We start from the raw sequence: 72,089 nt of genomic DNA, 5'->3' as shown, positions 1-72,089 counted from the left end.
AGCTATACTACAAAGCTGTAATCATTAAGACAGTATGGTACTGGCACAAGAACAAAAACTCAGATTAATGAAACAGAATAGAGAACCCAGAATGGACCCACAAATGTATGTCCAACTAATCTTTGACAAAACAGGAAAGAATACCCAATGTAATAAAGACAGTCTCTTCAGCAAGTGGTGCTGGGAAAACTGGACAGCGAAATGCAGAAGAATGAACTTGGACCACTTTCTTATACCATACACAAAAGTAAACTCAAAATGGAGGAAAGACCTCAATGTAAGACAAGAAGCCACCAAAATCTTTGACGAGAAAGCAGGCAAAAACCTCTTTGACCTTGGCTGCAGCAACTTCTTACTCAACATGTCTCTGGAGGCAAGGGAAACAAAAGCAAAAATGAACTACTGGGACCTCATCAAAATAAAAAGCTTCTGCACAGCGAAGGAAACAATCAGCAAAACTAAAAGGCAACTGACAGAATGGGAGAATATATTTGCAAATGACATATCAGATGAAGGGTTAGTATCCAAAATCTATAAAGAACTTATCAAACTCAACACCCAAAAAGACAAATAATCCAGTGAAGAAATGGGTAAAAGACATGAATAGACAATTCTCTAAGGAAGACATCCAGATGGCCAACCGACACATGAAAAAATGCTCAACTTCACTCATCATCAGGGAAATACAAGTCAAAACCACAATGAGATACCACCTTACACCTGTCAGAGTGGCTAACATTAACAACTCAGGCAACAGCAGATGTTGGTGAGGATGCGGAGAAAGAGGATCTCTTTTGCATTGTTGGTGGCAATGCAAGCTGGTGCAGCCACTCTGGAAAACAGTATGGAGGTTCCTCAAAAAACTAAAAATAGAACTACCCTATGACCCAGTAATTGCATTACTAGGCATTTATCCAAGGGATACAGGTGTGTTGTTTTGAAGGGACACATACATCCCCATGTTTATAGCAGCACTATCAACAATAGCCAAAGTATGGAAAGAGCCCTAATGTCCATCGATGGATGAATGGATAAAGAAGATGTGGTATGTGTGTATATATATATATACACACATACACAATGGAGTATTACTCAGCAATCAAAAATAATGAAATCTTGCCATTTGCAACTATATGGATGGAACTGAAGGATATTATGCTAAGTGAAATTAGTCAGTCAGAGAAAGACAAATATCATATGACTTCACTCATATGAGGACTTTAAGAGACAAAACAGATGAACATAAGGGAAGGGAAACAAAAATAATATAAAAACAGGGATGTGGACAAAACAGAAGAGACTCATAAATATGGAGAACAAACTGAGGGTTACTGGAGGGGTTGTGGGTGGGGGGATGGGCTAAATGGGTAAGGGGCATTAAGGAATCTACTCCTGAAATCATTGTTTCACTATATGCTAAGTTGGAGGTAAATTAAAAATAATAATAATAATAATAATAATAATAATAAAGATTTATTTCCTAAGTTCTGAGTTCAGTAACCAGCTCGTCATGTATTATCCCACATATGGGGCTTTTAGCAGGTAGTTTTACTTCTCTTATAGTAACTCCTTTATGGTGTGGTTGTGGAGGAATAAAAGAATTAGTACATTTAAAGAGTCTTTGCAGTGCACATAGTTAAATACTCTTGTTAAATTTGATTCTGTTTATGATTTAAAAAAAATGCGGTGCCTGGGTGACTCAGTCAGTTAAGTGTCTGACTTTGGCTTGGGTTTGAGTCCTGCATCAGGTTCTGTGCTGACAGTTCAGAGCCTGGAGCCTGCTTCAGATTCTGTGTCTCCCGCTTTCTCTGTTCCTATCCCAATCCTATCCCAATCTTTCTCTAAAGAAAGAAAGAAACAAACAAACAACATTAAAACATTTTTTTTAATTTTAAACATTGAACATTGAAAAATTAAAAAAATTAAACATTAAATATTAAACATTAAAAAAACATTAAATTTTTTTTAAAAACACTAATCTTTATTGAGTTCTTACTATAGTGTAGTTAGTGGCTAAGTTGTTTATATTAGTCATCTCATTTTATCCTCACAATATACTGTTCCTCTTTCCTCTTATCAGATACTTTACTGAAGGGTATAGATGTTTAGTGACTTGCTCAAGTCCCTGAGCTAGGGAATGACTGATAATCTACTTTGGACATGAACTGTCTCCAAAACCCAGGTCCTTAAAAACTATAGTGTAAGTATATGATTGAACATTATACTTCTTTAATTCCTCCTCCTTACTTTGATGGCTAGGAAACTTACAAGCAGATTTTCTTTTATCTATTAATAGCTCATAAATTAGTTTTCTCTTCCTGTCATCTAATGTTATTGTCTGTGTTTCTTTAAGCCACCTCAAATTATTTATGAAAGAAGAAATAATAAAAATAAGAATTGTAAATAGTCAACCCATCAATATTTACTAATAGAATTGTCAGGTGAACTGAGAAAAATCCCATAAAATATTGACAACAGTTTATTTGGTTGATATTTCTAGAATAGAGTTTAAAGATATGTATATATCAATACAAATATTCAGAGAACTGTAAGAAATAGATGGAGTGATCTTAATGGAGAAACTCCCCCCCAAAGAGGCGATGATTTCTAATACAAACAGCCCTGGTGTTGGACTCAGGGACCTGGATCTAATTCCTCTTAACATGACCTTGGACATGACAGGTAGTGCCGCTGAATGGAGTGCCTGTTTTCTCACCTGTTAAAGGTGTAAAATTTCCTCATCTGATAATGGTGCCCTATTGATATTGCAAATTAAACGTTAAAAATAGTATATGAACTGTAATGAATCTCTGCCCTTTTTTCTTGTTATTTTGCTGCTGTTGATGGTGTTGTATTTAAAGAGAGAAAAGATAAGAAACCTTTTAGATTCAAAGGGAACCTATTCACAAATTAGAATGGTTGGTTCTAACCTGAATTTTCAATTTAGTCACACTTTATTTCGATCTTTGTATTACACAATAATTTAAATGAGGCTACATGAAGATCTTGCCAAATATCAAGGTCTAGCCAACTTGCTAATTCCTAGAATGCTTAAAATGTAACAAAGTTGGAGAGCAAATGAAGCGTATGATGAAATACTTGCACTGGCCCTATTACAAATGGACAAGAAAGAATTGTTTAACCAGATTATATCAGTGTGTGTGTGAGTGTTTGTGTGTGTAGCAGAACTTGAGTTGCAGAATAATACATATTTAATAATTTTGATGTCCTATCAAAAATAAGGTATCATTAAGTATAAGCACAAAACAATAAAACACAAGCAGCAAAACAATAAATCACAAGCAGTGAAACAATAAAAATGGTAATTTGTTTCAAAACTGCATTAAAAAATCATAAAATACATTTTAAATTGCTTTAGTTCATATAGATGGTGGATGACATTGTGGTTCATATTATATCTTATTTCCAAGAAGGTCATTGGCCAGCAGCATTTTCTATTGTATGCTAAATGTGATGTGCAAGAAAATTGGGAAGAGATATCCCACAGTGAATAAAGTGTCTTGACTTTAGGCTTCATTCCCACTTAGGCAAATATGTGAGAAATAATTATACTGCCCACAACTGTCTGCATTGTCTGGCATTCCTTAGAATGATTTCAAATATCACATCTATCAATAGCTGGTAATTCCATGGTTGTAGGTAAGAGGATGTTGGTGTTAGGGAAAGGAGTGTGTGTGTGTGTGTGTGTGTGTGTGTGTGTCTTTAAGTATGTAATACTAATATAGAGAAATTTAAGCAAAGCTGTGCTTCTTCTTTAAAGGAGTCATTTGTGTGTTTATTCAATGTCTGTCTGCAACACCATGAAAGCAGAAAATATATCTGTCTTTTCATTTGTGTATCTCCAATGTCTAATGGTGTTTATGGCCCAATAATATTACTTAACAAATGGATTTTCATTAGGAGAATAGTTGAGTATATAATTGAGCTAATGAAGGTAGTTTGGGAAAACCAAGGTTACTCACAGGAAAGAGTCATAATTGGAAAATAGTTTTTAAAAGACAGGTTGGGTAATGGAAAACTGGATTTTTTGTGATATTGAGAGCCAGGTAAAGGAATTTCAATTTGGTTTGGTGGAAATAGAGAGCCAGTCGAGAGAATGGCAAAGATAAATGGAGAGACAAAAAGTGGGCATTATTAACAATGACAAATTAGGGGTATTCCATTGAATGCAGTCTTTTTCTTCTTGAAATTCTTTTTGTAGTCTTAATTGATTTCTCTCCCTCTCTCTCTCTAGAGCACAGTAGACTAATGGAAACATAAGGAGCTGAGAAAGGCTTACTTGATACAAGAGAAGAGGAAAAGGAGAATAGGTGGCATAAAAGAAGGCTAGAAGTCAGAAACAGTCTCTGAGGCCCATATTGTATTCATACTGCCACAGTTTAAACTGGGGAACAGCCCACTGTATCAAGGGTCCCTAAGACCACCCTCAGGTTAGATGATTTCCTAGGACTCTGAAGTTGTTATATTTATGTTGCTCCTCATTACAGCAAAATAATACAAATTAAGGTCAGCCAAGGGAAACGGTGCATGGGGCAAAGTCTGGGGAAAACCAAATGCAAGCTTTCAAGGGTCGGCTTCCACTGGAGTTTCATGGAATGCATTTAATTCCCCCAGCAATGATAGGTGACAACACACACAAAATATTGCCAACCAGGAAACCTGCTGCTAGTCTGGGTGCCCAGAGTTTTTACTGGGGGTCAGTTATATGGGCATTCAGCACTTGTGTGACTGACCTCAGTTACAGAAGCTCCAGACCCTAAGAGAAAGTAAGTGTTCACCGTAAATCACATTGTTAGTGTAAACTGTCTTGAAAACTAGTGCAGTGTGGCCTCAGGCTAAAGTCATGCAGCAGCACTCTCATCCAATGGGAAATTCCAGGAGCTCTCAGTCCCAGGAGCTAGCCAAGGGCCAGCCCTGAAACCAGGCCTTTCTTGGGAATACTAAGCAACTCAGGCCTGCAGAGTTAACCCTTTCCTGTGCACTCACATTTTAAAAACTGCCAAAGTGTTTATTGTACATCATTTTCTGTGCAAAAAGTAGAAGAAAGGGGAAAGAGAAGACAGAAAGCTCAGTCTACCCCTGAGTTCTATTTGAGAGGCCAAGGGAGTAATAGGGAATAAAAACTTAATACCAAAAAACAAATTGCAAATAATTCCAAGGAACTGACTCTGTTGTACAAATTAAAGGGGATGATTTAGTAAAATTCAGTTTATATTATTAAAATGATAGTGGAAGACACTGAGGAATACCTGGTATGACCTATCTTTTATGTGTCCATCCTTGAATGGTGAGAAAGTGTTAAGAGTTTTAAGGCATTATTTCAGCTTCTATGGATGGAATATGGATCCATATTCTATGGATATTTATGACATCCTGGGCCAATGGCAGAAGATGCGTTGAGAGAAGCTGGCAAATAAACCGTTATTTTTAAACATTTTCTTGTCAATTGAATCCAGTAATGCCTTCATCCATCTTAATGCCAGCTCAAGATTTTCTTCTGCTAGTTCAGCAAATACAAAATACCATAGTCCAGTAGAAAACACCCAACTTCATTTCACAAAATCTGTGATTATGGAAATACACATGCATATAAAGTTATGCTTAGTGATTATCTGAAGGGGACCCTTACATTATGAAGTTTGGGGCAAACTGGAATGACTTTTCCTTAAGAAGTCTGAAGAATGTTGAAATTAAAAACATCTTGGCTAATGAAATACAAATGTGACTCTCACATGGTCATCTACTATCAAGGGATACAAATAATATTTTACCACCTACAAAATTCAGTGTTTATCCCCACAATCAATACTCTTACTGTCCCTCTTCTCTTTTGCAGATGGATGTTCCTTAAATGTGTCTGCAGGCTTAGCTAGAAACTAGTGATGCCACACATGGACCAGACTGTATTTATCCTCAACTCACATCCATTTATATTAAGATTATTCAGACTAGAAAAAAGAGGGTGTGTTTGTCACATTCTTGCTCATAACATTTTATGAAGAAATGCTAACTGCTTGCATAGCATCTAGTTAAAGATTTTGAAAAACAAATTTTGTCCCGAATTGTCTCCTCCACTGGGTTGGTACCATGAATCCTCTGGCCTTGCCAGCTTTTACTTTCACTTTTTATATTATTTTATAATCTGATTGTGAATCCATAAGTAGATGTTCCTTAATGTGTGAGACACAGCGACTTTATTTTCAATTTTACCTCTCTGTCTGGTTGTGAACGTTGGTAGCAAGTCATGAAATTCTGTGGGTATCAACATCTGTTCCTGGTTCATCTCATTAAGTAAAACATTAAGTTAAGGGTAAGGTTTTTATAGATACATGGCTAGAATTTGTAAAGTGACCTCCTTCCTACTGCTTTCAGCATCCTGATATTTCCCCCAAACATAATATTTTTTTTATTGGGCAAAGAAAAGAGCAGGGTTTATAATGCTGGTGCAGAAGCAAATTAAAAAATAGTACACCCCATTCGGTTTTTGATGTTAGAGAAAAATACAAAACAATTAAGAGCAACTAACAGGTGGGTCCATAAAATAGTGTAGTTTTATCTCAGTCTCCTATTTCCCTGCTTTGAGATCAATCTCTGATAATGGAGAGGCCCCATTTGTGAAGAACACTTCAGAAATGAAACCTCAGGGTGTTTATATGAATTGAAATAATGAGTGAAAAGAGCCAGTGGTTTCACTCTTTGAATCAAAACAGGCCATTTCAGAGAGTTTGAGGTTTCAAGATTTGTGAAAACAGACCAATTATTATTCTAAAGTTTGTTTTTAAAACATGCTTTCTGAAGATTATGTTAGCATACATGCACTGATTTAATAAAATAAAATTCTATTTTTTAATTAAAAACAAAGGAAAAAGGAGGTTAATATAAATATGGAGGTTTATATAAATATGACTATAACAGAGATGTGGGGACTTTATACATGATACTATAGAAACAGGGTGCTGCTGTCACTTGTGGTGTCCCTGTATTATCTGCTTGAATCCAAATATCATCTGAAATAACTGCCCCCTTAGTACCACCTGCTGCCACCACCACCATCATTTATTGATCAGTTGCTATATGGTAGCACTTCCAGAAGTGTTTTGCATTCATTGTCTCATTTGCTTCTTAGAACAGTCTATGGAGGGTGTATTATGTTTAAGGAAACTAGAAGACAGCAAAGTTAGTAACTAAGTACCCAAGGTCTTTGCCCAGCGTAAGTGACATTCTCATGCATACAAACTCAGGTTATGTCTCTGAAGCCTGTGCTCTGAGCCACAGCACTGTTTCTTCTCATTCCCTTTACCAGTGGCTACAATTTTATGATTACTACTTCTGAGTTGTAAATCAAGCAGGAAGTCATAAGGGAACAGGAAGAAGAGAAGGAGATTGCTATTTCCACTGAGCAGTGAAGAAAATGAGGCACAGAGGACTAAAGAAGCAAATGCAGCATTAAGCAATGCAGGGGTAGTAGAAAAACCTCCATAACTGACTTGTACTGATCCCAGATCCAAGCTTTTCCCATTCACCCCACCAGTCTCTTCTTGTACAGTATACATCTCTCAAAATACAAGCATCATTTCCATGGGTTTCCCATTTCCCATCACCTTTTGTCCCTAACTTAAAGCCCTAACTCCATCTGTCAATAATTTCCACAAAATATTATGACAAATGTGATGAAAGGACACATGTCTTGTGCTAAAATTAGACACATAAAAGAACAAATGTAATAGAGACAAAAATGAACTGTTATATTGGGGGAAACACAAAAACATTGTTGTAAACATGCAAGGAAAGGAGTGATTGCTTTCCAGCTTGCAAGAGGTGACACCTGAGATTATTCTCATAGACAAAGTAAAATTTTTTAGGAAGAAGGGAGGAAGCAAGAAGTTTGAGTAAAGACAGAATGACTAAGGTATGAAACTCCAATGGGCATGGTGTATGGATAAAACACCAATTGGAATGGGGCGCCTCTGTGATTCAGTCGGTTAAGTGTCTGACTTTTGATTTTGTCTCAGGTCATGACCTCGCAGTTTGTGAGATTGAGCCCTGTATTGGGCTCCACACTGACAGCATTGAGCCTGCTTGGGATTCTCTCTCCCTTTCTCTCTGCCTATCTCTGTCTCTCTGCTTCTCTCTCTCTCTCTCTCTCTCTCTCTCTCTCTCTCTCTCTCTCTCCCTCTCTCTCTCTCTCCCTCCCTCTCTCAAATAAATAAAACATTAAAAAAACAATAATTGGAACAATTTCCTAAGAAAACATAGGAATTTGGGGTATCAAGTGAAAAATATGAAACTGTTACCACTGTATGACCATAGCAATTTATCAGACAACCTGAATGATCTGTTTCTTCTTGTTGACTCAGTAGATGGAAGCTATAGAATATATAAGCATCTCTTAGGTGAGAAAATATTTCATAATTATAGTACAACAAATTCTCATCTAAACTCAGAAATTTTGTAGAAGAGTGAAAAATAAAAAGGCAACTATTGCATATTGAGTTCACTTTTTATAATTTCTTAGAATTTGTGCACAGTATATGCTTTGTGAGCATAACCCTAGAAATAGATAAAATTGTGTGTATTGCTAAGAATATCTTATACATAATAAGTGATTTCACTGCAGTGATACAAAAGTGTTACATACTTTCTCCTGTTATTCCGTCATTAAGGCAAATGGACAAAAGGAGGAACACTGAAAAGAGGCATGAGTGAGAGAAAAATGTGGGTTTAATGGAAGAGAAGGAATGAAATTAGAAACAACAACAAAATCAGTAATTAGTCGTGACCTGGCCCACTAGAGCAGAACTAATATAAAATATTGGCATGTAACATAATGTGTGTTTTCCAGGTCTGATTTAAATTATTAGTGCCTAAAAGAAAATGAAAATGAACATTAATCTGCTTTGCACAGAAAAGAAGCGTCAATAAATTTACAAATGGTAGCATGTGACATTTATTTTTTTAATATATGAAATTTATTGTCAAATTGGTTTCCATACAACACCCGGTGCTCATCCCAAAAGATGCCCTCTTCAATGCCCATCACCTACCCTCCCTTCCCCCCCACCCCCCCCTCCCATCAACCCTCAGTTTGTTCTCAGTTTTTAAGAGTCTCTTATGCTTTGGCTCTCTCCCACTCTAACCTCTTTTTTTTTCCTTCCTCTCCCCCCATGGGTTTCTGTTAAGTTTCTCAGGATCCACATAAGAGTGAAAACATATGGTATCTGTCTTTCTCTGTATGGCTTATTTCACTTAGTATCACACTCTCCAGTTCCATCCACGTTGCTACAAAGGGCCATATTTCATTGTTTCCCATTGCCATGTAGTACTCCATTGTGTATATAAACCAGCATGTGACATGTAAATGAATGTTTGCTTAAAAAGTGTTTCTCAAAAAATTTTTAAAAGCCTTTCTTATGACATATGGTTAAACAGAATGCTTTTAAAATCTAAATCCAGGGGACCTGGCTGACTCAGTCGGTTGAGCGTCCGACTTCGGCTCAGGTCATGATCTGGCAGTTTGTGAGTTTGAGCCCTGCGTCAGGCTCTGTGCTGACAGCTCAGAGCCTGGAGCCTGCTTTGGATTTTGTGTCTCCCTCTCTCTTTGCCCCCTCCCACTCATGATCTGTCTCTGTCTCTCAAAAATAAGTAAATGTTAATTTTTTTAAATCTAAATCCCTCTACCACTACTGCATTGTTTTCTAGTGCAGAAATGACCTGTTATCAGGGAAGTGTGTGTGTGTGCATGTGTGTGTGCATGCACACACACAGATGGGGTGCATAGCACCTGGGGTGCACAGTTTATTGTGGCTAGTTAGTACTATTTAAATTCAGAAGTATCACACACCACTTAATAATTTACAGTCAGTGTGGAAGACAAGCATGTATTATTTATGATAGCAAATGCTCAGGGGTATAACAATACATAATATATTTCTCAAGCTCCCATCATTGCCTTTCAGGTCACTTTAGAGTGAAAAGTTCTTGAGCTATCACTTAGGGAAGTCATGGTTCACACCAGCCACTGAAAGAAACATCACTGATTGATTGCAATCTCTAAAATGGGGTAAGGAACAAAAGTACTGGACTTGTGGTGGGGAGAGCCAATCATCTCACTAGCACTACTCTTGAGTTAGTTGTTCACTTCTGAAAAATTATCTTCAAGCAGGGCTGAGCATAAGCCATCAAGGAAAAAAGGTATATGCCTAGAGGCCAAGAAACCACCCTTCCCCTGCCAAAATATTTCCTCCATCTAGTTCACTGAAAATGCAAGGAAAGATCTACAATCGCATCTTCATTCCTTGGTTTAAGCAGTATAATGGATGCTGTGGGGTACCATAGAGATGCCACTTCCCTCTTTAGGACTGAGACACTCATTCCCTCAGTTTCTGGAAATGTTGGCATCATAAAGTTTCAAAAGATACCCTCTCTGGAAATTGTACTCTTTAGAAGATTCTGACTTGCCCAAAGTTAGGCCCTCTTGTTCAGGAGCAGCCTGTATCCAATGACAGGTCATTTGAGGGAATTAAGGGCTTGGCCTCTTTGTTTTAAGTAACAACTCTGTAAGATTCTTCCAATAGGAGAATTCCCCATGGGACCAGCTGTAGGCTTTGTGGTATCCACGTAACAGTTCAGTGATTCCCTTGCCTTGTCCTGTCTCCTTCACTCTCTTACTTTTTTTGATCCCAGAGGCACTCCTCAGTTAACCTTTTTCTCACAAATCTCAGCTTCAGAATCTTTCCTGGGGAACCTGACCTAAGATAGTTGGTGCCAAGAATGCCTGAGGAAGAGGACTTTGGATCAATTAGCCACCATTCAGCTGGCAAAGAGAACTGACTGGTAGCATGTGGAACATTGTTAGTGCCTTGCATTTTGTTAGCAGTGCAATTGTTGAGACTTTCACTCTGTAAGTACTGAAGGACCATAAGCACTAGTGGGTGGCATATCTCAAGTATTCACGAAATTCTGTGTAACTAATAATCATCACGAGATTAGAATAGAATGGTTCTCACTGATGCAGGCAGGTTGGGTTCGAGGATCCAGAGGAGGTCCCACAGAACCAGCCAAGAGGGCCCTTGCTTTTACACATGATAGAAATCAAACCCAAGTCAGCAGGAAGTGAGAGCAGAGTTTATTGAATATATACAGACAGTGCAGGTACACACAAAAGTGTCTGGGAGACTTGGAAAGGAATAGGAGAATGAATCTCATCTTTGCTTGGAGTCTGGAGTTTTTATTGAGGATGTTGGTCTGGTTTACATGTTCTCTCAGGCATCCAGGAACTGGTTGAATAAGGACAAGTACTCAGATGTCCTCCATATGTCACTTATGCACCAGAGCCAAGGGTCTTGGCATCAACGTGTCTGGAGTCAGTGGTCTCGGAAAACATACATGACAACCTTACCTGGTCACTCCTTAGATGTTATCTATTGTACTGGAATACTCCAGAGATATCATTAACCCCTTGACCTCTGTAAGGAGGACATACATTAAGGTGTATGTAATGAAGGGGTCCAGGTCCTAGCAGGTACAGAAGCAAGAAAAGGAGCAAAGAAAATAAAAACTTTTTTTCATGGAGTCTCTAATTTCCTTGTCTCATTACTAGGAGCTATTGACACATTGGATAAAAATTAAAAGGTATAGAAAGAGTAATCACCAACTAAAAGCTAAGAGTAAAAGCTAGAGAGCCTCCTTAGTAGCATATACTAAGATTCTCTTTTTCTACAACTAGAGGACAGAAAAAAGCTTATGATAAAGCCCAAGACTTGAGTATAATAATAGCAAAGCTATAGAGGAGTTTAAATTCTCAAATGTGGAATATCTACTTTGCTAAGATCAGGATCCTAATTAAGAAGGAGTGGGATTTAGAAGTATAGAGTTATCTGGATAAATGCAGTCTAAAATATGAATTACTGAAACACTTCTGAAGTCTCAGAGTCCATTTAAGAGACCTACAAGTCCCTGTTAAATGCCAGAGTTCCTCCCTTGCTTGAAATCAATGTAGGTATCACTACCTTGCAAGAAAGCATGCAACCCAGTATAGGATCTACCCACCTCTGCAGTTCACAAGATCAAAAATTAGGATTAAGTTACAACATAACGAAGCTAGGGAAGTCAAGACTACATCCTGAGGCGAATACATCCTGAACTGCCTGCTGGGCTCAGCCAATGTTCAGTTAGGGGTCAGGGGAGTCTTCATAGGATTTGCTTTGGAGGGTGCTGGACTAAGGAAAGAACATAAAGTTGAAAGAAGAAAAGTTTATGGATATGGGAGCACCCTCCCATAATAAAGGATTAGACATTCTGGCAAAATACTTGGAAATAGTGCTGACATGCTAAGATTGTTTTTAGAAGCTTGGAGAAGGTGATGGTCCATGCTAAGTGATGTAGAAATACAAACAACGTAAGACTGGAAGACTCAACCAGTGGAGGAACTAGAGGATGCTTGGTTTATACAAATGATGAGGTGAACTGGTGATAAGAGCACAAGCATTATTGAGCACCTCAGTGGTTATCTTCTGCGAACCAGTACTAGCAGTAAGAGATGCTCATACATCATGTGCTTGTAAGTGGCAATACAGATAATTAAGATTGTGAAAAAATAGGAAACAGGTAGTGGACAGGAGATGCAGTCATCATCACGGTAAGTAAGGTTATTCTGGCAGGTAGCTGGAGAATATATGATACAATCTAAGGAAGATCAGACAAACCTATCAAGACTTTTAAAAATACTTGGAGGTTATGGGGAAGTGGTTTTCAACCAGGAGTAATTTTGGCTCTCAGGGAACATTTGGCAATGTCCAGGGATATTTTTGGTTGTCGCAAATGGAAGAGCGATGGTACTGGCACCAAGGTTGTAGAGGCCAGACATGCTGCCAAACATTCTACAATGAACAGGACAGTACCCCACAAGAAATAATTACCCAAACCACAAGCAATGTCCATATTTCTGAGATTGAGAAACTCTGCTATAGGAATAAGGCAGATAGAAACAGAATAAACCAAGCATGGATCAAGAGGTCCATGAAGGCAGCCATTTGCAAACAAGTCATAATTCCTGGAGTAGTATACAGACTGAGACCAGTTTTCCAGATCCAGAACCCAGTGACTGAGGGAACATTGCATATCCTAGGGGAAAGATATCACAATGCCACAGGCAATGTATAATGTAATGATTCCCATAGTTCTTCCCCATATAGACCTATACCCATTTACTCAGGTAACTATGTACTGGGAAAGGGAACACACAAACATTTTGAAGATTGCTAGGCCCAAAAATCAAGATGATATTACTATCTATGGATCAAAAGTCATTAGGTCCCCTGGTAGAAGCATATGGTGGGCAAGATAACGCATGAATTGTTGGCACCTATTGGGGTCTCCGTGTTTCTACTGTCTCCACAGGCCCAACCAGTAATTATCTTCCATGTGCCCAAAGGTACATTTGAAATGATCATATGTAAGAGTTGGTAGAACTCAAAAAATGATTACTTAGCCTACGTAAGAGCTATTATAAAAGTGAAAGTCTCATAACTACCTACCTCCATTGCCAGTCAAATAGTAAATCAGAAACAATATCCTGTTGCAGAGACAATGGTAGAAATTATTTTCACCTTTAAACGATAAGGGAGGCTTCTGGCCAAGATGGTGTACCAGCGACTGCTGTATGAAACAAAGAAAAAAATGAGAATATTTATATGAAACAACAGTCTTCAAAGAAAATATACTCGAAAGAAAGGTCAGTGTTCTCTGAGACATAAGAAGCAAACAAGGAGAGCCCTAGAATTCTCCAAGCCCACTGTCTTGAGAGACTTTGAGGTATAGCACAAGAAAATAGAACTTAAGAAGAGTCTGGCAAGATCCACAGAATTGAGGGTATAGAATTCAGAATCCAGGGAGACTAAGGAAGATGGATTTTGAAGGACAATGCAAGAGAAAATAAAGAGTACTGTAGAGAGATAATTCTGGAAATCTGAGAGAGAAGTCCAGAGATGTGCAGAGGGTTCTATTTGAGAATTCAGGGAAGTTATCACCACATGCATATTAGAAAACTACCTGAGACCAAGAAAAGAGACTTTTGAAAGGATAGAGGAAACAGTATATAATACTCAGAGTAGAAAATATTGCTTATTCCTGCCAGTCAGAATGACAAACCTCATAATCCATGCGGCACAGAGTAGACTAATCAGAAGACTTTGCCTCAGTAATGACCCAGCTCTGGCTCCACCTAACAGATCTTAGGAGCTAGACCCAAAAAGATTAACCATTTTCCAAATAACACCATCCTAAAACAGACCCCAAGAATATTTTTAGGAGCATAAAAATATCCAGCACCCAAAAAAGGTAAACTTTACATCAAGTCAAACATTACTGAAAGTAATGGAAGTCAAAGAAGCAGGGAAATATGATACCCATAAACAGTAGAAAACCCATCAATTGACATTGATTTAAAACAGATACACAGGACCTAGAATTAGTGGACACCTAGAGGAAGACCTTGTGAACTTTGTTCTTCTTTGCCCTAAGGTGAAAGAAAGAATGAAAGAGAGAAAGAAGGAGAAAGAAAAAGAATGAAAAAAGAGAAAAAAAACAAAGAAGAAAGAAAGAAAGAAAGAGAAAGAGAGAGAGAGAAAGAAAGAAAGAAAGAAAGAAAGAGAAAGAAAAAGAAAGAAAGAAAGAAAGAAAGAAAGAAAGAAAGAAAGAAAGAAAGAAAGAAAGAAAGAAAGAAAGAAAAAGGTCTGAGGAAGTCTAAATAGGACTGTTCCATCTCATCATCAAGGCAGGTATTAGATTGTCCCATTAGGTCTTTTCATTGGCTCACATATCTGTCCTCATAAAAAGAAGCAAGATCCAGGATTTCAGTTTAGGATTAACCCAGAAGCAAGCAGATCAGGCTTTTTGATCTGCTTTCGTTGTGGTCTACTTCGGAATAACTAGTCCAGGAAAAAAGTAATACTGTATAATTTTTCCTAAGTTATCTGTCACTGCTGTCTGTATATTAGCCTTGGATATCTCATAGAGAAGAATTCTTTATTTGTAAAAGTCTTCTAGATTTTTTTAGAATCTTATGAAAATACATATTTATTTTATTTTTTTTAATTTTTCTAGAAAAATTAATTTATTTATTTTAATATGAAATTTATTGTCAAATTGGTTTCCATACAATACCCAGTGTTCATCCCAACAGGTGCCACCTCAATGCCCATCACCCACTTTCCCCTCCCTCCCACCCCCCATCAACCCTCAGTTTATTCTCAGTTTTTAAGTGTCTCTTATGATTTGGCTCCCTCCCTCTCTATTTTTTTTCCTTCCCCTCCCCCATGGTCTTCTCTTAAGTTTCTCAGGATCCACATAAGAGTGAAAACATGTAGTATCTGTCTTTCTCTGTATGACTTATTTCACTTAGCATAACACTCTCCAGTTCCATCCACGTTGCTACAAAAGGCCATATTTCATTCCTTGTCATTGCCAAATAGTATTCCATTGTGTATATAAACCACAATTTCTTTATCCATTCATCTGTTGATGGACATTTAGGCTCTCAGAGTGGCTAAAATGAACAAATCAGGAGACTATAATGCTGGAGAGGATGTGGAGAAACAGGAACCTTCTTGTACTGTTGGTGGGAATGCAAACTGGGCAGCCACTCTGGAAAAGTGTGGAGGTTCCGCAAAAAATTAAAAATAGATCTACCCTATGACCCAGCAATAGCACTGTTAGGAGTTTACCCAAGGAATACAGGAGTGCTGATGCATAGGGGCACCTGTACCCCAATGTTCATAGCAGCACTTTCAACCGTAGCCAAACTATGGAAAGAGCCTAAATATCCATCAATATGTATTTATTTTAACACGACTGGTAGTCTAATAATATTACTACCTTAAAGTTAGAGTCTGCTTACTAGAAGCTTCTGTTCTATCTTGAACTAGACTGAAATTTGTCTCTTTGTCTATTCTAGAGCTATGAGTGGTAACCAGAATAAGACTTGGAGTTGATTCTAATTACAGAGCCTGAAATTCTGCCTAAAAGTACCTGTATTTGTTGTCTTCTCTAGGTTGGGACAGATATCTAAATAAGGACACAGTTCTTAACAAAAGGAAAATAAACGTAGAAAAATATTGTCAAATAATTTTCTGTGTTTGGAATCAGCTAAATGACCAACATGGCATCTGTACATTTGTACTTTTTTGGATACCATCAGACTATGACATTCTAGATATGACAAGCAACTTTCTAAGAAGAAATGTGAGGTTCTCTAGACGTAAAATACAAAAAAAAATGGGGAGTAAAAAAGAGTAAGAGTTTAACACTTTGACTTTCAGAGAAACGAAATAACATGACTAAGTTAAAATGTACTCCTAGATAGCAAAGGCTGGACATAAGCACCATTTGCTTGATCTAGTTTACTTTCATCCTTACCTGTCTGACCTTACCTGTCGCTTATTCCATCATGGTTCCCAGCTTTCGTTCGTGCTATGCAACCTACCTGTAGTACCTTTTCTTTTTTCAGTTAACTATTTGAAGATATTTTAAATATGTAGATACGATATTTTAAATGTTTGTTTATTGATGCAGTATAATGTGGAAATTAAGATTTGGGGCTCTGAGATCAGACACACTAGGTTTGAATGTCTGTTCTACTAATTCTGCGTAGCTTAGAGCAAATAACTTGTAAATTACCTTATTTAAATTTCCCTTGAATGTTTCCCTCTTCTGGGAAAGTCATTCATCATCATTCCAGGCCAGTCCCATAATTGTTCTCTAATTGTGACATCTAGCTCCATCTATTTCCATATCTGAAGGAGAGTTCTTTGAAGTCAGGCCCAGTGTGTTGTGTTACTGTTACCTCTTTAGCCTTTACCATTTTCAGTTTCTATCTTTATACTGACTCAGTCCCCTGGATTCCTGAGTATATGACATTTTTCCATCTATTGAACCAATGATATTTTTTTTCTGGGTCTCTTTTTCATTTCTGCCTGTTTTGTTTATTTTACTGCTTTCTTTCATCCACCTTAACTATTTAAGATTCTTCTTCCTCCTGTTCTGCCTAAAATGAATGCATTCCTGAATATAAATAATACACAACAATTTGGAATGCTATGTTACTGCATCATAACCCAGCTTTCCAGATAAATGCGAAAGTTATGAACATTTCATTCAGTAATAAGACTGTAGGAGTTGATGTGTATTATAGAGAGCACAGAAGGGTATCTCTAATAACTGTTATTGGAATAAAAAGAATAAGTCAACAGAATTTAACAGACTGTTTTGTTAAAAAAAAAGTCGCTGGCATGTAGATGGGGTAGGATTGGTTAAAGCAGGTCTTTCTCAGTTATTGGAAAAACAGTTCCTGTCCAATTATCTGCTGTGGTGACAGCTTAATATCAAGGAGCTGATGCAAATTTGTAACCCACAAATGATAATATGATAATACCTTTCATCTGCTATTTGATGATTGAGAAATCTTAAGCGTCAATAGTCAAGTGTATCTTTACAGTTTACTGACCATTGTTGGCATAGTGAAATGTGGATGAAAATGCTTCCATACTTTTTGGGGCAAATGTATGGACAACTTTACCATGAGGGTAGAAATATTAGAGAAACTAAAGAAGAAGTTATTATACTTTGAAATCTTCAAAGCACAGAACAAACCTATTTTTACTCCACTTTCATCTCTAGGACTTCACATACTCTAAGGGAATCTTCAAAGTGATGGTATGGTTTACGCAGTGGATTTATTGTGACCATCTCAGAGGAAGTTACAAATCGTATGTGTAAAACCTAGGTAAGGTATTCTAAATTTTTAATTATTTATTGATGCATTGTAATGTGGAAGTTAAGATTTGGGGCTCTGAGATCAGACATCCTAGGTTTGAATGTCTGTTCTACTATTTCCGTGTAGCTTAGAGCAAGTAACTTGCCCCAAACTCAATTTTCTCAGTTGCAAAATTAGAATTTTAAATGGACCTGGGCCACAGGGCTGTGGTGAACTTTGGATGAGCATGAGAAATCTATGGCATTCAAGAAGTGTGCAATAATTGTTTCTCATTATCTATAATTAGATAACTTACTGCCCACTCCCTTGGCTTTCCCTAAGGGGCTTAGATTTAAAGCCTTCAAAATAGAAAATGTCTATGTATTGTCCTTGGGGATTAAGAAAAGTGATAACTAAGAATACTTTTAACTCTGCCACTAGACGTTTTTTTTTGTTTTTTGTTTTTTGTTTTTTTTTTCAGAAGCAGAAAGAGGGCTGAAGATGTGATGGTGTATAAGAAAATAAGGGAAGCAAACGTTCACTGAGATGAAACAGAACAAGATATTAGGAGCTATGTAAAACTGAGAGAGAGACTTGTGGCATCGTAAGAAGGTCCAGGCGGTAACTGTTAGTAGTCCTAGAGATGCAGTACCATGAGGAATGCGTAAACACTTAAAAAATAGTAAAACTGATGCATGCAGTGAAAACTGAAGCTAAGTCGCCAAGCTGTAGCTTTATTTTTATGCCAAATTAATCTAAATCTTAGGTTTCCTTATTTTAATTAGCACATATTTTAAACTATAGCTGGATAGCCAGGATTAAAACTGCGTCTTCATACTTAAAAAAAATGCAAATAACTATCAAATCACACAAAACATACCTAGTTCTAAAGCATTTTTGTCATTTTTCCCCATTATCAAGCCAAATTTTCAGCCCTAGCATGCAATATTTGCGAAAATAGTGCTTGCATTTTATGTTAATATACAGCTGGAAGAGAGTACATAGCAATTATGTGATGACTAAAAGGCTCAAAAGCAAACTAGCGATGTTTTGGAAAATTTAATCCATTAAAAGCTCAGTTAAGCGAATAAAGAAAATACTTTTCACATATGGTTGTAGTAAAGGAAGGACTGGTAAACATTTTAGTATAATGTGATATTTTTGAATAATTTTACCTCTTAAACCAATATTTTCAGAAAATGGAATAAAAGACTTTTTAATCATCAGAACTCTATTTTTTCCAGAACTCTAATTTTTAACATCATTTCATCTCATCTCCTTCATATAATTTCTAAAGTTTTCTGTAGTCTTGCTTCCCCTGACAAGGAGATAGTTATTGTCTCTTGCTCTCTGAAAGCAGTAAAGCAGACTTTCACTGTCTTCCAAATCGAACCGTCTCATCTCTACTTCCCCATCTTTGTCTCAGAATTGCCCTCTGGATGTGTCTTCCAGACTCAAGTTCAGCTTACTCCTGCTGTCCAATACCACAGTCACCCTATCTTGCTGCCAGTGCACATTTATTAATTAGTCTGTTGCACATGCCACCTTATCTATGCCTAGCTTTGGACTCATCTCCTTTATCATGACTCATTATGATTTTGTCACGCAATCTCAAAATAATAGCACATTTTACTCTTCCTTTTCTCTTCAACCTGATTCTCTCTCACTCTTCTAAATAGACTGCTTATACTAGCTGTGCCTTTACCTTTCACATTGCCAATCTTTTGTGCATCTTCAACACACATTTCTGATAATCACCACCTTTGACATTTCTTATTCCCTCCACTTTTATGGTTTGCTCTCTGTTAGTCCTCCTATCTTTCTAACCATTCCTACCTTTCTTGCTGACTGTTCTTTGTGGGTTTTCTTTTTAAACTTGATCCCCCACCTGTGCACACAATTTTTTTTTTCAGTTTATTTGTTTATTTATTTTGAGAGAGCATGTGTGCACAGGGAAGAGGAGCAGAGAGGGAGAGAGAGAATCCCAAGCACACTCTGCACTGTCAGTGCAGAGCCCAACGCAGCACTCGATTGCACGAACCGCGAGACCATGCCCTAAGCCAAAATCAAGAGTTAGACACTCCACCTGCTGAGCCACACTGGTGCCCCCTTGTGTGCACAATTGTTGTGTGTCCTCATATATAGCACCATTTTGATGAAACACGAATACGAATTATTTCTAAACTTATAAATAATTACAGAATTCTCTCTCTTAATATTTTGCTGCATTTTAGATATCCTCAACTGAATCACTTGCAAGTACCTTCAACACAATGTATTCAACTCATTGTCTTGACCCCAAACATACCTCTCTTTTCTATTCCCTTGATACAGTGAAAGACACCAATACCTGCTGGGTTACGGAGCCAATTTAGGACAGCTAAGGTGGGTCCTCGATTGTTCACTGTTACTTATCTGATATCTTTAGTCATTTACTAAGTTCAGTAAGTTCTACTTCCTTGCTATTTCCCAAAACATTGCATCTTTACCCTTCCCACTGTCACAGCTTAGTTGAGAGTTACTACTTTTCAGTCAAATCACTATCTTCTAATTGTTCTTTTCTGTCTTTCGTTTGGATGATTCCTTTATCATAGCTCCCAGTAATCTTTCTAAAATATGCATCTGCTGTTTTCCTCCACACACCTGCATTAACCACACACCCCCTCCCGCCAGCACTCTTCAGTCCTTTTGCCCCAACACCTGAGTGCAAAGTTGAACAAATGCAATTGACATTTGAGTAAGAACCAGGTGTTTTTTTCACTCCTGCCAATTCCCCTCTTTCAATGGCTTAATAAAACTTTTTATACATCTTATGTGTGGTCATCCAAAACCAATTTAGTTATCAGTACTCTGTGGGAGGAATATTATGTTTTTGTTTGTTTTAGGTAAGTGAATGTGCAGAAGAAAAGAGTGACCATTTTGACTTTGGACCTTGAGATATAACCAAATGACTTTGAATGCATGTTGCTGAATTAGTTGCTAGCTTCTATCTGGGAAGAAAGTTTTCAGTGTTTTGGGTTTTTCTTTTTCTTTGTTTTTATAATTCTCATGGTACCAGTGGTAGGTAGGACTACTCCTGATATTTACACACGAACAAGTGCATGTTTAGCTGTAAATCATATCCAAGTGTTTGATGGCTGAAAGAGTTTTGGAGTAAGCAGTGGGAGTTGTACCTGAAAAAAAAATATTCTGTAGATGATAAAAATGAAGTTTGTAGCTGCAGGATGGGAGAGTAAAAAAGAACAAGTCAAAATGGGATCCGAATGCCAAGGTGATGAAAAAAAATATAGTGGCCAATGTGAATTACTTGACATTCTTTTGTTAAGCTCTGAAGCTAATGAGAGAAATTAACAATCAAGCTAGTATTTTCTTTTTACTTGATATAAATTCCTACAAACCCAAATAAAATTGCAGATCTAGGCGTTTTAGAAGCTCATTATTTTGGGGGAACTTTAAATAGCTTGTCAAAATAAATGGGAGCACTGAAACAAAATCAGAAAAGCAAAGCTTTTAAAGCAGACTACTGAAGACTTTCCAAAAATGAATTAAAACTGTAGGCGAGTTTCATATTTCTTCCTTTCTTTATAGAGCATCTTTCCACAGGCATCTTTGTGGGGCAACCCAGTTGGGTGGATGCCCAAGAGAGAACAAAAGAGGTAAAAGTTTACTGAATACAATGCAAGGGAGCAGTGGGTAGAACAGCAAAGGAAAGCCTGTCTGGATGAGGTGGTGGTGAGGAGCCAGGAGCCATGTTATAGGGCAGAGTGATGGAGTATGGGGCATATGGAGTTTTCCCTTTTTTGGTCATCTCAGGAACTATGCCTAGATTGTAACTGGTCAGTTAGGGCCTATGGCTATTTCAAGGTGGGTTGCTTAATGGGCCTGTTTTCTTGCCCTCAGTGGTCAAAGTGGGCCCTTTGCCTGTCACACGTTTCCATTGCTTCGGCCTGTTGCCTGAAAGTAGCATCTACCGTCTTCACCAGCTAAAGTTTCCCATTTTCCAGTGAATCCTACATATATTTCCCAGACTGATTTTCCTTCAGTACATAGCTAATTATTCCTAAAAGGAAAAATAAAGTTCCACTCTGCAACTTGTCCGGTTTTACCTTTCTATAGACGTTAAAGTTCTATATCTATCTATTGATTCTTTTTTCTAGGTTTTCTCCATGCATCAGTAAACATATTATGTGCATACTATTTAAACCACATACTAGTTCCCAGTCAACTTTTATTGATTAAAAGGGATGAAATACTGGGGCACCTGGGTGGCTCAGTTGGCTTAGTGTCCAGCTTCAGCTCAGGTCATGATCTGACAGTTTCTGGGTTCGAGCTCCGCGTCGGGCTCTGTCCTGACAGCTTGGAGCCTGGAGCCTGCTTCCGATTCTGTGTCTCCCTCTCTATCTGCCCCTCTCCTACTCATCTCCATCTCTCCCTCTCTCAAACATAAATAAACATTAAAAAAAAATTTTTAACAAAAAAAGGACTAAATACAAAAGGAATCATTAATTATAATATATTTTCAAAATAAATAATGCTTTGAAATTTATTATGAAGATGCATCATATTTAAATAGTCATTTTCTGATTGTACTTTTCAGTTGTTTCTAACTAATTCTATTTATTTATTTATTTATTTATTTATTTATTTATTTATTTATTTTTATGAAAGTTATTGACAAATTGGTTTCCATACAACACCCAGTGCTCATCCCAAAAGGTGCCCTCCTCAATACCCATCACCCACCCTCTCCTCCCTCCCACCCCCCATCAACCCTCAGTTTGTTCTCAGTTTTTAACAGTCTCTTATGCTTTGGCTCTCTCCCACTCTAACCTCTTTTTTTTTTTTTTCCTTCCCCTCCCCCATGGGTTCCTGTTAAGTTTCTCAGGCTCCACATAAGAGTGAAACCATATGGTATCTGTCTTTCTCTGTATGGCTTATTTCACTTAGCATTACACTCTCCAGTTCCATCCACGTTGCTACAAAAGGCCATATTTCATTTTTTCTCATTGCCACGTAGTATTCCATTGTGTATATAAACCACAATTTCTTTATCCATTCATCAGTTGATGGACATTTAGGCTCTTTCCATAATTTGGCTATTGTTGAGAGTGCTGCTATGAACATTGGGGTACAAGTGGCCCTATGCATCCGTACTCCTGTATCCCTTGGATAAATTCCTAGCAGTGCTATTGCTGGGTCATAGGGTAGGTCTATTTTTAATTTTCTGAGGAACCTCCACACTGCTTTCCAGAGCGGCTGCACCAATTTGCATTCCCACCAACAGTGCAAGAGGGTTCCCGTTTCTCCACATCCTCTCCAGCATCTATAGTCTCCTGATTTGTTCCTTTTGGCCACTCTGACTGGCGTGAGGTGATACCTGAGTGTGGTTTTGATTTGTATTTCCCTGATAAGGAGCGACGCTGAACATCTTTTCATGTGCCTGTTGGCCATCCGGATGTCTTCTTGAGAGAAGTGTCTATTCATGTTTTCTGCCCATATCTTCACTGGGTTATTTGTTTTTCGGGTGTGGAGTTTGGTGAGCTCTTTATAGAGATTTGCCAAATACAGATTTTGGATACTAGCCCTTTGTCCGATATGTCATTTGCGAATATCTTTTCCCATTCCGTTGGTTGCCTTTTAGTTTTGTTGGTTGTTTCCTTTGCTGTGCAGAAGCTTTTTATCTTCATAAGGTCCCAGGAATTCACTTTTGCTTTTAATTCCCTTGCCTTTGGGGATGTGTCGAGTAAGAGATTGCTACGGCTGAGGTCAGAGAGGTCTTTTCCTGCTTTCTCCTCTAAGGTTTTGATGGTTTCCTGTCTCACATTTAGGTCCTTTATCCATTTTGAGTTCATTTTTGTGAATGGTGTGAGAAAGTGGTCTAGTTTCAACCTTCTGCATGTTGCTGTCCAGTTCTCCCAGCACCATTTGTTAAAGAGGCTGTCTTTTTTCCATTGGATGTTCTTTCCTGCTTTGTCAAAGATGAGTTGGCCATACGTTTGTGGGTCTAGTTCTGGGGTTTCTATTCTATTCCATTGGTCTATGTGTCTGTTTTGGTGCCAATACCATGCTGTCTTGATGATGACAGCTTTGTAGTAGAGGCTAAAGTCTGGGATTGTGATGCCTCCTGCTTTGGTCTTCTTCTTCAAAATTCCTTTGGCTCTTCGGGGCCTTTTGTGGTTCCATATGAATTTTAGGATTGCTTGTTCTAGTTTCGAGAAGAATGCTGGTGCAATTTTGATTGGGATTGCATTGAATGTGTAGATAGCTTTGGGTAGTATTGACATTTTGACAATATTTATTTTTCCAATCCATGAGCAGGGAATGTCTTTCCATTTCTGTATATCTTCTTCAATTTCCTTCATAAGCTTTCTATAGTTTTCAGCATACAGATCCTTTACATCTTTGGTTAGATTTATTCCTAGGTATTTTATGCTTCTTGGTGCAATTGTGAATGGGATCAGTTTCTTTATTTGTCTTTCTGTTGCTTCATTGTTAGTGTATAAGCATGCAACTGATTTCTGTACATTGATTTTGTATCCTGCAACTTTGCTGAATTCATGTATCAGTTCTAGCAGACTTTGGTGGAGTCTATCGGATTTTCCATGTATAATATCATGTCATCTGCAAAAAGCGAAAGCTTGACTTCATCTTTGCCAATTTTGATGCCTTTGATTTCCTTTTGTTGTCTGATTGCTGATGCTAGAACTTCCAGCACTATGTTAAACAACAGCGGTGAGAGTGGGCATACTTGTCCTGTTCCTGATCTCAGGGAAAAAGCTCTCAGTTTTTCCCCGTTGAGGATGATGTTAGCTGTGGGCTTTTCATAAATGGCTTTTATGAAAGCCATTTTTTTTAAGTATGTTCCTTCCATCCCGACTTTCTCAAGGGTTTTTATTAAGAAAGGGTGCTGGATTTTGTCAAAGGCCTTTTCTGCATCGATTGACAGGATCATGTGGTTCTTCTCCTTTTTTTTGTTAATGTGATGTATCACGTTGATTGATTTGCGAATGTTGAACCAGCTCTGCATCCCAGGAATGAATCCCACTTGATCATGGTGAATAATTCTTTTTATATGCCGTTGAATTCGATTTGCTAGTATCTTATTGAGAATTTTTGCATCCATATTCATCAGGGATATTGGCCTGTAGTTCTCTTTTTTTACTGGGTCTCTGTCTGGTTTAGGAATCAAAGTAATACTGGCTTCATAGAATGAGTCTGGAAGTTTTCCTTCCCTTTCTATTTCTTGGAATAGCTTGAGAAGGATAGGTATTATCTCTGCTTTAAACGTCTGGTAGAATTCCCCTGGGAAGCCATCTGGTCCTGGACTCTTATTTGTTGGGAGATTTTTGATAACCGATTCAATTTCTTCGCTGGTTATGGGTCTGTTCAAGCTTTCTATTTCCTCCTGATTGACTTTTGGAAGCGTGTGGGTGTTCAGGAATTTGTCCATTTCTTCCAGGTTGTCCAATTTGTTGGCATATAATTTTTCATAGTATTCCCTGATAATTGTTTGTATCTCTGAGGGATTGGTTGTAATAATTCCATTTTCATTCATGATTTTATGTATTTGGGTCATCTCCCTTTTCTTTTTGAGAAGCCTGGCTAGAGGTTTGTCAATTTTGTTTATTTTTTCAAAAAACCAACGCTTGGTTTTGTTGATCTGCTCTACAGTTTTTTTAGATTCTATATTGTTTATTTCTGCTCTGATCTTTATTATTTCTCTTCTTCTGCTGGGTTTAGGCTGCCTTTGCTGTTCTGCTTCTAGTTCCTTTAGGTGTGCTGTTAGATTTTGTATTTGGGATTTTTCTTGTTTCTTGGGATAGGCCTGGATTGCAATGTATTTTCCTCTCAGGACTGCCTTTGCTGCGTCCCAAAGCATTTGGATTGTTGTATTTTCATTTTCGTTTGTTTCCATATATTTTTTAATTTCTTCTCTAATTGCCTGGTTGACCCACTCATTCGTTAGTAGGGTGTTCTTTAACCTCCATGCTTTTGGAGGTTTTCCAGACTTTTTTCTGTGGTTGATTTCAAGCTTCATAGCATTGTGGTCTCAAAGTATGCATGGTATAATTTCAATTCTTGTAAACTTATGAAGGGCTGTTTTGTGACCCAGTATATGATCTATCTTGGAGAATGTTCCATGTGCACTCGAGAAGAAAGTATATTCTGTTGCTTTGGGATGCAGAGTTCTAAATAGATCTGTCAAGTCCATCTGATCCAATGTCTCATTCAGGGCCCTTGTTTCTTTATTGACCGTGTGTCTAGATGATCTATCCATTTCTATAAGTGGGGTGTTAAAGTCCCCTGCAATTACCACATTCTTCTCAATAAGATTGCTTATGTTTATGAGTAATTATTTTATATATTTGGGGGCTCCGGTATTCGGTGCATAGACATTTATAATTGTTAGCTCTTCCTGATGGATAGACCCTGTAACTATTATATAATGTCCTTCTTCATCTCTTGTGACAGCCTTTAATTTAAAGTCTAGTTTGTCTGATATAAGTATGGCTACTCCAGTTTTCTTTTGGCTTCCAGTCGCATGATAAATAGTTTTCCATCCCCTCACTCTCAATCTAAAGGTGTCCTCCGGTCTAAAATGAGTCTCTTGTAGACAGCAAATAGATGGGTCTTGTTTTTTTATCCATTCTGATACCCTATATCTTTTGGTTGGCGCATTGAATCCATTTACATTCAGTGTTATTATAGAAAGATACGGGTTTAGAGTCATTGTGATGTCTGTATGTTTTATGCTTGTAGTGATGTCTCTGGGACTTTGTCTCACAGGGTCCCCCTTAGGATCTCTTGTAGGGCTGGTTTAGTGGTGACAAATTCCTTCAGTTTTTGTTTGTTTGGGAAGACCTTTATCTCTCCTTCTATTCTAAATGACAGACTTGCTGGATAAAGGATTCTTGGCTGCATATTTTTTCTGTCTAGCACACTGAAAATCTCGTGCCAATTCTTTCTGGCCTGCCAAGTTTCAAAAGAGAGATCAGTCACGAGTCTTATAGGTCTCCCTTTATATGTGAGGGCACGTTTACCCCTTGCTGCTTTCAGAATTTTCTCTTTATCCTTGTATTTTGCCAGTTTCACTATGATATGTCTTGCAGAAGATCGATTCAAGTTACGTCTGAAGGGAGTTCTCTGTGCCTCTTGGATTTCAATGCCTTTTTCCTTCCCCAGTTCAGGGAAGTTCTCAGCTATTATTTCTTCAAGTACCCCTTCAGCACCTTTCCCTCTCTCTTCCTCCTCTGGGATACCAATTATGCGTATATTATTTCTTTTTAGTGTATCACTTAGTTCTCTAATTTTCCCCTCATACTCCTGGATTTTTTTATCTCTCTTTTTCTCAGCTTCCTCTTTTTCCATAACTTTATCTTCTAGTTCACCTATTCTCTCCTCTGCCTCTTCAAGCCGAGCTGTGGTGGTTTCCATTTTGTTATGCATTTCGTTTAAAGTGTTTTTCAGCTCCTCGTGACTGTTCCTTAGTCCCTTGATCTCTGTAGCAAGAGATTCTCTGCTGTCCTGTATACTGTTTTCAAGCCCAGCGATTAATTTTATGACTATTATTCTAAATTCACTTTCTGTTATATTATTTAAATCCTTTTTGATCAGCTCATTAGCTGTTGTTATTTCCTGGAGATTCTTCTGAGGGGAATTCTTCCGCTTGGTCATTTTGGATAGTGCCTGGTGTGGTGAGGACCTGCAGGGCACTTCCCCTGTGCTGTGGTGTATAACTGGAGTTGGTGGGTGGAGCCACAGTCAGCCCTGATGTCTGCCCCCAGCCCACTGCTGGGGCCACAGTCAGACTGGTGTGTGCCTTCTCTTCCCATCTCCTAGGGGCGGGATTCACTGTGGAGTGGTGTGGCTCGTCTGGGCTACTTGCACCCTGCCAGGCTTGTGATGCTGGGGATCTGGCGTTTTAGCTGGGGTGCGTAGGCAAGGTGCTCGGGGGCAGGAGGGGCAGGCTTAGATCGCTTCTCCTTAGGTGATCCACTTCAGGAGGGGCCCTGTGTCAGCGGGAGGGAGTCAGATCCGCTGCAGGAGGTTTGGCTCCGCAGAAGCGCAGAGTTGGGTGTTTGCGCAGAGCGAGCAAGTTCCCTGGCAGGAACCGGTTCCCTTTGGGATTTCGGCTGGGGGATGGGCGGGGGAGATGGCGCTGGCGAGTGCCTTTGTTCCCCACCAAACTGAGCTCTGTTGTCAGGGGGCTCAGCAGCTCTCCCTCCCTTTGTCCTCCAGCCTTCCCACTTTCCGAGCAGAGCTGTTAACTTATGACCTCCCAGACGCTAAGTCGCGCTTGTTGTGGGAACACAGTCAGTCAGGCCCCTCCGCTTTTGCAAGCCAGACTCGGGGGCTCTGCTTGGCCGGCGAGCCGCCCCTCCGCCCCGGCTCCCTCCCGCCAGTCCGTGGAGCGCGCACCGCCTCGCCGCCCTTCCTACCCTCTTCCGTGGGCCTCTCGTCTGCGTATGGCTCCGGCGACTCCGTTCTGCTAATCCTCTGGCGGTTTTCTGGGTTATTTAGGCAGGTGTAGATGGAATCTAAGTGATCACCAGGACGTGCGATGAGCCCAGAGTCCTCCTAAACCGCCATCTTGCAAAACCTCTCCTCTAATTCTTAATTTAAATACTATATCTTTTCCCTTACACATAAATATGTATATGCATATAAAATATTGATAAACATCGGGGCACCTGGGTGGCTCAGTTGGTTAAGCGTCTGACTTAGACTCAGGTCATGATTTCACAGTGGGTGAGTTGGAGCCCTGTTTAGGGCTCTGTTCTGACAGCTGGAGCCTGGATCCCACTTGCAGTTCTGTGTGTCTCTCTCCCTTCCCTTCCTCTACGCTCTCTCTCTCAAAAATAAATAAACAGTAAAAAAATTAAATATTGATAAGCATTAACAAATTGCATCAAAAATATTAAGCCAGTTTATCTTCTTATCACCACTGTATGGGAGTGCCTGTTTCTCCCCACCATTTTCTAAAAGATAATATTCTGTAATTTTGACTTACGTTTTCTTATTTATTAAAAAACTTTGACATATTTTCTTCTGCTAATTTGTAATTCATAGTCATTTATTGTAACGTTTCATTTTCTACTAGGCAAATATTTTCTTGTAGCATTTTTTGTAAAAATTCTATACATTAAATAACTTAACCCTCTGTTTTATTTGCACTGCATTTTATATTTTTTAAAAATCTCTGGGGTTTTATTTTTCTAATTAATTTTTTGTTGTAATTAATATTGTTATTTTCAGGGAAGAAATATATGTAATTAATCAGTCTTTTGTGGATTTTTTGCCATCATTTCTCAATTTAAAAAAATCTTTTACACTCTGAAAACTCACACATATTTCTTTTCTTATGTGCAAATTGATTCTTTTTATATTACAGTTATTTTTTTCATATAGAATTCATTTTGGATATGGAATGATCAGAAACTGGGTTTACCATCTCTGAATGGATGGACAGGTGGTTTTAAAAAACATTAATGAGGGGCGCCTGGGTGGCGCAGTCGGTTAAGCATCAGACTTCACCCAGGTCACAATCTCGCGGTCCGTGAGTTCGAGCCCCGCATCAGGCTCTGGGCTGATGGCTCAGAGCCTGGAGCCTGTTTCCGATTCTGTGTCTCCCTCTCTCTCTCTGACCCTCCCCTGTTCATGCTCTGTCTCTCTCTGTCCCAAAAATAAATAAATAAACGTTGAAAAAAAAAAACATTTTAAAAACATTAATGGAGGGGCTCCTGGGTGGCTCAGTCGGCTAAGCGTCCGACTTCAGCTCAGGTCACGATCTCACAGTTCCTGGGTTCAAGCCTCGCGTCGGGCTCTGTGCTGACAGCTCAGAGCCTGGAGCCTGCTTCCGATTCTGTGTCTCCCTCTCTTTCTGACCCTCCCCCGTTCATGCTTTATCTCTCTCTGTCTCAAAAATAAACAAACGTTAAAAAAATTAAAAAAAAACATTAATGGAGTAATTCATTTATTTATTTATTCATATTTATTGAGCACTCGTGTCAGTTGCTGACAGAAGATGGTTAAATAGATATATTGAAGGCAGGAAAGTTTTATCTTTCTGATATTGATGGGAATGCTTTGCATGTTCACAACTAAGTCCGAATTTGATATTACTTTATGATTATTTTGCAGGAAATATATGTGTATCCTGACATAAACTACTATTTTTAAAAATCAGGAATAGGTCTTATATATTCAAACTTTAGTGTATGTTAAGGCAACTGTTTTCAGGTTTGAATTATATTAATAGACTTCATCAGGTTCTATACTTGTTTTGGCAAAATAGACAACACAGTAGGTTGTTCTTCTAATGTGTGTTTTCTATCAGATTTTATGTTAATATTCAGTAAATGATAGGTTAAACTTTCCTTTTTGCAGTTACTGTCTTTTTTTTTTTTTAAATACGGCATGCTGGTTTAAAAAGGAGAAAACGTAACTCTTTTTAAGCATGAATGGAATTGAAATTATTAGTTTCTTAATAGCAGACAGTAATTCACCTGTGAATCAGTATGGGCCTGGTGCATATGGAGAATTCTTATGTTTAGAAAATTGCCTCAAGGATATTTAGTAGATTTGGGTTTTCTGCCTCTTTTTTTTTAATTTGTTTTTTAAGTTTTTTTACATTTATTTATTTTTGAGAGGCAGAGTGAGACAGAGCATAAGTGGGGTGTGGAGGCAGAGAGAGAGAAAGAGACACAGAATCTGAAGCAGGCTCCAGGCTCTGAGCATGCATTCAGCACAGAGCTTGATGTGGGGCTCGAACCCACAAACTGTGAGATCATGATCTGAGCTGAAGTTGGTCACTTAACCGAGCCACCCAGGCACCCAGAGGGAAAGAGAATCCTAAGCAGGCTTGCACCACCAGTGCAGAGCCCATTGTGGAGCTGAGTTCGCCAACCCTGAGATCATGACCTGAGCCGAAACCAAGAGTCAGACGCTCAACCGACTGAGCCACGCAGACACCCTGGGTTTTCTACCTCTTAATGATGCATAATTAATGACTTAATGACAAAGGGAAATTATTTGTATGTCCTTTGAATCTTCAGATGATTTAATCTTAGGAATCTGGTATTTTTCCTTTTCATGATTTCTTAGGCTACTTAGTGGTTGGTTAATTTGTGCATTTTCAAATACCAGCTATTGCATTAGATTGCCGATTTATCACATTCTTTTTAAAAAAAAAAAACTAACGTTTAGTTATTATTTTGAGAGAGAGAGAGAGCATGAGCAGGGGAGGAGCAGAGAGACAGGGAGACACAGAATCTGAAGCAGGCTCCAGGCTCTGAGCAATCATTCAGCACAGAGCTTGATGCGGGGCTTGAACCCACAAACCATGAGATCATGACCTGAGCCGAAGTCAGACGTTTAAGCAACTGAGTCACCCAGACACCTCAATTTATCACATTCTTTTCCTGCATTCTTGATATCTCTTGGGAACTTCATTCTTTTGCTTGTCTTCATATTCATTTTATTTTCATTGTCTTTGTTTCTTGAATACAAATGTGGTAAACAAAAATTGTCTCCAAGAGGATTAAGGCAAAGAGTAAAAAAAAAAAAAAAAGAAGGAAAACAAGGTAAAAATTTGAAGGCATTTTAAAGTTACTTTAAAAGAAGTAAAGGATGTGAAGACTTATGCAGATGATTCTCCAATGGAAGAAACCACATAGCACAAACCTAGGCAGAGATAAAGGTCCCTATGAACCTAAAGTCCATTGCAGAGACACGTGAGAGCTGGCACTGCCAGCAGCTGGGAGAATTATACCCAATGCCAGCCTTTCTGACATTTGCTCAAAACTCTTTTCTTTTTCTTTCCTCAATTAAGTCCCCTCCCAATACAATCACCCTAGAGGCTATGACTATTTGGTTCTGAGCTCATTAGGAAAACCTAACTTTGTGAAGAATTCCCAAAATGTATTTCAAAACTAGATGAATCAAAAAGCAATATTCCCAGGGCACCCTGGTGGCTCAGTCGGTTAAGTGTCCATCTCTTGTTTTCGGCTCAGTTCTTGGTCTCATGAATCAAGATCTCACAGCTCGTGAGTTCAAGCCCTGTGTTGGACTCTGCACTGACAGTGTGGCGCCTCCTTGGGATTGTCCCTCTCCCTCTTTGCCTCTTCCACACGCTCGCTCTCTCTCTCTCTCGCTCGCTCAAAAATAAATAAATAAATAAAATAAACTTAAAAAAAAAAGCAGTATTCCCTGTATAGGATTGTCCAGCAGGCTCAAGTTGGTTGGTTTGTATTCTGTGGTTAATTTCCTTAACTATGATTCATTTCAACTGGCATATAAACTGACTAGGTCTGCATATTTCAGGCAAAATGACAGAATCTAGTGTTAATTACTATGACTATAGCAAGTAATTGAACAATTTGTTGTGGAATATGGGATATATAAATTCAAAACCCATTCAACAACCCATTTGCTGGTAAGAAGTAACCATGAATAATTTCACTTCCATTGGTCAGTATGATTTTTCTTCAGTATATTTAATCGTATTTGTTCATTTTAAGCACCATCATGACCTAATGGTTCCCTATAAACTTCACTGATTCTAATATATGAAAATATTTTTAAATTTAATGTGTAAATCTTTACTGTTTGGTCTTTCAGGGTAACCTCCTAATAAATATGTGTAGATATATACATACATACATATATTTTAATGCTATCCCAGATGTTTTAAAGTATCTTTTCTGTATTAAAAAAAAGCATCTCAGGCTCATTTGGAGATTTTTCTGAGTAAATATTGGAATTCATGGACAAAACACATTTTGTTGAGTGGAAGAAGCCAAACTCAAAAGACCACACATTATATAATTTCAGTCATCTAACATTCTAAAGAGACAAAACTGAGCAATGGAAAACAGAGGAATGTTTTCCAGTTGTGGAGGGAAGGATGGACCACTATGAAACGATGCATAGAATAAGTTTTAAGGTAATGGAACTGTTCTTTTTGGTACTTCAGTAGTAGATACATGGCTTTATGTATTTATCAAAACCCATACAGCTGTAAATAAAAAAGGGTAAGCTTCAATGTATGCAAACTAAAAAAATTATATCAGGTGCCTAGGATCCCAGAATGTAATATAAACTGTGACAAAATGAATATAACTGTACGAAAAATTTTTGACACAACCTTACTACAGGGAGTGGAGATAAAAAGTTGATCTAAGTAATACCAACAAATGGCATTTAGACTGAACAGTGTAGAGCTGAAGGACATGAAGGTATAGCATGGTGTAACTGTTCTGAATCTGCATTATATGTCTGTTCAGGTTAAACAAGTCAGTGGATGGTGAGTTATTTGGTCAAGTTTGTCACTATTGGGCAGGAAAAATATAGAAAAGCAAGAGAGAATAAATAACCAGCACTTGTTTGGAGTATGAGACATCAGTATGAATTTAACATTTAGTTTAATATAGGTAAATATGGATAGATACAGAAATAATGATAGGTATGTGTATATACATATGTTCGTTGTATACGTGCATGTATGCCCTAGATAATTTGCTAAGAAGCAATAACAATTTGTAGAAGCAATAACAATCCAATAGCTAAGAGCACACCCAGCACCTAGTTTTTGGTTTCTAAATGCCATTATTCAATGAAAAGGAAAAGGGCTTGTAGAAATGGCTGTGCTAGGGCTGAGTTAGGTAAGGTGCCTAATGAACCCAGAGCACCTTTTAGTATCAGAAAGCAAATAAGTACTCAAAAAGCTAAGGAGGGGTATGTCAAAAGAAATAAAAGCCAAAGTGGAAGAGCTACTAAGAGTCAAACAAAGCTGGAATAATGTTAACAATAAAATACATGGTGTGGTATTGAGTTAAAAAAAACAATGTATAAAACAAATATACATGATTCCATACTTATATAAATAAATGATTGAACAAATAAATAAATGGGGAGAAAGGACACATCCTCCTAAGAGAAGAATTATAAATAATATAAGTAAATACTGCCCCCTCCAGGAGATGGGACTGAATTCCATACTTATTGATGTTAAAATTCTTTGAAAACTAGATTAAAAGAAAACCTCCTTAATCTGACTAAGAGTATATCCATCAATCTACAAAGATCATATTTAGTGGTTAATATTAAAATATTTCTACTTGTGAGTAGGAATGAGACACATAGAAATTCTAACCAGTGCGATAAGTTTCCAGCAAGAGAAAAAAAAAATGTATACACAATGGAAAATAGAGAAAAACATGACTTTTTAAACAGATGACGTGATTGTATACATGGAAACTTCAAAATAATCGAATGAATATTATTATAATTTGGTATTTCAAGGTTTCTGGATTTAAGACCTATATATAAAAACCACTATATTTCTACACATTAGTGACAAAAATAGAATGTGAAACTTACAATGATATAATTTATAACAGTGTTAAAGCATATCCAATGCAGAGAAATAAGTTTTATAAAAGATGTACAACCTTTTTACACAGAGCATTAGTTGGCACTAGAGAAATTAAAGAAAATCTAAATAACTAAAAGGTTCTGTCATTACTGATAATGAAAGAGTCAAAGTTATAAAGATGTAATTCTTAAAACAATAAATTCAATGCAATAACAATAAAAACCACTCAGGATCTTGAAAGGTTTGTTGTGGAGTGTGAATTGGTAACTTTATTTGAAAATTTGTATGGGGGTGCCAGGGTGGCTCAGTCAGTTAAACGTCTGACTTTGGCTCAGGTCATGATCTCACAGTTTGTGAGTTCAAGCCCCACATCAGGCTCCGTGCTGACAGCTTGGAGTATGGAGCCTGCTTCGGATTCTGTGTCTCCCTCTCTCTCTGCCCCTTCCCCACTCATGTTCTCTCTCTCTCTCTCTCAAAAATGAAAAGTAAAAACAAACAAAAAGACAAAAGGAAAAACATTAAACAATTATAAAAAAAATAAGAAAAAAAATGAAAATTTGTATGGAAGCATATGGAAAAATAGCCAAGACAAACATTGACGGACAATAAAGGTGGAGGCATCTACTGAATACCAGGAGTTATTTTTTTTTACTTTTTAAAAAATTTTTTTAACATTTATTTTATTTTTGAGACAGAGAGAGACACAGCATGAACGGAGGAGGGGCAGAGAGAGAGAGGGAGACACAGAATCGGAAGCAAGCTCCAGGCTCTGAGTCATCAGCCCAGAGCCCGACGCCAGGCTCGCACTCGCGGACCAGGAGATCGTGACCTGAGCTGAAGTCGGACGCTTAACCGACTGAGCCACCCAGGCGCCCTACCAGGAGTTATTTTTAAACTTCAAGACAATATACAGTATGTTGGTGCAAGGATATACAAATAGAGCAATGGAGCAGGATAGAGGCTCCAGAACCAAACACAAACATAGTCATTTGGTCAAGGATGATGGTGTCTTTGTAGTGCCGTAGAGAAAAGATGATTGTCAGTAAACTGTTTATCTCTTCCTCTACCCTCTTACCAATAAGCCTTTTATGTTTCACTTAAGTAATTTCACTTATCCATGTTTTTGTATAATACAGTTAATTCAGGGTTTCTGATTTCTAAAAAAAAACAGGAGATACTTGACTTCCACTGCTTCACAAAGAACTTTTTATTCTTCTCCTTCCCTAGTGTGCAACTCTTCAGGACACTCTGGCTTTGTGCTTGCCTGCTCATCAGGTCCTGTTAACTGGTGCAAACAAAGATGAGTACAATTTCCTGAGAGTTGATTGCAAACCTGGATTCATTGAAGGCAAACTTTCCAAAGGTATTGTCAGTCGCCATGACAAGTTAGTTTCTGCTAGGCTTAACTGCTTACTTATATCAATTTTTGCCTAATAACGTGGGTATTTAAGGTTGTGAATGTTGCTTTCATTATAACTTTACACATTTCTCCCAGGGTAGGATTTTTAGAGCTTTAAATAATTTGTTTTCTAAATATTCTGTGATGTGAGTTTTACTTTCTTGTTTTACACATTAGTTAAGAGGGAAATTTTTTGTGTGATGAGAGACTTTGCATATGTTTCTGTGTTTTAAAGTATCTTGGTTCCAGATTCAGTGATTTGAGTTCTGAAATTTTGGTCTTTAATATTATTCCACTTTAAATTATTGTTTTGCTTATTGTCTTTTTGTCTATTTTCCGTAAATATTCAACTGCTTCAAATTATTATATGCTCTTTTTATTGGAGTTTTCCTTCAAAGCCAAAATTATGCCTTCCCCTAACTCTACTTCTAAATTAGTTCACTGATACTTTAAAAGAATGAAATTTCTGAAACATTACAGTATGGTCTCATATTTGAGTCTGTCTTGTCACAGTTTTTATCTGAAGAAATTGAACAGTCATGGTATAGATCATTACTGGCCTTCCACCTTTTTTCTTGGTTAACTGTTTCCTCAGAGTTTTTTTGTTTGTTTGTTTGTTGTTTTTCTTTTTTTTTTTTTTTTTTTACTGAAAAGATGAGGGTGATGGTAGTGTACCGAGGCCATATTCACCACCCACAGTGTATATATACAGCAGGCTAGTTAATTTTCAGGGTGCAAGAGATTCTGGGTCTCATAGTGAGAAGACAACATAAGATGAAGTGGTACAAAGAGCCTCTGATGCTGTTACTGTCTGTTTGTGAGACAGTTTGAGCTTGCCCTGAAGTGCTGGCTGAACAAGTCCACATTAGTTATCACTGATGCAAACTGCTTTCATTGTCTGTGTATTCTGGGGTGTTTTAGAAGGTTCCATGTCAGGTGATATTTTAAAGGGAATAATGTCTTTATTTCAGTTTATTCAATGGAACGAATCTTTCTGCTTTTTTTTTAATCTTCAGGAATTACTTTTAACTTTTATTTTGAAATATATCACACTCTATGCCGTTTTAACTACTGAAAATCCCTAGGTTAATCACACAGGTCTTGAAGGCCATTTGCAATACTTTTCTTGGATGTATGCTAGTAGTAGATGCCTCCATACGGATCTGCATTTAGGCTTTTCATGTGCACACATTCAAACCTGGATCTGCCAGCCTACTCCGCTGAAATCTAAACTTTTAAACTTTTCCCACCTATGCCATATTTTCAAAGCAATAAATAAATAAATAAATAAATGAGAGACGGAGAGAGAGAGAGAAAGGAATTATCTGCAGGACAGAGGTCCCATCATTCTCGTCAGTCTATTTTGCAGGTATGACTCACCTGGATGTTTTAGTTGTTGTTGTTGTTGTTGTTGTTGTTTTATTTTGTTTTAAGGTTTATTTATTTTTGAGAGAGAGAGAGAGAGAGACAAAGCATGAGTGGGAAGGGGCAGAGAGAGAGGGAGACACAGAATCCGAAGCAGGCTCCAGGCTCTGACCTGTCAGCACAAGCCTGACTTGGGGCTCAAACTCATGGACTGCGAGATAATGACCTGAGCTGAAGTAGGATGTTCAACTGACTGAGCAACCCAGGCGCCCCATCACCTGGATGTTTGTTAATTTTACTTTGCCACTGCATCTCAAAGCTAATCTTGAACAGCAGCAAGACTGGATTCTTCTACTGTTTACAAATATGCTAATGAAGACTCATTGTTAATCCTCCCTTAGTAGTCCTAATCTATAAATTTAGGGAAAAAACAATGTAAACCAGTATTATGGAGGTCCAAATTCAATTGACATATCCCAGAATTATAACTTCATCATAAGATCTTCCCATCTTTTACTTATATAAAAAAAAATCTGAAAAGTGTTCTCCAAAGAATAAGTTTGCTGAGATTCTAAATCATAAGCAAGGAATTGTCAAAACACAGAAACTAAACTGAGAGGAAGAAATTGGGTAAGGCCAATAGATTAAAGGCTAAGAGCCAGCTATGAGAAATATTTACAAATGGAGAACAGAACCTAGAGATTGAGCAATTTCTGAAGTGACAATGGAGGCACTCTGTAGATTGCTTGTGACCTTAGAAATGGATAGAAAGGAAGCATTAAAGTAAAGTGAACCCCATATTTCCATAGTTGCGGAAAACTGAAACTGCAAATCCATATTAAACTTTTTTTGAAAAACATCACTCACTCAGGTCAGGAATTCAGTGAGAAAATGTGCAGAAAACAAAGACTTATATCTTTTCACAACTCACCTGAAAAATAAAGCACCATAGAGGTTTTTGTCTGACACCTCACAATCAAAAATAAATGATTATAAAGAAGATACCCAGAATCTCAAAGAAACATCCATATATTGCTTCAGGAGATAACCACAGTTGCTTCCATTGAATGCTGATTCAGGAAAATCTCAATATTATTTACAGAATGTGTGAAAATGAGTTATACTCTCCAGCCATCAAACACCCACTTCCACAATTTATTACCAACTCTTATTAATACTACCTCCTAAATGCCTCTTACTATTACTGTTGTCAACTGAAACTCTGACAAAGGAGCAAAGGCAATAATGGAACAAAGATAGTCTCTTCAACAAATGGAGCTGGATCAGCTGAATACCCACAAGCAAAAAAAATTAATCTTAACACAAACCTTTAATCACTTCACAAAAATTAACTCAAAATGGATCACAGACCTAAATATTGCATACAAAACTATAAAACTCCTAGAAGATAATGTTGGAAACAACCTCGATAACCATGGGTATGGTGGTGCCATTTTGGATACAACATCAAAGCCACAACAATCCATGAAAGAAATAATTGATAAGCTGGACTTCATTAAAATTAAAAACTTTGTCTCTGTGAAAAACAATGTCAAGAGAATGAGAAGACAAGACACACCCTGGGAGAATGTATTTACTAGAGACATATCTGATAAAGGAATATTATTCAAATTATAAAAAGAACCCTTAAAGCTCACAATAAGAAAAAAAAATGGTTTAAAAAAGTGGGCTGAAGACCTTAGCAGATCTCACCAAAGAAAATATACAGATGACAAATAAGCATATGAAAAGATGTTCCACATATGTCACTGGAGCAAACCAAATTAAAACAACAGTAAGATACACACCTATTAGAATGGCCAAAATCTGAAACATTGACAACACCAAATGCTGGTGAGAATGTAGTAGGAATGTATTTATTGCTGGCAGGAATGCAAAATGGTACAACCACTTTAGAAGACAGGTTTATGGTTTCTTGTAGAACTAAGCATATTCTTACATACAATTCAGTAGTCATGCTCTTTGGTATTTACCCAGAGGAGCTCTAAACTAACATTCACACAAAAACCTGCATAGGGTTGTTTATAACAACTAATTTATTAATAGTTGACAAAACTTAGAAGGAACCAACATGTCCATTAGTAGGGGGATGGATGAATAAAGTATAGTACATCTAGACAATGGAATATTATTCATTCCTACAAAATGTGAGCTATCGAGCCATGAAAAAACATGGAGGAAACTTAAATGCCTATTACTAAGTGGAAGAAGCCAATCTGTAAAGGCTTTATACTGTATGAGTCCAACTATATAACATTCTGGAAAAGACCAAACCATGTAGACAATAAAAAGATTAGTGGTTGCCTGGGAGGTGGGGAAGGGGATTTTGAAGAGATAAAGCACAGTGGATATTAGGGAAGTGAAAATAATTTGTATGGTACTATAATGATGGGTACATATCATTATACATTTATCCAAATCATAGAATGTACAGTTCCAAGGGTGAATCCTCATATTAACTATGGACTTTGGGTAACTATGATGTGTCAATGTAGGCTCATCCTTGGTAACAAAATGCACCACTGTTGTGAGTAATGTTGATATAGAGTAGGCTATGCATGTGTAGGATTAAGGATATGTGGTAAATCTCTGTACCTTTCTCTCAAACTAGGAAGTATGGATGGCTATGCCACAGATAATGGGGAGTTTTTGTTTGTTTGTTTAACTTACATCCAAGTTAGTTAGCATATAATGCAACAATGATTTCAGGAGTAGATTCCTTAATGCCCCTTACCCATTTAACCCATCCCCATTCCCACAACCCCTCCAGTAACTCTCTGTTTGTTCCCCAAATTTAAGAGTCTCTTATGTTTTGCCCCCCTCCCTGTTTTTATATTATTTTTGCTTTCCTTCCCTTGTATTCATCTGTTCTGTGTCTTAAAGTCCTCATATGAGTGAAGTCATATGATATTTGTACTTGGATGGGGAGTTTTTAATAAGAAAGTGATGTAATGCCATTTGTTATTTGAAGATAATTCAAGTAACACTGTAGAAGACCCTTTAGACTGAGGGATGTTTCAAAGAGACAGGAATGTTGATGAAGTGTCTTCATTCAACATAAGTCTTGTCAAGGCAAAATTGTGTAAGAGCTACAGATTAGAAGGTTTTGGCCTTTGTTTCACTCTGTGAGAGGGGGTGTAGCATAATCCTTACAGCCTGTTAGGCCTACGTTCAAGTTTTGGCTCTAAAAAATGCCAGTTGTGAGACCTTAGGCCAATTGTTTTAACCTCTTTTGCCCTTCTTTTTCACCCATTAAACAGGGATAATAATAGCAATTTCATAAGTTTTGTGAAGATTATGGGAAATAGTAGATGTTAAGCTCCGAAACTAAGATGACTGACAAAAAAATAGACACATAATAATTTATATTTGCTGTAATTATTATGCTTAGGGATAATGTTTTTAATGTTTAATTTCTAAAAATTGCTTAATTCTGTATATAATCAATAAGACACGGTTGGCCCATTTTGCCTAATGACATGCCTGCAATATTTCTCTTCTAATACAACTTCCCGATTGTGTGTCTGGGTTCTTTCTGGCCCTCAAGTATTCTTTACCACAATGAAATGGTGGGGAAAAGAAGTGTAAACCACTCTGAAAGAAAGTGGTTTCTACCTGGGATTCAGGATGGAAACTGGCCCTCCTTGGTATGGCATGACACTCCTTGTATGTCACTGGTTGCCATGCTTGAAAGCAGTAACTCACTTTATGCTCAGTACCAAAAAGGTTAGCATAAAATATCATAGTAGCCCTGGTGAAGAGATGATGATATTCTATATCATGACTATGGCTGTGGAACAGATTAGAACATTTATAACGATGTATCAAGGATCTTGCTGGATAGGGAAGATGAAGTGGCAAAGACAAAGGAATTGATTTCAGGCTTTTGGCCTGTTTGGATGAATTTTAATATTACACAACTGAGAAGTCATCATATCTCCCTTTATTCCCTATTTTTCTGGTTCTTTCTGAGCTATATCACTTTCTCCTAACACCCATTTGAACATAATTCAGCATTTCTTAAAATTATCTCTGAAAGATACACCTGCAGAATCATTCTTGGAAAGTATAGGATTTACTGAAGACCAAGGAGAGATATTGAAAAAATTTTAGAAAATCTTTAAAAGTATTTAGCGGGGTGAACCATGTTTCATTTCATTTTTGCCCATGATTCTTACCCCCATAAAATGTCCAGTCTTTAAAAAAAAGGATTTATAGACTTGCCAGAGACTCTTCTCTTTTCCATATTTCCTCTGTGTATTTCTAGTCGCTCGTTGTTCGGTATGAAGTAGTGAATTCAGTTCTACTCCCACCTTCCATTTCCAGAGTCACGTATGAAATTCACAAGATGTACTGGACAAAATCTCCCTCCTCCTGTGGTTCATTTGATATGCTTTACTGAAATACCAGTACAAACAGTACAAGAATGAGTCATATCCTAAGAAGAATAATAGAAGCTCTGTTTAATCTTTTTATAATATTAACTATGAGAGAGAAAATAGTGTAAAAAATAATAACTGCCAATATGCATGAGAGGTAGGATTTGTGTATGTTCAATTTTAATATGTTTGTAGGCTTTTGTAACATCTAGGTTTGATGCCTAGGACACTGTTAGAAATAGGGTTCTGGAATATGGCAATGAATGGATCTGCAACAGATTAGGGTTAAGATAGCTGAGCTGGGTAAGAAATGATCAGAATATATCGATTCGAATATAGTAGGACTGGAATGAAGTGCCGAAAAAGGGAGAAAAATTCTTCCTGAACTTTCATATCAGAATGTTCTTGGGAATGACTATTCAGCCACTGTGTTTACTTTCAGGTTACCAATCTTCCAAATCTCTCAATATATTATGAGAAATCAATATACATGTCTTTAATTTACCTAATACATAATAAATAGAAAATTTCTTTTAACTATAAAATTTAGATAAACTTAAAGGCAAATTAAGATTTTTCTTAATGTTCGTATCCCTCATCATGCACTGAATTCCACATGATTCTAACTTAGACTCTGATATTCACAAAGGAAGCCATTATTTTAAATTTTGAATTTTTCTCAAAAAAACCATATTGGGTTTTTATTTCTTACTAATAGGATATTTGTATTAAATATTACAATTTAAATAAAGGTTTTATTTATATAAATTGCCTAATTCTGTGCTTAGAGTATAGTACTAATACTAATAAATAACAATATTAACTAACATTTATAGATCTGGGAGCAATCCTAAGGGTTTTGTATATGTTAGGGTGTTTAGTCCTATAAATAATTTTAGAAAATAGATAACTTATGAAGTAAATAATAGAATGTATTAACTTCTATTCTTATCCTTATTTCAGAGATGAGGAAAATGAATCAGAGAAGGGTAATTAACCTGATCAAACTTATACAGCTGGTCACTTTGAACCAATGCAGTTAGGTTTCCAACATTGACACTTTAAAAACTACATAATACTGTAGTCTTGTTTTCTCCCTGCCTTTTGCAACAATGAAATTTCAAAAATTTAAAGTGGCTACTACTTACCCAAATATACAATTCATAAATGGAATGAATTTTAAAAATTCATGACTTCTAACTATAGGCTAAGGCTTTTGTTTGTTTCTTTATTTGCTTGGTGGTTATTTTTCCTTGCTTTCTTTTTATTTTCTACCCTACTGCCATATAAGCTATGGAAAAATGTAGAAAGAAAAAGTCAGATGGTCATAACAAGTTATTTACTCCACATAAATTAATCAACACTATGCCTGATAACATGCTGGGTATATAGAAATAGACAAAACAAAAAAAAACCCAAAAAAACAAAAGGTTTTGTTACTGAGAGATGGAAAAGGAAAAAAGCCTCACTTCTTTTCCCTGCCACAGTAAAAAAATTACAGGACAGTGAAACAAAATTATTAGCAGAGCAAAGTTTTATTAAAGTACATTCCAAGGGAGGAGGGGGTCAGTCAAGAGAGAGGATGGCCCCAGAAACTCCAGGGTGTGGGCTTATATCATTTTTTTTTCCTTAGGACTGGTCCTAGGGTGTCATCATTAGAGTGACAGGCTAGATTCTATAATAATTAGCCAACTACTCATGTCCTTTCCCAAGATGCACTGGAAATGCCTGCCTGGAGTGGGAAACTGCAACATTATTTCTATTCTAAGGACATAGGTCAAATAAGGACGAGCAGCTGCCTTCTGCACAAGTGCAACAAGCAGGACAAACTTAACTTTTCCTCTGCCAGGATGTTGTAACCTCAAGCCCACTGCTAGATGGGAGGAATGAGGTGGTCCCTGGGCGGTCCTCTGTTGGGGCTCTCCATCAGGACGTCTAAGGTCCATCCTCCTGTCACTCATGCCTAATTTCCCACCTAACAGTTTCTGCTCTTTAAATTCAGTAGTGGAGTCAAATAACAAAATGTATAATTCCCATTCTCTTAAGAGTGGGCTGCTGATTGAAACTTAGTGGCTTGCTTTTGAAGGATAAAGGACGAAAATGGAAAAATAGGGGCTTTATATAGGATAAACCTGACAGTCACTACGTTAGCCAAGTGATCATGCCAACATCTCAGGAATAAGCTGTCTTAATTTCGTGTACCTCCTGATATGAAGTAAGGGGGAAATTAATTTCACCTCTGTGGTATTCTTCCTAAAAATCCATAAACACATCTAATCATGAGAAACATCAGGGGAAAAAAAAGTCTAATTGAGAGACATCAAAATAGGACTATTGTTCTTGAAAACTATCAAAGTTATAAAAAAATAAAGGTAAGGGAAATGTAACAAATTAGAAAATACAAAAGAAACAATAGCTAAATGCAGTGATAGATTTATTCTTTATTGATAGATCCTAGAACCACACACATATACAAAAGACATTAGTGGACAAACTACTTGCTGGTGAAATCCAAATAAAGTTTTTTACTTAGTTACCAATGTTCTAATTTAAATGTCCTAGTTTTAATAAATGTACTATGGTTATATGTTAATATAAGGATAAGCTAGGTGAAGGGTATATGGTACTAAACTCTTCTATAAACTTAAAATCACTTAAAAATGAAAATTTGGGGCACCTGGGTTGATCTCAGCTCAGGTCATGGTCTCACGGTTTGTGAGTTCAAGCTCCGGATCAGGCTCTGTGCTGACAGTGTGGAGCCTGCTTGGAATTCTCTCTTCTTCTCTTTCTATTCCTGCCCCACTTGTGCACTTGCTTGCTCACCACCCCCCCCCCTCAAAATAATTAATTAATTAATTAATTAAATTTTTAAAACTGTTTTCAATTATTACAATATTAGTACATGCTCTTAAGAACACATCTAAAGAAGTATCTAGATAGAGTAGGGGGTGGCAAATTATAGTCTCATAGGCAAAATGCTGCCTTGGCCTATTTTGGATGGCCTGAGAGCTAAGAATACTTTTACAATTTAAAGGATTAGAAACAAAACAAAACAACAACAAAGAGTATATGACAGGGACCTGATATGGTCTGCAAAACTAAAATATTTTCTATTGGCCCTTTGCAGGAAAATGTCGCTGTTCCCAGGTTGAGAGAATCAAGAAATAACACTTGGAAGGAAGATCTTCTAAACTAAAAACTGAAAAGTGGGAAGGCATCAGCCTAAGGAAGCAGCACATGAGTATAATGAAAGGGTAAGGTGCTAAAATGCGAGGCAATGTTCCAGGCCAAAGAGAGACATGTGGGAAGACAGAAGGAATGTGAGATTATGACCCATTTAGAAACTAAGAGTGGAAATAATGGCCACATGGCTAGAGATCTGGATGGCACCGTGCAAGAGGAATTGATGCTGGTGAGTTAAGGAAGGGCTGGAGCTTGCATGCATGCCACATGACTACTTTCAGAATTCATGAAAGTGATTGGATAGCTTATAAACTGCTGTATGCCATGATACATTGTGTATTTCTAAAACAGGTCACTCTGGAGAAGGGAGTGGAGGAGGAATAAGACTGGTGACTGACAGACCAGTTAGGCATTTGTACTGTTCTGTTAAAAAAAAATAATAATAATGTTGGGAACACCTGGGTGGCTCAGTCAGTTAAGCATCTGACTTCAGCTCAGGTTAAGATCTCATGATTCATGGGTTCAAGCCCTGCGTCAGGTTCTGTGCTGACAGCTCAGAGCCTGGAGCCTGCTTCCGATTCTGTCTCTCCCTCTCTCTCTCTGCCTCTCAAAAAATGAATAAATGTTAAAAAATTAAAAAAAAATAATGTTGGCTTGTTCTGAAGTAATGACCATGATGTGAAGAGAACTGAAGATATTCGAATTCATTTTATGGGGTAGAATTGGTAACATTGGATATACATATAGAGGGAGACAGATGACAAAAATGACAGCACTCATTGGTGTTAGCCACCAACACTGTGAATGTATATGTTTGAGCAACTTTTGGAGGAAGTGATGTGACATGATTCTGGAGCATCGACTATATCCCAAGGTTTAGGTTTTTAGTCATATGGGCTTTGATGCCTCAATTGGGAAACTGGCTAATGGTACCCAAACTCACCAAGTCATGAAACCTAAGGATGTCTTGTAACTCTAAAGACTGCGTAGCCATATATTCTAATCCTTGCTTGAATGTATTCTACAAACTTTTCTACCAGAAAGCCGGCCTCCTGATCTGAAATAACTTCCCACCCTTGCCCAGAGTAAACAAAACTCCCTGAAGAGTTGACCTGAAAAATAAAAGTGCAACCTGGTGGAAAATCTAATAAGCAAGGGCTTTCTAATTGCTCTATTGTTCTCAAATTGCTGCAGGCAAGAATTGTTGGAAGTGAGCTGCCTGCTGGCTGTGCCTCTATTCTAACCTTGAAATCTGGCTACTTCAAGTGAGGAGCACTTGAAGGTGAGGTGGCTGCTGCAGGAGGCATACCACTGGGTTTGCTGATCTGCTTTTCCCTGCCTCAGAGTGTTCATCTCAGACATAGGTAATGGCTGTTTCCTGGGATGGCTGTTCCATGGCCCTTCACCCATTACTCACGACAGCCATTCACCTGTAAACTGAAACTGCCAGTCAAGAATGTATTGGAAAGTGGAGGAAAGGTGTCAATGTAGTTCAACTTTATACTTTATTTATGTTTTTTTTGCATCTTTGTAGTGAAATAAATATATTATACCTAAGAAAAAAATAAGATACATACTGCTTGTAAGGGGTCTTCAGAGGTATTCTTTCAAGTAAGAGTTTGGTATCACTCCAACTAAATTCAAATATTCTTGAACATAAATAATTTTTAAAATTTGTTTTAGACCTCTTTTCTAAACTATTGAGTGTAACATAGTTTATTCTCAGCTAATCAACTGTGAAAAGCCTCACTCTTTGACATTAAAAATCCTGAACAAGTTGCTACCACTCACCTGGTTGACTTTTATCCAGAACAACAAAATCTAATGTCATAAGGGCTCAGTAGGAAGGAAAGAAAATAAGACACTGGTGAGAGCTAGCCTTTCAGCCTCAAATTTAAGAAGAGAAGCCAACACTAAAATTCTTTGCATTTGAATATTTGCATATGAAGCGATGTTTTTGAAATGTCTTTTACTAAGGGATAAATAGAAAATGTGAAAGGTTAAATAATTTACTGTGGTAATTTAATTTATAAAGACAGCTCTGTAGTTGATTCAGTTTCCCTGAACTTTAATGCCTCAAAACAGATTATATGTGTGTGTATCAGCACACCCTAAAGCTCATGTGTATGTAATTATCATATGTAATAATGATGAACTGATGCTTTTTCAAAATTCCTAGAAACACACACACACACACACACACACACACACACACACACACACACAATGCCTAGGAAATCCAAGTAGCCAGGAAAATAAATTCTCTGAGGCGAGAGGTGACTGCAAAAACAAACACACAAAAATCTGAAGCAAAAGTCACACAAAAAAACCAAACCAACAAACAAAAACAAATTCAAGCTTTCTTTTACAAAATTTTCCTATATTTTAGGAATATTTCCTACATTTTAGGAAAATTCCTAAAATTTCCTGAAAGTCATGGTAGCAGATCAGTGGCTTCTGTGTACTAAAATCACTTATCAAATTCAGGTCTTCCAAGTTCTCAGTGTCATTATTCTGAACACTAAGGACTTTTACCACACAACTGGAAATGTAGCAAGAAGGGTTATAAAATATTGGTCTTAGTGGCTTAGAATATCTTTGATCAAATCCCTCAATTTGCATTAGTTTAAATTCAATATTAATTGATTATTTATCAATTAATCAATATCAATTAATCAATTAATCAAAAATATCAATATTAATTGATATTTATCAAACATCTACTCTTTTCTAAATGTTCTGTCACAGAGAAAATATTAGATAGTTTGGAGAGTTTGGGTGATCCCAATGGTTTTTGAAAGTATCAGTTTGCTTATATGATACTTTCTGATATATTTAATTACATGAAACTATAAGGGAAAAATAAAATATCAACAAGAATGACATATCATGATGTAGATGTAACTGGGCCATTTTCAAGCTTATGGTGATAAAGAAATGTTCAGCATAGTTTGATAAGTCTCATAAACTTATGGAAAGCAAAATTTTACATTTAAATTATAACAATGATCCAATGATCAGAAACCCTATAAAGCAATACAACGAAATTAACTGGCACCTAAAAAAATAACATTCTAGTCACATTCCTGCAAATAGCCTACAAGAGAAAATTCAATGAGAACCATATAAGATGCATAGCAAGCAAGCCCAAAGACCTTTTGCGAAATTCTAGATGTTAGTTCTTCCTTCCTTCCTTCCTTCCTTCCTTCCTTCCTTCCTTCCTTCCTTCCTTCCTTCCTTCCTTCTTTCCTTCCTTCCTTCCTTCCTTCCTTCCTTCCTTCCTTCCTTCCTTGTAAGAGGTAAGAAGAAATATATACAACCAAGGAAGAATATAAGAATGTGATAAAAATATAGAAGAGTCAGGAAGACCTGAACTCAAAATGAGCTGTGGCTTGTGAGAATGTTGAATGTAAGTGGTTCTTCAGTCAGTGTTTGCAGTGGGGGGATAAGCAGAAAGGAGGTCAACCTGCTTAAGGCAGGTGCTATCATTTCAATAAAGTCAAAGACAAAGGAGACTGTCGTATTCTAATTTTTCTTCTATTACCATCATCAAATACAAAGCTCTTCAAACTTCAGAGTGGGATAAATATAGAAAAGAAAGAATTAAATACTTCAATCAGATATTTCAGGCTTTAATTTCTTTAGGCATCAGAAAGACAACATAAGGAGGCATGCGGTATGTAAAATAATTGGGAGAGTGTCAAACTGTAGAGGACTGAAGAACACATCCTTTATCTACAGAAATTTATACTCCACTACAAAAAATATATTTTTAAATACATTGTGTAGGGAAAATGGTGCCCAACAACTGCTTTTTTTTTTTTTTTTTTTTTTTTTTTTACTATCCTGTGTATCAAAACTAGAAATACTTGTCTGGACTTTTGTTTCTAGTATTGCAGTGTATAAGATGCCCTGGGGCCGGTGGGGGGGGGGGTGCGAGGGAATCTCCTAGTACACAATACCCATGAATACTGAATATATTAAATTTGTTTTTTAAATTTATTTGGTTGGTTGATTTGGCTTCTCTTTATTTTTTTTTTTTTTGCTTTGTTTTCAGCCACTCCTTAATGCTCAAGAAAGTAAGAGAAATCTTAGTGGTCACAGATGAAAAAGGGTACAGATGAAAGAGGTCACAGATGAAACCACTGTGGATTTGAAGTTATTCTGGAGCCTATGCAGACACTGATAACTAAGAGAATATTTTAGTGGTTGTTCAGGCAGCAGCAAACATGGTTGTGTTCCCTGCAAAGAAGAAAATTGGACACTCACCTAAAACTAGAACCCATCCAATGATATTCTCAATGAAATGGGCTATGTGTTCAAAAAGTATCATTTGAGAATTAAGAAGCATTTACCTGCCCTCACACAGATTTTTGATTTTCATTAATCTTTCTGTCATCACAGATAGCCCCAGAAAAATGTTAACTTAGTGTGGTCCACAGAAGAAAAGTGATGCTCAGCTAAACCAATGAACTGAAATAACAAAATAAGGGTCTTAAAAATAGACATTCTGTTTAGGTGTCTGATATTGCAAACCACTGTGAGAAGGATGAACAATAGGCCAGTAAATGCTGCTGGGATGATAATACAATATGGTTGGATTCTTGCCTCCTACCCTGCAGACCATTCAAATACATGTGAATGAAATATGAGCTGTTACAAGGAAACTTGAAACTTTTAGAATAAAACATGCAATACCATATTGTTAATTTCTGAAAAGAAAAGGATTTATTAACACAGAAGACTCAGTTATAATTGAAAGTTGGTAAGTTGACTATATTTAAAAATATTTTGTGTGATGGCAGTTAGAAAAATTAAAATAAAACTATTTCCCCTAAAGAGATAATTATAATACATTGAATCAGCTTTAATTAGTATAAATTATATAATATATATAAGTAAAAATTAAAAACCATAATGTAAACATAAACATTTATAAGAAATATATGCAAAAGAAAATAACAGACAAACCACAAAAGAGGATAGCTGAATTTCCAATAAATATTTGTAAAGATGATCAGCTTTGCTATTAAACGGAAGGTTGTCAGCTAGAAAACATAAAAATATATTTTTTCATACCCATTAAACAAACATATTTTTAAGTTGTAAAAATAACAAGAATTGCCAATAATGTTCAACAATGCAACTGCTATACTATACAAGAAGAAATGTAAATTGCTACAATCAACCTAGTCTACAATTGGGAAGAAACTAGAAAATGTGAAGATTTGTATACCCTAGGACCCAATAATCAGAACATATAACCTAGAGAAAATTTCATATATGTGCACATGCTGCCATTTACAAAGAAATATCTTTAGGATATTAAAAAAAATCAAACAAAAATATCAATCAACAAAACAAAAACTCATACAGTACACTCATACAGTAGCAATTAACATTGATAAAATAGAAGCACACATGTCAACTTTGTTGCATTATATATATTTATATATATATATATATATATATATAGAATAGAATATATTTAGAAGAAAATCCCCAAGAATATATGCACTATATTTACTTCGCACACAGTTTACAAGCATCCCTAAAAGAGTTTGATTTTTTTTTTAAAGTTATATTTGTCACAAAGTATAAGCCAAAGCACAGGAGCAGGTAAGTCATGAATTATTGCCAAGCATGTAAGATGTTGGAAAATGCAAACAATGAAGGATATTGAGTTCAGTTAAATTTTAATATTATTAAATTTGGTTTACTATGTGTCACATTCTTTAGTGTCATTTTGTAAATTTGCTTGTAAAATTTTTTGCATTGTTTTTAGATCTAGGTACTTCTTTAGGTTTCTTTTAATAATTTCTATTTATTTTTCCTTTTTAAATTTTAAATAGGCTCCATGCCCAACATGGGGTTTGAACTCACGACCCTGAGATCAAGAGCTAGATGCTCTACTGACTGAGCCATCAGATGCCCCTCCATTTTTTTATATTATGTTCATGTTTTTCTTTAAACATTATATTTGTAATGGATTTTAAGTCTTTTTCTTTTAATTTCATCTAATAAGGCATGGCTGTTTTGGAGATGATACTGAATGCCACAGATGTTTCATGGGATCTTTCCACTCTGGCTGACAACACAATGTCTCTATATCATACTCATCAGACACGTGTCTATTTTTTAAGTTGTCAAAATAACAAATATTGTCAAAAATATGCAGCAACACAAATGTTAAATCCTCTCAGTGGAAATGTAAATCAGTGAGCTCTAAAACGTCATCAATTTATAGCTACCTGGTAGTTGTTCTTTCCCCAGTAACTGTTATTTGCCTGGCCCTGAGTAGCTGACCTGAAAGATTACAATTTGAAATTCAACCAAAAACTTATGGGGAACTAACTCTAAACAGACTTCTGAAGCCCTGATAATCTGCATTGTAACTTTATTCAACTTTATTATCTGTCTCCTCAGTTCAGCAAAACCTCCTTTCTTGCTTCTCCATGGTCTTGAAAGAAAGGGCAAGTCAGAAACCAGAGGGATAAAAGGGCTCACTTAATTTGTTTTCCATGTCTCGAGGATCAGAGGCTGTGCTGCCTGGTATACATTGAAAACAATCATTTCATATATTTTGAGTTGTGGTTTAGAGTAGGAGGACAAGTCTAATACCATTCACTCCATCATGGCTGCTCATTGCTTTTAAATAAATATCCTGACATCATCTGAACACCTACTGAATAAAAAGAATGCACTCCAAAGAATACAGACATTTTAGAATTGGCTTAGTATTCAATGCAAGATATATATCTATCCCCAATTGCATGGAAAGCAGAAAGTAAGACAGCAAAAACTCCACAAAGGAATTTGTAGGTAATTAGAAAGGATTAGATAATAATAAAGTATATTAAGTACACTATATAATCCCCAAATAGATAAAATTACACTAAATCATATGTGTAAATATGTTTGTTGACCTAGATTTTCTTAATTAAAAAAAGACTGTACTGTCTGCTGCTTCTGAAGCAAATAAATTTGTAAACCTCTTGAGCAAGAGTTTCATTTGATTTTTATCTATGTCAGCTTCACATTTGCCAAAAATCATAATAAACTTCTCATCTTAATGGGATTAAGCTGAAAGAATTCTGATACCTTTGAGAAACCCATATGATTTTAATAACAATATACATATGAAACCTATTTTTGAGTTTTCTTTAAAAGTTTCAAGAATGGTTACTTTTTTAAAGATCATTTCTAAAATTTCATTAGGAACTCTGGCTATTGAGCCTAATTCTTTGATACTATTATTTTAACTGGATAAGACTAGTAGACTAGAGATCAGCAAGAAACAGCATAGACTCAAAGTTTGAATCAGGGCACAAAGGTACCTACCATGATGACAATCACAACTAATATTTATTAAATGCTTAGAATATCAGGGACTCTTCTGAGTTCTTTTGCATTTTCTTTAATCCTTGCTCTCTACCTTTGAGGCAATCTCTATTTATATCCCTATTTTATTGGTGAAATAACAGAGACTCAGAAAGGTGAATATTTTTGTCCAAAGATACAAAACAAGGCAAAATTTGGATTCAAACCCTGATGGGCTAATTTCAGATGCTATCTTTTGAATAAACTAGATGTCACCACCCAATTTGCCACCCACCCCCCTAAAAAAAGTCTGGTAACATTTACCATGGTAAATGTAGCTACAGGACTCTGTAACAAAGCAAAGATTGGAGTGAACAGGTTATTTAGTCTTTTGGAAATGAATGTGCAACCTAATTATCATTTTTATGCTTCTTCCCCCTGATTTCAAAGATAAAATCTTCTCCAATGTGGTTGCCTATTTATGAATTTATACCAACTCTCCAGCATACTTGGGATTTTTTTTCCATCTATCTTAGAGAAAAGGGATCCATTAAAATATATTCAACTAATATGGCAATAGAGCATAGTTATTTGACTATATGTACTTTGCTCACACAAATAATAATTTGATGATGTAGATTAAGTTTTTAACAAATATATCTATCCTTCCATTTGTAAGCATATTTTAAAGAGACCCTTTGGAAAGAAAATACAATTACTAAACAAAATAAGTGAATTTCAACAATGGCTGTGCACATTTAGATGTGTGAAATAATCTCAATTACATTTTTATCTATGTGATAAATATTTGAAATCTTTTAAAATGTTAAAGCTTTCCATACTTATTCTACCTATTATTGGAGATGCTGTGCAGCCATCAAAACCACATTTTTTTAAAAAAGCTTAATACTTTTATATTTCTATTTTAATAGATTAGTGTTTGAGGTGGTCATTCAGGGGATAGTGACCACTGGTTGACCCGGGAGCTGGGCGCAGACAATCAGAGGCTCTGTAGCTGCTGCCCTGTCTTTGGAATGTATGTTTAGCCCACCAATCCCACAGCCAGAGTCATTTTTAATGTCGCAGCCTTGAGAAAGCAATATGTTATTGAGACCATATGGATACATACATGACTGAACCCTGTTTAAACCTCTGTATAAATTCTTTTAAGATTCTGGCCACAGGGTATGCGTATCTATTCATCATGTAGCCATCCAAGACAAGCCTCACAGGGGTAAGTTCCCTTGCTTATTAAATCATCCACCTCCCAATCTCGAGTGGCCTTCTTTCTTTGTTCTCTCCCTGCCCTCTGTGTGGGGGCTGGGTTCAGATTTCACCCAGGAAACTTCCAAGTTTGCTAACCAACAATTAGTATTTTAGCATTTAGTTATTTTTAGTTTTTTCTTCTTTAATTTTTTGTTAGAAAAAAATGAAGCCATCTGGGTCTAGAATTTTCTTTCTGGGAAGTTGTTTACACATTATTTAATACATATAAGGTGTTCAGGTTATTTGTTTATCATGGAGTGTGCTTTGATATTAGTTCTCTCATTTGTCATGTAGGTGTTTTCTCAGTATCACTCTGGTAAGTCTTGCTAGGGTCCTACTGATCTTTTGAGAAAACCAACTTTTGACTGTTTTGATTTTATTTATTTCCTATGTTTTTGTTTCATTAATTCATAATCTTATGTTCATTTTTAATTTATTCTGTTCATTTTGTGTTTTATTTGCCCTTTTAATCTAATTTTTTAATGTGGGAATTTAGGTAATTAAAAAATTTTCTTATATGTGTCCTTATGTCCATTCATACATACCTTATATGAATGGCTACCCATTTCCCACAAAGTTCTCACAAATTTTGATATGTTTTTGTGTTATTTAGCATTTGGTTCATAACAGATTTTAATTTCTCTTTGGTTTCTGTTTTTGTCTAATTTTTTTTAGAAGTATGTTATTTAGTTTCCAAATATTTAGAGATTTTCCAGAAATCTTTTTGTTATTACCTTCTAATTTAACTCCATTGTGATGAGAAAAGATTCTGTGTATGGATTTAATCCTTTTGACTAAGGACTGTTTTACCGTTGAGTGTTGTTCATGTCTTCTATACCTTACTTTTTTTCTATTTGTATTAATTATTGACAGAAAGATAGAAAATGCTCAAATAAAACTGGATTTGTGTATTTCTTTTCATTTATTTGCTCTAGTAAACTCTGCTTTAGGTATTTATAAGTGCAATTATTAGGTACATAAATATGTAAGATTGTTATCTTTTTGAGTAATTAATTATATTACCAAGAAGAATTATTCCTCTTCATTCCTGGTAATATTTTTAGCTATAAAAATGCATTTGACAAGTAAATAAGTACTCCATCTATTTTTTATGTGTTAACATGGTGTATCTTTTCCAATCCTTCTACTTTTATCTAGTTATAATATTATATCTAAAGTAGATTTTTCTTGGGATGCCTGGGTGGCTCAGTCGGTTAAGCGTCCAACTTCAGCTCAGGTCATGGTCTCACAGTCCGTGAGTTCAAGCCCTGCATCAGGCTCTGTGCTGACAGCTCAGAGCCTGGAGCCTGCTTTGGATTCTGTGTCTCCCTCTCTCTCTGCCCCTCCCCTGCTCATCCTCTGTCTCTCTCTGTCTCAAAAATAATAAAAACATTAAAAAAAATTTTAAGTAGATTTTTCTTTGGTGTATTTCTGACATTTAATTAGAGTGTTTGAACTGTTTTCAAATAAGGTGGCTATTGATTTACTTGGGTTTAAATATACTATATCGGTATTTTTCTTTTAGTTTTATATCTTCACTTTCCCCCATTTCTTCTTTTCTGCCATGTGTTATATTTTATATATTTTAATAATTCTATTTTACCTCTTTAGTTATTTATTAGCTATAGCTCTTTTTTTCTTTAATGTTTGCTTTAGAGGTTAAGTGTATGTCTATAATTTATCACAGTCAGCCTTAAAGTAATAAGGTACTACTTCATGAATATATAAACTCACATCAGTGCAATTCCAGTTTTTCCTCCTGGAGAATTTTATAATATTGTAATGCACTTTAATAAACTTTATATTGCATCATTATTGTTTTTGTTTGAAACAGTATCTTTAGAGAGATTTCAAAATCAAGATAAAAACATTCTGCTTTTTATTTACCCACCTTTGGGTACAAAAATGTTTGTTTGGTGCTCATAATTTGTTTGGCTAGATGTGGATTTCCAATTGATGTCATTTTCATTCTTTCTGCAAGAATTGCTCTTGCATTTCCTTAGTACAGTGGTGCTGATGAAGAATTCTTCAGCTTTATTATATCTGGAAAAGTTTTTATTTGCTTTTGAAAGGTATTTTTGCTAAGTTGACTTTTTTCTAACACTTTAAAGATACTGCATTATTGTCTCCTGACTCCTACTTTTCCAGTGAACTCTACTGTCATTCTTACGTTTCTTTTGCTGTGTGTAAAATATCTTTTGTTTCCCCTCTGATTCTAAAATATTTACTTTTTCTCTTGTTTTAAGGAGTTCGACATCATGTTCTTCTTCTGTAATTTTTTCTTCAAAAATATGCATAGGATTCTTTGAACTTCTTGGATCTGTGAGTTTATAGTTTTAATAAAATTTCAGAAATTCTTTATTCAATATCATTTTAAATATTTTATTTGACTACTCCTCCTGCTCTCCCCTAGTGGCTCCTATTATACATGTATTATATTCCTTGAGATTATTCAACATTTCACCCATGCTCTCTTCATCCCTTTAATGTCTCTTTTTTTTATATTTCAGTGTGTTTGGTTTTGTTAGTTCTACTATTGCATTTTCATGTTCACTAATCTTTTCTTCTGTATTATCTAATCTGACATTCATATGGCCAAGCATATTTTTCTATCAGATATTGGGGTTTTTATATGACAAGTTCAATTTGAGCCTTGTTTTAAATTCCTTTAATGTCCTACTTTATATGCTTACTCCCCCCCATCCTCTTTAAAAGATGGAACAGAATTACAACTGTTTTAATGTCTTTGTTTTCTAATTATAAAATGTGTGTCATTACTGTGTCATTTTGTAATGATTTATTTATCTTGTGAAGGATCACATTTTCCTGCCTCTTCATTTTTTTGGTAATATTTGATCATGTTCTAGATATTGTGAATTTTTCTTGTTAGGTCTTAGATATTTTCACATTTCTATAAAAATTATTGAGATTTGTTTTGGGATGCAGTTAAGTTACTTTAAAACAATATAATTTTTTTTCAAGATTTTCTTTTTAAGATTTATTAGGCAAGGCCAGAACTCATGTAATCTAGGACTACCTTTGTTCTACTACTAAGGCAGTTCCCTTCTAATTATTACTCAACCCAGTGCCCAGTGAATTTTAAGACCTTTCCTTTACTTGATGGGAACATGAAAAACTTCCAGCACTGTGTGATCCCTGGGAATTGTTTTATCTGTTCTTTTTGGGTAGGTCTTTTCAGGGCCTGGGTAGTTTCCTAATGTGTATGTGCTGATCAATGTTCAGCTTTAACATCAAGGGGGACCTTATGCAGATCTCCAAAGCCTTCATTCTCTCTTTACTGCACCCTCTTCTTTAGTACTCTGCCCTATAAGCTCTGACTGCTTTGATCTAGTGGGACTCCCAGATCTGTCTTCTTAACTTAGGGAGACTGCCAGACTTCAAGTGTTTTCTTCTTCCTGCACTGCAGTCTAGAAACTTCTTCTAGTCAGTGAACTATAGCAATCAGATGGCTCATTTGTTTCCTCTCTTTCAGTGTTCACTATCATTTGCTGCTTGATGTTCACTGTCTAAAATCTGTTCTTTTGCTTTCTTTTTTCTTTTTATAATTGTTAAGAGCATAAGAGAAATTTAAGTCCTGTTATTCCATCTCGGTCACAAACAGCAATTTGTAACTAACTCTACTTTTGATTTCTCATAGAAAATACTTTTTCAGAGTCATGTCAAATATGAAGAGTAGCTTTTATACTATCTTGGGCAGCAAGAAGGGTAATTTCTTTCTTATCTCCTTTTAATGTGGAGAGAGTAATTTTAGCATGTGATAATTGGCTCAGTTCTACTTTTCCTTTTACCATGGGGCAAGAACTGATTTCTTTACTCATGTGGGCAGTATATCCATTGTCCCAGATATATTCTAAGGCTATTAGTCCTGTAAGTTAGCCCACTGTAAAGCAGTCTGTTTACCTCTCTGGTTATGGTTGTCTTCTTTATTTTAATAGGTGGAGATTTTCTTGTCTTTGTTTAAATTTCATCGACTTAAAAATTGTCTTATTTTATCCAGAATTATATGGGATTGTAGTGGTGGAGAAAGAGGAGTACAAATTAGCTCTGTTATAGAACTAAAATTTTTCACTTCATTTTATTTCATTGCATTACTTTTTATATGTGTTAGTTATTTTTACATAACATTTTATTTGAAGGTTAATAACCATAGGCTTGAACCTTAGACTACATAAAAATATAAGGCAACAACTCACAAATTTAAAAATTTGTCGATATGCCTGAGAATTTTTTATATATGGATTAAAAGAACACATTAGAAGAGGTGAGAGCAGTTTCATAGAGTTACTTTTGGGAATATGATATTATTGAAGAACTTGAAGTAGAAGAGAGAAAGTAGACAGTAATCCAGGCACAGTGAAATCAACAGAGAGAGATAGGAATAGGAGTGGTAGTAAACGTGTGACTCTAACAAAGCTAAAGTTTTTGTAGTAGAGTAATCACATTAGGTAAAAGTAGGAGATGATGCTTGACATGATTGGTTCTATTTTATGCAGATGTGGGCTAAGAGGCAGAAAACCAAAGACCGTGAAATCAGATTATTCAGATTCTAACTCCTTAAGGATCTGAAACTAGCTTAATTAGTACATTTTAAAGCAATAATAATGTGTCTATCCCAAATGGGAAACAAAGCTTAATGATCTTATTATCTTCCTCTTTTTAGCAAGTTGGGTTTCAGATACTTCAAAATGTCTATGAATCTAAGGCAGTTGTTTTTTTTTTAAAGTCAGAGTAATTATAAAATAATTGGGCAAAGATAAATCTTCCAGAAAAAACACATAATTTGATGAAAGAATTTATTAAAAACAGAAAAGAATGGGAAAAAATTAATTGGAGCTTAACAAGAACAAATAAAACCTGTAATTGTGACACATTTCACCTCTAGGTAGACACAGACTTGATAGTTGGTTTACTGTACAAGAACTTCAACATAATTATTTGCACTCCTTCATAAATAGACTTGGAATTTTTACACAGTTAATGTTTTACGTGCACAAAGACAAATGCATTCATGTATAAATATCACATAAAAAGAATTAAATGCATTTGTGTATAAAAAGACTACCTTTTTTGTTTTTACTTTTATAAGTTTAATAATTCAGGTATTTATTTATTCAATATGGTAGGTTGTGAGATATAAAAGATAAGCTTTTTTAACTCAAAACAAACACAAGTATGATTGATTCAAGCCTCCAGTAGGTTCATCCTTTCAGTGATTCCCTAATAAAAAAGAATACCTAAAATTTACCTTCAATATATTCTGACCACACTTTACCCATATAACATAATCTCCCCCAATCCCAAAACTAAATATTTCTCTAATTTAAGCCAATTTTATCTTTATCCTGAAGTTCTTTCTTCACTCACTGCTTGTCTCCCACTCTGCTCTCCATGAAAATAGCATCCATCCTTGAAAGACCAATTTAAATTGTATCTCCCTGCTGAAAGACTCAAACCTTTACATGTATTCTCCTTTTTGCTCAATTCCTCCTGTAATGTTAGACCACACAGTGAAACATTTAATATTATTTCCTCTATTTTTATTTTATATTTTAAAAATGTTCAAATCTTCAAATAATTTGTAATTTCTCTGAAATGAATCACCAAGCTCATTCATTTTTTCCCTACTTTCCAACATGCATAACAGGAATAAACAAAAAGTACCTATCCCAAACATAATAGTTTTTTGATTGATTGATGGATTGATTGTTGATTGTTGGCTGAGATATTATGTACAGTGTCAGTGAACAAGACACTCTTAGGTCTTTCCTAGATAATCCCGTCTCCATTTTTTTCTGCTATTGAGATGGCTGAGGGGATCCATGAATCACATGCCTAATATCTTCAAAGAGTCCTCTGAATGACTGAATAAGTTTTTGATCTTTCAAAGTTCCTGGCAATATTTGTAGTCGATCCTTGGTTTTCTTTCCAGAAAATGCTTTCGTGACAATATATTTCTTAATTTTAGCATCTTTTGCAGTCTTGCTATGCTGGTAATTTCCCAAATCATCAGGTCATGATTTGTATTTACTTAAGTTGTTCCTTCAATTTACTCCATTTTAGTACAAGTATTATAGAAAAAAGACTCTGCTGTCAACATTGCTTGGAAGTCTCTTCAGCTAAATATTCAAGTTCATTGCTTTCAGTTGTGCTGTCCACATAACTATAGGACACATTTTACTAAACTTCTGCATTTAAGTAACAAGTATCTTTTTTCCTCTCTTTTTCAATAACATATGCTTCACTTCCTTCTAAATCCTCACAGTGTCTTTAGTGATATTTCTACCAATATTGTCTTTGTGATGATTTAATTATTCTCTAGGACAACATAGAGTTTCTCTATTTTGCTCCTCGTTTTTTCAAATCCTCACTAGCACAGCCATTAACATCCATATTTCTGCTAACAGGCTGTTATATTGCTGTTTAAGACAAACAACACAGTTTCAATCATGCTCCTCAAGATTCTTTCAGCCTTTATCCATTACCCAGTTCAGTGCCATTTTCACATTTTTAGATATGTGTTATAGAAGCATCCCATTTCTAGGTACTAAAAACCGCATTAGCTTCCTAGTATGCCTGTAACAAATTACCATAAAATTAGTATCTTAAAACACCCCAGATCTGTTATCATACAGTTTTGGAGGTCAGAAGTCCAAAAGGGGTTGGAAAGCCTGTGTCCCATCTGGAAGCTCTAGAGAAAATCCATTTCCTTGCCTTTTCTACCTTCTAGAGAATGTTGGCATTGCTTGGCTCATGGTCCATGTTACTAACTTCTGTTTCTAGCTTCATATTGTCTCTGGCTCTGACCTTACTGCCTCCTTCTTATAAGAACCCTTACATAGAACCCTTTCAAATAATTGAGGATAGAATCCTAATATTAAGATCCTTAATTTAATCACATAAACAAAATTTTTTTTTTCCCCATGTAAGGGAACATATTTACAGGTTCCTGGGATCAGGACATGTATGTCAATGGAGAACCACTAATTCATCCCAGCACAGACTTCTAGAAAATATTTAATTTATTATTTATAAAATTGTTTTCAAGAATTAAAATGAATTAATATATCTGAAGCATGTAAAAAACTGCTGACATTTTTATGGGCTAAATAGATTTTAAAAAATGTTTGTATAAGCAAGATTTTTGTAGAAAAACTTGAAAAACCAATAAATATATCATAGCATGTATTGTATATATACCTACATATCTGCACTATTGACTGGAGTGTTGGAAAATGAATGTGCTGCCATGCTGCCTATGGGGTGTAAGATGATTACAATTTTATGGGGTAGGCTAGTGATATAGGGAAATCAATACCTCTAATTATATTTTTTTCTTACATCCATTTCATATTTATGTACTATCTTGAGAAAATGACTGATTTTCACTGAATATGTAATTAATGCTCTGCTTTCGGTTAAATAAGAAAAAAATGGACAACCTCTTTAATTTCTAATGATAATAGATTAAACAAATTAGCATAAGTTCATATGGGTAATTGCTCTGTACTCATTAAGTATGTCCTTGAAAAGTATTTAATTATACGATGTTCATGATACATTTTTCAGTGAAAAAACCTAATCATCGAAGAAAATATACAAATGATTTCACATCTACAGGATCTCAAATTTTTTTTCTTTGCATTTTCTAAAATTTTCTAGACAATGCATCTATTATTTGAGGGGAAAGGAGATCATTAAAAAAAATCCATGAATGATCCAGAAAGTTTTTTCTATTTTTTAAAAGTATAAATAGAAAAATGAATAAGTGTGAGTTCAGAATATATTCCAAATAAAACAAGTAAGACTTGGGATCTACAGTAATGGTTAATAGCATGGGCTTGGGATTCAAGACACAGATTAAAGCTCAACTCTGATAATTGAGCTGAGTGAATTGGAGTTGGGTGAATTATGTTGCCTCTCTTTACCATATTTTCCTAATCTTTAAAGCATTAGGTATCTCACAGAATTTTTGTGGCTATTATATGAAATTATCCATGTAAAGTAATTTAGTACTGTTTGTCAAATAATAAAAGCTGAAGAAAGTTTAGTTGTTAACATCATCATCACCAAACAAAATTTATATTTTCCAAATTCCAATTTTAGTAAATACAAGTAGTCTAAAATCAATACAGGAATCATCCAACAAATATAAGGATCTCTGAAATGAAGTAGGTGAGGTTTTTTCTTATTAACCTACCATATTTCTTACCCTCTCCTTTTGAACTCCAGATTCTCTTTTCCTTGCTTGACTTTTTCTTTTTTCCTATGCACATATTGCCTTTTAAAATAAATAATTTAGTTATTAAGTATGTTTAATGTTTATTACCTGCAGTAAGATTCCCTAGGGGACTGTATTTAGTTTGTTTGCCTCATTACCATGCTCTCAATAAATATTTGCTGAATGAATGAATAAATGAATGGGTTTTATCCTGGTTTACTCCTGCAAAATTTGTATGTGTTAAGTTCTTATACAGCAGTGAACCTCCAAATTCAGACCTTACCAAGGACTGCTTCATGTGATGGATATGTACTTATGGATCAGATTTGTGTAGTGTAAATTACACATATTTTGTGTCTTATTGTTTCAGACCTTAGTTATCTGTGAAATAATTCTGAAGTCCTTTGGAATAAGTTAATGTATTTGTTATGGTGAATGGAGAGGTAATCATTAGCTGTCAGTTTTTTCTCTCTGGATTGAGGCTCAGATTACCTGGACAGAGGTATTCTTGGTGCATTCACTGGCTAGATATGGCTGGGTCTGTGTGTGTGATGTATTACATAAGTGACTAAATGCAGGAAGGAGGGAGTGGGTGTGCGAATGATTTAAATATGCCAGAAAAGATGGAATATAAGTTCTTATATTTTCTTTCTTACCTTCATCACACATATAGCATGATGGTCTTCCACTCTCACCCTTATCCATTTCAATCAAGAAAATATTATTTTCTTCAGATTTGGGCTAAATTTGTTAGGATTCCAGCTGGCACCATAATAATATTTATTTTTGGTTATTAATAACATTTTTATAGTTATTAGCATCCTTATCATCATTCCTTATATTTTTTTCTTCATTTGTAAACGTGATTTGTTTTGTGGAAGAATATTTCAAATTTAAAGAGTACTAAAGAGAGTGAAGTGCCCTAAAAACAACTGAGGTTTTATGTTGAAAGCATTTCTCTGAACACCTGTGAACTGTTGAATTTAATTGGGCTACAGCTGGTACAGGCTGTGGAGAGGAGGGAGCAGGCTGGCATTTCTAAGCAAGCATACATTAACATCACCCTGACTTTCCTCTAACAGGAGAGAGGGCAGAGTGGTCACGTATGACTCAGACTACATTAGGACATTCATACTCTCTTCTTTACCCTTTTATCTACATCTGTTTCCAAGATAGGGTCAGGGAAATGTTTAAGTGACTGACAGTGTTTAATAGGTTAACTCTACCAGTGGTATTACCATTTTATTACAACCCCTGCCCTAAACTGAAGTAATGAGAAAGAAATTGTGGAATTCCAGCAAGCAGTGTAGTCAGGAAAGTATGATAGATAGTTATAAAATATACTCAGTGCAGATGTCTGACTGCTCAGTAATTATGGACTATTGTTCTGCATGAGGATGTCCTTTTTTGGAAGAGGTAAATTTTTTCCAATGTTGGAAAGTAGTGAGAGAAGAAGAACCATTACTTAATCCCATTGAGAGGGTTGGCCAGCCTGGTAGAAAGGGTCATTTCTTGAGGTTTCAAATGTCACAAGCTAGTCTCTGCATCTTATATCCTTCCTCTGTAAATGGGGAATGAAGTTTTCTTCTATTCTTATTTTCTAACAGAGTTTTAGGCATCAAATCAGATTCAGAAACTGAAAACACTTTGTAAAAAGTAAAGCTGTAATATGCAGGTTCTGCAATTATTGAAGAGTGTGGTGTTGAAATTAGACAAAGGATCCATAGCAGTCAGGATTAGTTCTGTCTCACAGAAACCAAAATAGTACTGACATTTTTGCCCATAAAAAAGATGTTCACATTTCTTAAAAAGAAGTAAAACTTTTCAAAGTCATTTTTTCTTATATGGGTTCTTTGCTCCAGTCAAGTTAGTCTTCCTGTATTTTTTAAATGCTTTATTTCTTCCTTCTTTCATATTTTATTCAACCTATTTCTTCTTTTTCTGCACTGTCCATATCCTTTACTTTATGTTAAGCAAAATAGATCACAAAATGAAGGATTTATTCTGGTTTTCTTAAACAGAGATTAATTCCTAATTGTCTAAAAGATATTTGCGTATTTACTACACTCTAATATATATATATATATAATATGTATTATATATATGAATATATATGAATATTAATTATGAGTAATTGATGGTGCTAATTTTATGGTAAGTAGTCAAAATGTTACTTAGCCAAGTAATTTAAACTTGCTAGCATAGGAGGTAGTATGCAAACAGAAAAATATGCCCTGAAATGTTCTGAAAGATGGCAGTTTTCTTTTTTCTTTTTTTTAAACTTTATTTTGAGAGAGAGAGAGAGAGGGAACAAGAGTGGGGGAGGGGTAGAGGGAGAGGGGAGAGAGATCCCAAGCAGGCTCCACACTGTCAGTGCAAAGACTGATAGGGGGCTCAAAGCCACACACCACGAGATCATGACCTGAGCCAAAATCAAGAGTCCGATGCTTAACCAACTGAGCCACGCAGGTGCCCCATGAAAGATGGTAGTTTTCTAAGAGCTGATCTTTTAAGGCAGGATTCTCAGATACTGTGCTGAGGTAAGATCTCCACAAAAATCATTCCAGGTGAGTTACTTACTGCTTAGAACATTACCCCGATCCCATTTAATGATATAGCAATGATATTAACTATAGTATAAAGTCTTTAGAGGACTAAACAAGGGGAGTCATTCTGTGGTAGAACAATGAGTTACAGATGGGATTAGGCCAGATGGACAATGGATGTCTAGGGAGGTGAAACATAAGAGCATTGACCTCATCCCCAGAGCTCTCAAGCTTTCAGTTTTATCTATTACAAGTATGGAGCTTTGAGCCTTCTAACATATGACTCATTCTGTTGAAGATATACAAAGGATTCAGGAGCCAATATTGTCCAAATTATCACTAAGTCGTTGCTGAATGAAAAGGACAGACATTTGCAGTAGGTAATCATGCCAAAAGGTTAACACTTAGGTACAGAGAGCAGCTAAAAAACAACATAAATATGTATGGACAATCATGAAAAGTGGAATTTAATCATGAAAATAAGGGCAATAATTCCAGAAATGTGAAATTAATAAGACAATAACCATTAAAACAAAGAATGTTTTTAAGTGAAATATGGTAAATATTTCAGTACTGACTTGAGATTAGTAACTGAAGTTTGATACTTTATGGTAAATAAGGTGTGAAGCATATGCTACATAGTAATAATAAAATTGAAATTCTCTGAAATAATGAAGTAAAGAGATCTGAATTTTGGAAGGATAAAGGTAAAAATTGATATATAAATGGCCAGTAAGACATACTGTGGTTAAGATATTTATCGAAAAAGATGAGAAGTATGTGTCAGGGGTGTCTGTGAAAATAAAGCAACACACAAGTGATATGATTTCACCTGACCTCAGACACCCCATGGCAATATTCAAACTGTATGACAAGTATAGGAACTAATCTCACTGAGGGGAGATAGGGAAAAAGTTGCTTACCTAAGCAATGCGAAAAGTAAGTTTAGACTGTGAGACTAAAGACAATCGGTACTTTAATTGGTGTGGGTGTAGCCCATGTGGTACTGGATTGCAGTTATAGACATCAGTCTAAATTGAAGTTTTTACATATATCTACAAATATATATATATAGTTATGTGTACATACACAGTTTGGTTTACACAAATACATTTCTTTATCACTTGAAAGATTCAATAATCAATGACACCTCAGGAGTAATGAGAACAAATGGTATCTATTTCTTGATTTTTAATAGTATTCTCCAATAAATGGACCATGGCTTCTTGGAGAGATGGCTGGTTATAGGACTGGGTCAGAGAATATACAAGATGTGTTTATGATACGTTGCAGAACCAGAAAGTAAAGGAGTGCTTAAAGCAAAACAAGACACACATTGATGGAGGTATGTCAAATAAGTCAACTGAAAGAGCTCCCAAGCTACAACAATTTGAGCAACAAATTAAAATAGTATTGTATTAAAACTCAGACATATAAAACAATTTGCATGATTATATACTGATATAAGTAAGAAAATGGAAACAAAAATCTCCCATGTAGTATTCCAAATAATTTATGTAGAAATTTCACTTTTAAAGAGGTAGACTAACTTCCAACTCCTCACTTGAGGGCTGTATATGGTGACTTTCTTTCAAAGGGACCAGTATGGAAATGGAGGGGAAAAACTGTAATTTTTTTTTAATTTGTTTTTTCCACGTTTTTATTTATTTTTGGGACAGAGAGAGACAGAGCATGAACGGGGGAGGGGCAGAGAGAGAGGGAGACACAGAATCGGAAACAGGCTCCAGGCTCCGAGCCATCAGCCCAGAGCCTGACGTGGGGCTCGAACTCACGGACCCCGAGATCATGACCTGGCTGAAGTCGGACGCTTAACCGACTGCGCCACTCAGGCACCCCAAAAAACTGTAATTTTACAGTGGGGAAACCTGACAAACACTACCTCAGCTATCAAGATTAAAATAAAAAGGTATATTGACAGTATCTATCCTTGATATGATGTAATGAAAATGGCACTTGACCTCTGTAGTTTTCCTTCCAGAAACATGTTACCCATTCTCATCATGAGAAAAATAGCCAAATCCCCATCGGCAAAACCATCAACATCGGGTTAAGTTCTTCTCATGCTGCCATCTCTGTAACTTTCTCTTCTGCCTCCCTTTTCCAATTTTAACCATCCCATCATTAGATTGGGCTTATCTGCATACGCCCAAATAATTTTCTATTTTAAGGTCAACTAATTAGCAAACTTTATTTCATCTACTTACTTTCATTCCTTCTTGCCTTGTGAGGTAACACAGTCACAGGTTCCAGGATTTAGGACATGGATTATCTTTGGGACACCATTCTACTACCTACTATGCAAGGTAGCAGTCAATTCTACTTAAAATTAAAACACATATTAGCTGTTTTCTTCAGTATTTTCCTTAAACTTAGAAATAGGATTTATAATACAATATACCCTGAGAAGAAATATTTATCTGAAGTCCATCAATCACTTCAGTTTTTCCTCTATTCTATAAACTTAAATAAAATTAATTTAACATTTTAAACATTCTGTGTTGGTATATTTTTCATTATTTTTGTGAGTCAGTATATCTACTTATCTTCTATGTATCTATCTACCTATCTATCTATATGTGTGTGTGTGTATATATATATATATATATAAAATAAGACATGACTACAATATGATATGCATGATGAAAAACCCCTGTATAATTTGATTCATGTGATACTGTTTATTTTATTTTTTATTAATTTTTTGGGTTTAGGTGCAGTTAATGTAATTAATAAAAATTTATTTTATTGATTTATTTACCTTTTTTATAAGTTGTTTAATTCCAGTATAGTTAACATTCAGTGTTATATTAGTTTCAGGTGTACAATATAGTGATTCAACACATCTATACATAACTCATTGTTCATCATGATAAGTGCTCTTTTTATCCCCATCATCTGTTTCACCCATCCTTCTACCCATCTGCCCTCTGGTAACCATCAGTTTGTGCTCCATAGTTAAGACTCTTTTCTTTGGTTGGTCTCTGTCTCTCTCTTATTTTTTCCTCTTTGCTCATTTGTATTGTCTCTTCAATTCCATGTATGAGTGCTATCATATGGTATTTGTCTTTCTCTGACTTATTCCACTTAGCATTATCCTCTCTAGTTTCATCCATGTGTTACAAATGGTAAGATTTCATTATTTTTAATGGCTGAATAATATTCCTGTGTGTGTGTGTGTGTGTGTGTGTGTGTGTGTGTGTACCATCATCACATCTTCTTTATCCATTCATCTGTCAACGGACACTTGGGCTACTTCAATAATTTGGCTATTGTAAATAGTGAAATAGACATAGATGTGCATGTGTCCCTTTGAATTCATGCTTTTGCATGTTTTGGGTAAAATACATTTAATTAATGAAATTTTATTTTATTGATTATAATTTTCAAGATTGTATTAGTTTCTGAGAGTGCTTTAAAAAATAATATTCATATAAAATATTTAATTTTTAACCATGAAAAAACATCCTTTAAAAAACTGAATCCAGAGCTGTAACTTATTAGAGGCCAAGAGGGATGTAATAGAATATAGTCCTATGGTTGATAGTCAGGGTATGCCTATTAACTTGAATTTGTAGAAGATAAGCCAGGGGATGTTTGACCAAGGGTCTGATCATCTATTTGAATTAAACTATAAAAGTAATTAGAATACAAAATAAAGTTGAGATGATACCTCATCTGTACACAAAATTATTTACTTTTGAATTTCCAAATTGTAGTATTCAGTTTTTTGTTTTAGAGGTAGGTTGTGGGAAAGGATGACATATACACAGGGTGATTCTGACTGTTAAGATTTTACAGACTATGCAGATGTAGAGGAGAGGTAGACAGGGACCAAGAGCCTGTCCTCTAATATCTACACATTTTCCTATATCTGAAAAACATAACTTGATGGCTTGGCTAAGCAAGGCTAAGCAAGGCATACATTTGGAGGGCAATGTGGACTGATGTCCATTAAAAAATATGTTATCTCTCCATTATTTCTTCTCTAATGTTTCCCCTACATTATTTCTTCCTTGAAGATCAGGAAATTGATTCAAAAAGAGGAAGTGGCTGGTTGAAATTACCTAGCCTCGTGGTCAAGCTGGGAATAAAGTCAAATCTCTTGACTTTGTATTGTGCATATTTTCCTTGAAGAGTGCTGCTGGAGATACATTTAAGGTATTGTGTGATTCTCTGCCATTAATGTCTTTTGCCCCAAACCAGGCTTGAGAGAGCTAAAAAAGTAATAATAAGGCAGATATATGACAAATAATGGAAGATTAAAAGAAAAAAAACATAATAATTAGAGAAAAAAGTACTTGCGTAGAGGGCTTAATGCAGTTTTGCTTAGAAATGCCTTTGGGAGCAAGAAGCCTGCAAACAGGGTTCAGGAACTCTTAGAATTTTTTGAAAAGTGATATTATGTGTAAGTATTCACTAGTCAGGAGTGGGGAACCTCTTGAACCAAAGTGATATCATTTTTGTGTTTGTCAGAAAAGAAACATAGAATGAGAAAGCACATGCTCATTTTGCACAGTTTCTTCATGAAAGGCACAGGAAAAAAAAACAGAGAGACAGAAACAGGGACAGAGAAGAAGGGAAAGAACATCCTATTCACTTCAAGAAGAGAGGCTCCAAGAGACCTAAGAGATGCAGCCACCACAGTGCCTAGCATGTAGAAGACACTCATTCTCACTTCTGAGACAGGATTGAGGAAAAACAATTTAGATTTAAAATGAGTCTGGAACGTAATTGCTACACAAGTATCATCACATCAAACCCGCCATAGAGATCCAGTGCGAGTGTAGTATGATGACCACTATGGGAGAGAAGCCTGGGTCTAACCATTAAAGAGACTAATGCCAAGGTCATGTAACCACTCATTTAAGCTCTGATATGGGAACTCCTACTGCTTGCTCCAATAGTATGCCTCTTGTCTAAGCACTGCTGCATGGTGCTGTATGATGGCTCAAGCTAGTCCTGTACTTGGGAAGGTTATCTCTCTTATTTATTTATTTATTTATTTATTCATCCATCCATCCATCCATCCATTCATTCATTCTTAAGAGAGATAAAGAGAGAGTGAGAGTGTGAGCAGTAGAGGGGCAGAGAGAGAGGGAGGGAGAGTGTGAGCAATAGAGGGGCAGAGAGAGAGGGAGGGAGAGTGAGATTCCCAAGCAGGCTCTGCACTGTCAGTGTAGAGCCCTCATGAACTGTGAGATCATGACCTAAGCCAAAACCAAGAGTCAGACACTTAACCAACCAAGCCACCCAGGCTTAGTAAGGTTATTTCTATGATAAATTATTTAAGAACGACCAGAGACCTTTATAGGTGATTATTGCTAAAATTGAGTATTTTTGTGTGTTGTCATCTTTTTGAATATTTCACATGTTCAACTTTTTAAGATTCCAAATATAAATGAGATCATGAAGTATTTGTCTTTCTCTGTCTGGCTTATTTCACTTAGCATAATGTCCTTTATATATATCTATGTTGTTTCAAATGACAGGATCTCCTTTTTTAAGGCTGAATAATATACCATTGTATGTGTATGTACGATAGTCTCTTCATCCATTCATTCATCAGTGGACGCTTAGGTTGTTTCTAAATCTTGGCTATCATGAAAAATGCTTCAGCACATAAGAGAGCATTCATATTTCTTCAAGATACTAATTTCCGGGGCACCTGGGTGGCTAAGTCAGTTAAGTGTCAGACTTCAGCTCAGGTCATGATCTCGCAGTCTATGAGTTCGAGTCCTGCATCAGGCTCTGTGCTGACAGCTCACAGCCTGGAGCCTGCTTCAGATTCTGTGTCTCCCTCTCCCTCTGTCCTTCCCCCACTTGCTCTCTCTCTCTCTCTCTCTCAAAAATAAGTAAACATTAAGAAAATATGGGGCGCCTGGGTGGCGCAGTCGGTTAAGCGTCCGACTTCAGCCAGGTCACGATCTCGCAGTCCGTGAGTTCGAGCCCCGCGTCGGGCTCTGGGCTGATGGCTCAGAGTCTGGAGCCTGTTTCTGATTCTGTGTCTCCCTCTCTCTCTGCCCCTCCCCCGTTCATGCTCTGTCTCTCTCTGTCCCCCCAAAAAAATAAACGTTGAAAAAAAAAAGAAAATAAATAATAAAATATACTGATTTTATTTCCATGGATTATATACAGAATTTTCATGGATTATTTCCATGGATTATATCCAGTACTGTATCATATGGTAATTCTATTTTAATTTTTTGTGGGATTTTCATACTGTTTTCCATAATGGTTATACCAGTTTACAGTCCCACCAACAGTGGATAAGGGTTGCCTAAAAAAGTCAAACTCATAGAAGCAGAAAGTAGAATGGTAGGTGCCAAGGTCTGAATGGTGGGGAAAATGGGGAGATGCTGGTCAAAGGGTACAAGGTTTCATTTACAGAGGATGAATAAGTTCGGGAGATCTAATTACAGCATGATGACTAAAGTTAATAATACTCTATCAGATAATTGAAATTTGCTAAAAGCATAGATCTGCTATGTGTTCTCAACACATAGAAATGTGAGCTGATGGATATGTTAATTAGCTTGATTATGGTAATTGTATAAGGTAATATACATTGGTATACATATATCAAAACTTAACATTGTATACCTTAAATGTATACAATTTTTATTTGTCAATTATACTTCCAGAAATCTGGATTAATTAATTAATGCAAGCAGATCACAGCTCCAAGAAAAACAAAAAAAAATCACATGTATTAACTTCTTTAATGCTTGCAAAAAGTAAACTAAATGATAATATTGTCTCAGTGTTATACAAAGGTAAATTGAGGCTGACACATTAAATGTATTGGACATGTTTTCACCTTAGTTAAGGCAGAGCTGGGAGTTGAAGAAGTTGTTTGACTGCAGAACTCATGTTACTAGAATAGCCTGGCCTAGAACTCGAAACTTCTGCAGTACTGATTCCTTTGAGTGATGTCAAGGAAGACCAATGTTGATAAATCTATTGATCTCACTGGAGAAGTTTTGGTTCTTGCACCATGTCATGTATTCTGTACAAACTCAGTTCTGAGCACCTACTCTGAGCCAGCCTGTGAGTACGCAAGTTTAGCATATACAATTATAGCAATGACAATGCCTTCACTCTAAAGGAGTATACAATCATTAAAGCAAATTTCTTAGGATGAGACACAAGTTAGAAGATTTAAAGAGTGGGGCGCCCGGGTGGCTCAGTTAGTTAAGCATCTGACTTCGACTCAGGTTGAAGGTCTTGCAGTTTGTGAGTTCCAGCCCTGAGTAGGGCTCTGTGCTGACAGCTCAGAGCCTGGAGCCTGCTTCGTATTCTGTGTCTCCTCTCTCTGCCCCTCCCATGCTCATGCTCTGTCTCTGTCTCTCAGTAAGAAATAAACATAAAAAAAAAAAGATTTAAAGAGTCAGGAAGAGAGAAGCTATTGTTTAACAAAAGAAATGCAAAAATCAGAGGTAATTGTTTGCAGTGTCAGTATAGAATCATAGGCTTTCAGTCTTTCAAACTTTAATACAGTTTTCTACCCCTAAAATCTTCATTCACTAGAAAATTGTGTTGTTATATATTTTACATTACCTACTCCCTTGAAATATGATTGCAAACAAAAGATTCAAAGCAAATTTCTTTTCCTCAAAAGTAGACAAATATGCAAACTTCCGTATAAAATATAAGGATGTTTCCTGTCCCCAAGTTAGAGCAAAATATTTAGAGTCAAGTATGGCAAGATGAGCCATTAGTAATAAGGATACATTTGATAATAAAGAAACATTTCTAAAGTCTTAGAAACTGGAATTATCAGCAGTACACCCACTGCCTATTACATACAGCTGGCCAAATTTTATTTAGCACTTATTTACTCCCCAGAGTGAGATTAAGGCTGATGGAACACACAGGAAGAAGAACGTTCTCCCTTCAAGGATGTCACAATATTCTTGGATATATAAGATATATATATCTTAAAAAGTTATAAAATATTTGCTGTAAGAGTGAGAATCTTCATCAGAAAAATTATGCAATCATAAACTTTTAGATCGATCTAAATTTCTCTGTCTTAAAAATAGATATCTCTAAGGGCACTCCAACTTACCATTATATGATTATATCAATAGCAGTGAGATGCAGGCAGTATGGAATTCAGAAAAGAAATAGCTTCTGTCCAAAGTTCTAAGTTCCTACACCAGTTTTTCTTTTTCTTTACCTTCCACTTTTGAATCTCTCAGCCTG

Source organism: Prionailurus bengalensis, chromosome A3 (assembly GCF_016509475.1).
Source record: "Prionailurus bengalensis isolate Pbe53 chromosome A3, Fcat_Pben_1.1_paternal_pri, whole genome shotgun sequence".
In the NCBI taxonomy this organism is placed as follows: Eukaryota; Metazoa; Chordata; class Mammalia; order Carnivora; family Felidae; genus Prionailurus; species Prionailurus bengalensis.
This window is presented reverse-complemented; position numbering follows the sequence as displayed.